This window comes from Camellia sinensis, chromosome 6, assembly GCF_055761805.1.
Source record: "Camellia sinensis isolate YWXY chromosome 6, ASM5576180v1, whole genome shotgun sequence".
Taxonomy (NCBI): domain Eukaryota; kingdom Viridiplantae; phylum Streptophyta; class Magnoliopsida; order Ericales; family Theaceae; genus Camellia; species Camellia sinensis.
Window position 1 is genome coordinate 26,256,030 of NC_138966.1, and position 72,089 is coordinate 26,328,118.

At 34.5% G+C, this 72,089-nt stretch overlaps 1 protein-coding gene and 1 long non-coding RNA gene across 5 annotated transcripts; both read right to left on the reverse strand.

Annotated features, from left to right (window-relative positions):
- Positions 1-6,551: 6,551 nt before the first annotated feature.
- LOC114278177 (uncharacterized) lies at positions 6,552-29,793 on the reverse strand. Of its 4 annotated transcripts, XR_014332075.1 has the most exons (7): positions 29,205-29,601; positions 29,088-29,117; positions 27,306-27,387; positions 23,143-23,249; positions 22,446-22,542; positions 19,313-19,376; positions 6,552-6,910 (listed from the first exon to the last, which is right to left on the reverse strand). It is a non-coding gene; the product is annotated as an uncharacterized LOC114278177 (long non-coding RNA). The 4 variants fall into 4 exon arrangements; XR_014332074.1 differs by lacking the exon at positions 22,446-22,542 and having other exon boundaries at positions 6,656-7,017; positions 29,205-29,663; XR_014332073.1 differs by lacking the exons at positions 6,552-6,910; positions 19,313-19,376; positions 22,446-22,542 and adding an exon at positions 29,669-29,793 and having other exon boundaries at positions 22,909-23,249; positions 29,205-29,442.
- A 31,495-nt stretch (positions 29,794-61,288) lies between these two features.
- On the reverse strand, positions 61,289-66,152 carry LOC114278174 (uncharacterized). Its single transcript, XM_028220183.2, has 3 exons — positions 65,458-66,152; positions 64,557-64,657; positions 61,289-62,041 (listed from the first exon to the last, which is right to left on the reverse strand). The coding sequence occupies exons 1-3, from the start codon at positions 66,048-66,050 to the stop codon at positions 61,407-61,409; spliced, it is 1,329 nt and encodes a 442-aa protein (XP_028075984.2). The 5' UTR covers positions 66,051-66,152; the 3' UTR covers positions 61,289-61,406.
- Positions 66,153-72,089: the final 5,937 nt, after the last annotated feature.

Consider the following 72,089-nt stretch of genomic DNA (forward strand, 5'->3'; position numbering starts at 1 on the left):
TCTCCAACTTTGGGTAGTTGAAGAGGCCTAATATAACTTTACTTATTAAGTAAAGTCTCTCAATAATATTATTATGGAAATTTTTAAAAGTTCTCTATGAAGAGCTAAAATTTATCAGTGAAAAAATAAATTTCTCTGTGAAGAGTTAAAAATTTCTTTGTGAAAATGTTACGGGACCCTAATTATTATGAAAATGTTATAAATCCTTTTATATTCACAACAAGGTGGGTCTTGAATGAAAAATATTTTGTCTCCAAAATACAAATTTCGTCACTATAGATGTTTGTGAGGAAATATTTTCCTCACCGATTTCGTCACTGAATGTTTGTCACTAAAAAGCGCCGTGAGGAAAAATAATTTCGTCACCAATAAAATTACTTTATTAATGAAAATATGTGTCACCAAATAGTTATTCAGTACTATGTTTATAATTTTAGGTAACGAATAAATTTGTCACACGTGTTGATCATTGATGAAAAAATAATTTCATCACAGTAAGATATAAAGTTGACGAAAATTTTCAGTTCCAAAAGTCATACATGAGTGACGAAATATATTTTGTAGCAAAAATATATATATGTGACAAAATTTTTAGTCACCAAATAACAAAATTAATAAAAACTTTTATATATAAACTGTAATAAATTTTACCACAAAAAATATTTATTAGCGACGAAAAATTATTTTATCATAACAACAAGTATAAGGCCAAGTTTGGAAACTTGTAAAAAAGTCAAAAAGTTACTCAAAAAATTAAAAAGTTAACACTATTCACCAAAAGTCAACAATTACGGCTGCACAACTCCCGATTCGAATTTTTCCCTACAAATCAATTTTTACAATTTTTTATTACATATTTTTTCATAAAAAGTTAAAAAGTTAACCCAAACATCTATATTTTTAACTTCAATTTTTTAATTTAAAAAGATAAAAAATACACTTATTTAAAACACCTCAAACAACCCCTAAATGACTAGAAAGTCACTGAGAATGTGAGAGAAGAGCGAGAGTCACCAAGGAAGAGAGAGAGGAGCGAAAAAGTCACAGGGCTAGAGAGAGAGAGAGAGAGAGAGAGGTGGCAGAAATCTTCGTTGCAGTGTATACGCGTTGCTGCCTGACAGCTCTATAAATGGACCTATAGTGGAGTTGTTTGGAAAGTTTAAATTTTATTAAATAAAAAAATATTAAAAAATTCAAAACATTTAAAAATTTATGTAAAAAATATTTTGTCACTAATAAAATAACATTCTCGTCTCAAAAATTTTCATTTTTATCACCATATAATTTTTTAGTACTATATTTATAATTTTACGTGACGAATAAACTTATTGCACATGTTAATCATTGATGAGGAAATAATTACGTCACAGTAAGATATAAAGTTGACAAAATTTTTTGTCTTCAAAAGTCATACATGATTAACAAAATATATTTTGTGCAAAAATATATGTACATGATGAAATTTTTAATTATCAAACAACAAAATTAATATAAATTTTCATATATAAATTATAATAAATTTTATCACAAAAAATATTTATTAGCTATGAATAATTACCTTATTATAATAACAAAGACAAATGATGAGAAAGTCACCGAGAATGAGAGAAAAGAGCGAGAATCACCAAGGAAGAGAGAGAAAAGAGCGAGAAAGTCACAATGCTAGTGAGAGAGAAGAGAGGGAATAGAAATCTTCGTTGCAGCGTACATGCGTTGCAACCTGACAGCTCTATAAAAGGAGCTATAGAGGAGTTGTTTGGAAAGTTTGGATTTTAATAAATAAAAATATATTAAAAAATTTAAAATTAATTTTTTTAAAAAAAAATAAAAATTAAAAGAGTTATTTCATTTTCTTCACTTTTTGTATCTTTAAAAAAAAATAAAAAAAGAATTAAAAAGTCATTCCTAAATACTTCTATTATGTTTGGTTATCTTTTTTTCTTTTTCTTTTTTTAAATTCATTTTTTGTTTTCTGTGTTTTTTATTTTTAATGATTGTTTAAAAAATATTTTACCCAAATTTTTTACTTTCTATAGAGTTAAAATAAATTGTGAATTTTTTTTTTATCAAATACAAAAAAAAAATGAAAATTTAGTTTTTTTTTTTTTTTTTTTTTGGCATTTAATGAACTTTTTAAAAATTTTGTACAAATTTTATACTTTTTAAATTAATCAAGATTAAGAAAAAAATTAGTGAAACATCCCTCTCGAATTTTGGGTAACCAGAGATGCCCAATATATCTTTACTTATTAATAAAGGTTCCTCAATAACATTATTATAGAAATTTCTAAAAGTTCTCTGTGAAGAGCAAAAAAAATTTTGTAAAAAAATAAATTTATTTATGAAGAGTTAAAAATTTCTTTATGAAAATGTTACGGGACCCAATTACTATGAAATTGTTATATATCCTTTTATATTCACTACAAGAAGTTGGGTCTCGAATGACAAATATTTTTTGTCTCTAAAGTGAAAATTTCGTCACTATAGACATTTGTAAGGAAATATTTTCTTCACCGATTTCGTCATTGAATGATTGTCACTAAAAAGCGCCGTGAGGAAAAATAATTTCGTCACCAATTAAATTACTTTACTAACGAAAGTTTTTGTCACTAATAAATAACATTTTGTCACCCAAAATCTTCATTTTCGTCACTAAATTATTATTCAATACTATATTTATAATTTTAAATGACGAATAAATTTGTCACACGTGTTGATCATTGATAAGAAAATAATTTTGTCACAGTAAGATATAATGTTGATAAAATTTTTCAGCTCTAAAAGTCATACATGAGTGACGAAATATTTTTTGTGACAAAAATATATATACATGATAAAATTTTTTGTCACCAAATAATAGAATATAATAAATTTTGTTCTAAAAAAATATTTATTAACGATAAATAATTATTTTATCATAACAACAAGTATAAATGACGAGAAAGTTACCGAGAATGAAATAGGAGAGCGAGAGTCACCAAGAGAGAGAGAAGAGCGAGAAAGTCACAGTGCTACGGAGAAAAAAAAATAAATAAATAAGTAAAAATCTTCGTTGCAGTGTACATGCATTAATTGCTGCCTGACAGCTCTATAAAAGCAGATAATAGAGGAGTTGTTTGGAAAGTTTTGATTTTAATAAATAAAAAGATATTAAAAAATTCAAAATATTTAAAAAGTTATGAAAAAAACAAAGGATAAAAGATTTATTTCATTTTCTTCATTGTTTGTATCTCATTTTTTTATTTTTTTATAAAAAAAAAATCAAAAGTTATTCCCAAATACTTTCATTCTGTTTGGTTTTTTTTTTCTTTTTTCTTTTTTTAAATTGAGTCTTTGTTTTTTTGTGTTTTTTATTTTTAATGATTTTTTTAAATATTTTACGCAAATATTTACTTGCTAACTTAAATAAATTCTGAATTTTTTTATCAAATAAAAAAATTGAAAATTTAGAATATTTTAATATTTTTGTTACATTTAATGAACTTTTTAAAAATTTTGTACAAATTTTACACTTTTTAAGTTTGTCAAGATTAAAAAAAAATTAGTGAAACATCTCTCTCCAATTTTGGATAGTCGGAGAGGCCCAATATATCTTTACTTATTAATTAAGGTCCCTCAATAATATTATTATAGAAATTTCTAGAAGTTCTTCGTGAAGAGCTAAAATTTCTTCGTGAAAAAATAAATTTCTTTGTGAAAAGTACAAAAATTTATTTGTGAAAATATTGCAAGACCCCAAAAACTATGAAAATGTTATATATCCTTTTATATTGTAAAATTTTAGTATCAATGACCTTATACTAAAACCTCTCAAGATTAAGTGAATCCAAAAGATTAAAAGAAATTATTAAAATATTTTAAACATTTGTTATCATACAATGTTTACCCAACGAAGTAAACAAAACATAATAAAAAATATATAATTATTACAATATGTAAAAATAAAAAGAATAAAAGAAAATTGTTAAATGACATTCCTTTGGGTGATAAATAACCTGAATAAACGTTAAAAAGTTGCATTAAAATGTGTGGAAGGATAAATTCCAACCAGGACCAAAATTTTTGGACTGGATGACTTCCTGGAATGGCAAAAGACTTATCATTTGGAGATTCAGTTATGGATGGGCTGGATTGAGTACGAAGGTTCAGGACTAGGAGTCCAGGACCTAAATTGGGTCCAAGCATTTTAAGACAGGATTAGGAAGGTCGAAAGTGCGCCTTCGGGGAATAGACCCAATCAAGGCGTGTTCCAAAACTCAAGGCCCAACTAACTCTTAGGAATCCACACTGAGTGGAACACAATTCCTAAAGAAAAAGGGTTGACGTGAAGAGTGGGAGGAAGGCTAATAGCCCTCAATGGTTAGTGGGAGCAAGCTATAAATAAAGGTAATTTTCAAGTTTAAGGTACACAACCACTTCTACCTAAACCTTTACTCACGTATATATTCTGCACATTTGTCTACTGTTTTACTAACTTAGGTATCGAAGTGTCCCCAAGTTGCTCCCATCCAAACCCTTAATCTTTTTGTGAGTGATTTCAGGTCTGAAGTACCATAACACCACCATAGCGCTGCTGCAGTCAAGTGGTATAGTTTTTATCCATCACAAAATGTATTATAAAAAAAAAGACATATAATAATATTTAAAAAAAAAAAAGGATATGGAAAAATTGTATGTAATTTTTTCTAATATTTTTTTACTTTTCTGTACGTATTTTCATAAAAAAAAACAAACAACCACTAAAAAAGTTAATTTCTAAATGGCCCCTAGAATTATGGAATACTAAATACCATATACAATAACCTTAGAACTTAACATATATACATGACAAGACCCATTACAATGAAGGAGAAATAGAGCACCTCAATCACTGCCCCAAAAAAATTTTAAAAAAATTCCCATAATGCCCAAATAAGTAAATATTTGTACAAATTACAAATCTTAAACTTTGTAAACTCATCACCCAAAATCAAACAAAAATTTTAAGCCTTTAATGAAAACATTCAATCGCCAAGGTAATGCAGTGATAAACATTGAAAACATCCATTAGTAATCACATAAAAAATAACCAATTTTTAAAAATAAAAGAACACAAATAAAAATATTTCAATAAGTAGAGAGTTACCCTCAAAGAAAGAAGAACTCATTGTTGTTATTTAATCACTCTGATCACCACATTACCACCAAAGCTCTTAACTTTTCTAAACCTAAAATAGAGAACCAAATTAATTAAAATTTTGAAAATAGGAAAACAAAAATCAACTATAAGCTAATGCAATCATCGCTATTCATTCTATTATAACTATGTATGAGAAATAAAAAAAAAAACTAAAGATAACATCTATAGAAGTAATTTTTATTCAATAAGAAAACAAATGATTGGTTGAAGACTAATATAGTCTTTTCTTTATTTTCTAAAAATATCCTAATACAAATTCAGGACTCTCAAATAGAAATCCCAAACAACATCTAGTTGGTAATATTGTGTGGTGTAAAAGGATGGTACACGTGGCTGGCTCTCCGTAGAGTTTTTTTTTTTTTTTTTTTTAGCAGAGCCATTGTCAAACTCCCAAGGTTGCAAGTTACACAATTTTCCAGATAAAAACAAATAAATAAATAAACAAACAAAGCACAAAAGAAAAGGATAGAAAACGAAGAAAAAAAGAGAGCCACCTACTACTGTAGCAGGTATGAGCTCCCTCTTATTATATACCAGTTGAGAGGGTTCGTGCTTCACACGATGACCCATGCCCATTGTTCAAGCAAGTTTTAACATGAAATCAAATGTAGCATAGAAAGGTGACAGTGGTGCATGCTCAATTCTATTGAAAGGAAAATAATAGAGAGTATCCAGTAAGTAGTCATAAAAGATTAACAATAGCTAAAACAATAAAACATGTAAAAGAACATATTAAAACTACAGCGAAAAAGTAGAATCCTGATCAAAATCTCCAAAAAACAATTCTACAGCAGCAGACCATTACAAGTCTTCAAGATAAGTGAGCACAAAAGACCTTACAAAATCCATTGGTATGTAAAACCTCTCAACAAAGTAGGACAAATATGAACAGTCATCAATAATAATTTGAAAAAAAAAAAAATAATAATAATAAATTAGCTTAAACTCTATGGTGTCAATTACATGCTCACAACAGTAGCAATAGCAGAGTAATATTATTTTAATCAACTACAAAAAAACAAACAAACCAAACAAAATACTTAAAAGACCTTGGATTCATTATGGCATTGCTTGTAATCAAATATTTTGTCACAAGGTGCTCTAATCTTGCATCGTCCTCTGTAATATGAGCACCTGACATTTATCTATCCACACACATATATATCTAAAAATTTAAGAGGGTAAGAGAATCATTAATTGCATTTTAAGTAATCTTATGTCGTATAAGAGCAATGCTACACTTGACATTTGGATTGAGCATTGATTGTAAGGGGCACACTTCATTATCATTATTGATAAAACAATTTATAGTTCATCTGTTATATATATGCATCTTCAAAATTCCAAGATTGATAGCACAAACAATCAACTCAATAGAACAACTAATTCAGAATATTATTCTGTTAAAAATTGAAGTTCACATTTACATTTTGACCGAACAAAATCTAATCTATGGAATGAAGGAAAACAGAAAAATCCATTACAACATCCAATGACTTTTTACTTAAAAGCAAGGATAAATATTCATTTGCCACAAGATATTTTACAATCAAACTTGAAAAAATATATTTCAGCGCTTAACAAACTGAGAAATATAATCATACTGTTCAACAGCATACACAAAGACACATTATTTGAAGCAACTCACATCTAAATGCAGTCAAACAAAAAAATTATACAACATTATTTGTGAATTCTCTTCCAAATAATGACACAAATGCATCAGCTTACCTGTTACAATTTGCCAAAAGTGAAATTTATCCATCAGAATAAATAGCAGAATGCATAGGTGTCACCTAAAAAATTCAAGTAAAAATCTGTTTCCACACCAACAACACCTGTATTTATGTCCAATAAAATCACAAGTAAAGCCGAAAAAACATTTATATATTAAATTTAAATAAAAATTAACCAAAAGTGCATTGTAAACATCAATAAAGCTTTCAGGAAGTAAACAAAGAGAAAAAATGAATATAGCCATAACCATATCATTCAAAGTCATAAATTTGAAATACAACTTTGAAGACCCAAAAGCCAAGAATTCAAATTTAAAGCACTTACAATTACAGTGTGCACATTTGTTAAGGCTCTTCTTTCTCTGTTTTCTTCTCAAAAAATATAGACGTATAGATAGAGAAATATATAGGGGTATATACTTACAAACCGGTCTGACAATCTCACAAAAAAATAGAGGTATGTATATATATCTACACTATTAAGCAATTTTTTACTTCTCATGTCCAAGTATGGGCACTGTTTTTGTGACAACCCATATATCTTGCACTAAGGAGAAAGCAAAAAGTTAAAGACAGGAAAAACAAAAAATTTTAAAAAAATAGCATGAACCATTTTCTTCATTGTGCAAGAAAATACAATAACAAAAAAACCATCTATTTGTGATATGATATCTTCTACGGAAAGTGTCTGGCAAACAATATGTTAAAGTGCCATCTATTCCAAAAAACAAGGGAAACTTAAAATTCAAGAATGAGACGATGGAAGGAGCACTTAATATAATAAGAGTAAAGTGTTTAAAATAGCAAGTGAACACCCCTTATGATGTCTTGAAGCCTTGGTTTTTTATGCTGCCAAGTGTCCATTTTACTTTTTCAAAAAATTAAATTAAATTAAATTAAACTGATGAGAGGCATGGGACTCAAACCTTAGACCTTAAATTGAATAAGGAAGACAATTACCACTTCAGTGGCACACAATATATAACAAATGTTTTGTTTTATTTTTACTTACTTGAATTGCACACGCATTGCGTGTGCCAACCGTTAGTGTGTGTATATATATAGGAAGTAGAAATCATATTGTCGCTATTTAACCATTTTGACAACCACATTACGACCAAAACTTTAAAATTTTCTGAACCTAAAATAGACCAACAAACCAGCTAAAAATTTGAAAATACAAAAGAAACAAAAAATGGTCAAGCTAATGCAATCATCAATATTCATTCTCTTAGATCTACCCATGAAAAATAAATAAAATAAATAAAAAAACACAACAATAAGAAGAAAACAACACTCAAGAGGGCACGGATTCATAACTAATCACTCTACTCACCAAATTACCCAGGCCACTTTAATTGTTCTCAAACTCAAATAGACAAACAAAAAAAAACTCACAATTTTGTGAGCAAATCTATCTATCCTCAAAACATTATATTAAGGCCTTGTTTGGGAACCTTTGTTTTTAGCCACATTATTCTCTCTACTTTTCTTCATGTATTTTCGTAAAAACCAAACAACCACTAAAAAAGTTAATTTCCGAACAGCCCCTAGAATTATGGGATACTAAATACCATATACGGTAACCTTAGAACTTAACATATATACATGACAAGACCCATTACAATGAAGGAGAAATAGAGCACCTCAATCACTACACCAAATAGTGCATTGACCAAATAGTGACTTTGAGGCACAAATTGGACTAATTTTAGCCAATTATTACTACCATTTTTTGTAGGATTTTTCTCGTTTAGTGGCACCAATTACTAGACTGACAAGCAAGGGAGGTTGATTCACTTGTAATGACGCTTGTGAGATGACTTTCCAAGAGATGAAAACGAGGTTGACTACAACGCTAGTTTTGGGCATGTTGATACCAGAGCGAGGAGTCAATTACAGCATGTATTGTGATTTTCTAAGGAAGGCCTTGGATATGTGTTGGTGCAATTGGGGAAAATTGTGGCGTATCATTCCAAAAAATTGAAGAACCATGAGAAAAATCACCCCCTCATTCATGACTTGGAGTTAGCGACAATAGTTTTTCTTTGAAGAGTTGTAGATATGGCTACAAACGAACCAAATTGTTTGCAAGCTGTGCTCGGCTCAGCTCGTTAAGGGCTTGGCTCGACATTAAGTAAATAAACGAGCATGAGCCTGACTTTTAGGCTCGTTTATCTTTATTTTAATTATAAAATAAATATATTATTTATATATTTAATAATATAAAAGTTGTATAAATAAAAGCATAAATATATTATTTGCATGTTAAACAATATAATAATTTTTTATTTAAATAATATAAATAATAGTAACAAAATTTCATTATCGAGCTTCAAGCCAAACCGAACCGAGCTCGATAATCGAGCTCAATAAACAAACAAGCCAAGCTCGAGCCCAACAAGGCTCGGCTAGGCTAGGTTCGGCCTGGCTCGTTCGCAACCCTAGTTGCTAACCAATATCTATGGCAAAAATTTTAAAATCTTTTTTGACCACAAGGGCTTAAAGTAAATATTGTAGCATAAAGATTTAAATTTGAGGCAATGATGATGGATGGTGTGCTTGGAGGCATGGAGACGACGGTGGTGGAAGTGGAATGTCGAGCACGTTTCTTCGATGGAATTGAAGGAGACTTGAGATTGCATGGAGAAAGATCGAAAGAGGTAGATAATGATAGAGATGAAGACAGGAAGAGGAATTGCCAGAGGAATCGTCGGAGAAGAGAAAGGGGTTGAGGCTAGGGCTTTGAGAGGTGTCGCAGGAAATAAGAAGGGGGTCGCAAGGTATATATACCCTTAAGAAGGTGTCAACACTCAAAAGAGTGGCGCCGACCCTTTAATCTGAAGAAAGTACAAAATCCAACTGTAGTCAAGGCAGGTGTCGACCCTATAAAACAGTGAACCAAAAACAACCTGGCGTCGACACTTGCGAAGAGAGGTATCAACCCTTATGAATAAAAACACAATAGGGGTTCACATGGTGTCGACCCTATAGAGCAAGGGGTCGACCCTCAGAGGTCCGAACAGAAAAATTTCACAAAAAGGCATATAACTATAAATTAAACCGTCATATAGGAATATTCATCATGTCAAGCTCAGTTCGAATAAAGTGAAATGTTTCCTCATTGAGAGGCTTGGTAAAAATATCCGTCAATTGACGGTTTGTAGCCACAAATTCAAGTTCAATGTCACCTTTAAGTACATGATCTCGTAGAAAATGAAGCCTTATTTCAATGTGTTTAGTGAGTGAGTGGTGAATAGAATTTTTTCAAAAGATTAATGGCACTAGTATTGTCGCATTTTATAGGAATGTCATCAAAGTGAAGTCTGAAGTCGTGAAGTTGTTTCATTCAAAGCATTTCTACACAACTAGAGGCGGCAATGTATTCCGCTTCAGCAGTTGACAAACCTATGGAATTTTGTTTTTCACAACACCATGATGTGAGTGAGTTTTCAAGAAAATGACAAGTGCCACTAGTGCTTCATGACGAGCCTAGCCACCTCTATCTCGACTTGGTTAATTAAATATCTTTACATGTGTTGCATTTTAATTGTTACAAGTGCAAAGAAAAAAAATAAAATGAATTAAATTGGAGACTTTAAAGTGTTAGAGAAATGCTGACGGAAGGGGCTACCACTTTAGTTTGTATCACATTATATACATTTCTTTTCAATGGTTTAAGACAAAAGTTGCCAAGATTTAGAAGGTGGCTGACAAATTGATGACACCTGGACCCCTTTTTGTATCTTTGTGTCATATAGTAATAAATAGTTTTGCCTAGCATTGTGGACATAATATTCAAATAGGCTTAATATGGCATTCATGTAAATGAAGTTTTATTTGTGCCCTTATTTTATGTTTTTTTTGATTTATTTGTTTCCTTTGCTATTCGTGCTCAGTTTGGGGACATGTTTATTCCTCTCTAAAATCTTATATGAGCCGATGTGATTTGGGTTCTTGTAAACAAGATTAGAATTAACATATTGGAGATATACTTTTAAAGAAACCCAATATGATGGCTTGGTTGGTCCTTGTGACCAAACCAAACTAAGTTTAGGGTCAATTACATGAATCATTTTTTATCATTCTGTTTTTTCAAGGACTATATGTTCAATTAAATTAAATAAATTTACGTATTTTCTTATTGCGGCATCGCATGTCAGTTTGAGTCTTCCCTTGCTCCTAACAGTTTCATTTATCATGATCATATCACTCTTCCATCGTTGTACATGACCAAACCATCTTAACTTATTCTCTATCGATTTATCTTGATTTTGTGCCACTCCTATCATTTTAATATCTTTCCTAGTCTTACCAAATTCATCTAAGTAAGGTGTTCACGGGTCGGTTCGGCTCGGGTTTACCTTTTACATGTCAGCTGAACCCACACCTTCAGGTTAAAAATCAATGATGCGTTCTCAACCGAATTAAAGAGTATTGTTTGACGGTCAATTCAATCGATTTAAAAAATCTAAGTAGGGGTGAAATTTTTGTGTAAAATATTGAATTGAACTCATACATATACATATACACATACATCTACGATAGAGTAGATGAAGGAAAATGTGTAGAGAGAGAGGGAGAGAGAGGAGGGGGAGGGAGAGAACCATTGCAGTCGCAACCATCACCATTGCTGATCATCGCTATTGTTAGTTTATGTCGTCTGCCACCATAACCATCACCATCAAAGGAAAGAGGAGAGGGAAAAGAAAGAGAAGCACAGACTATGAAGCACAGGTACGGGTACGAGTACGGTACGGGTACGAGTGCAGGTACGTCGATACGTCAAAATTCAAAAAAGTATGATACGGGTACGGCTGCGGTACGCCAATAAATATATATATTTTTATTATATATGATAAAAATTATAATTTATAAAATTTATTATATATATTATATATGATCAATTATATTATATATTATACATGATCAATTACATTATATATAAAAATTTATTATATTATTATATATTATATGTATCACTAATTATATTATATATCTTATATTATATATATTATATTATATATTATATCTTATATTATATATATTATATTATATGTATCATATGTCTTATACTATATCTGAGAGGAGGCGAGAGAGCAGAGGCGAAGAGGAGCAGAGGCGATCGAGAGACGAAGAGAGAGAACAAGAGAACAGAGGCGATCGAGAGACGGAGAGAGAGAGAAAAGAGAGAGACGAAGACGATCGATCAACAGTGAGCAGAAGATCGGTCAAAGAGAGAGACGATTGATCGATCGAAGAGAAAACCCTAGAATCCTTCATTGCCCTAGCACACAAAGGCGACGCCTCTCTACACTATCAGGTTCGATCTCTTCTATCTCCTCTGTCTCTCTCTCGATTCCCTCTATAGATGTGTTTATGGTATGTTTATGGTATGTATACATGTATACATGTAGTTTTTGAGTATTTTTTGCCCCCTCCGCACCCATGGCGTACCCCCTCCGCACCCATGCCGTACCCAAATGTACCAGACGTACCAGACCCCTTTTGGCCGTACCCGGTACGCGTACTCGTACCAGGTACGTACCCGGTACTTGTACGGCAACATTTTAGGAGTACCGGTGCTTCATAGAGCACAGATGACATAGAGAGGGAGAGATGAGTTTGTCTCTCAAAGAAAGAGATGAAAAATGAGAGAAAGAGAGGCTAGAGACGAGAGTGAAGATGACATAGCGGAATAGGCAAAAAATTAGATATCATTCTAGTAGACTAAGACTCTTGAATCCACAAGAAAGAAACCCTTGAATCCACAAGCAAAATAGAGTAACTTGAAAATTATATTGATAGAGAATGCCTTTGCCTCTAGGCTTACATAACTATTTATACTGGATAACGTCTTGGTCACCAAGCATACTTGGAGGCCAAGTAATATAAAAAGAACTAATTAACTAGGGTAGTATTAGTCTTGGTCAACAAGAATACTTGGAGACCAAGTATAGGAAAATATAAGAAAATAATAAATTAAGATAATACTAGTCTTGGTCAACAAGAATACTTGGAGAGCAAGTATTACAAGAAAGTAACTAATTAGGATAATCCTTAGTTATCAAGAAACATTCTTGGTAGCCAAGTAAAACTTGTTTAAAACTATCATTTCATCCTTGGTCAATAATTTGATTGCCTTGGCTTGTGTTTGTCTAGCCGCCTCAAGAAATCTGCAGCAACTTGTTCTACATCAGTCACCTCTACTTGGAGAGAACTCGACCTCAAGTTCAAATATGGGTAGAAAGACTCCTCTGCATGATACTCAAAAAGATCAGCAACATTGAAAGTCTTTGAAATCTTCCAATCTTTAGGCAAATCAATCACATAGGCATTGTCATTGATCTTCTTCAAAATCTTGTATGGACCATACTTCCTTGGCTTTAGCTTGTTGTATATACCTATTGGACATCTATCTTTGCGCAAGAACACCATCATTGAATCTCCTTCTTTGAACACCTTGGTACGCTTGCGCTTGTCAGCTGCTTCTTTGTACCTTATAGTGGTTTCTTTTAGTTTCTATTTCACCTTATCTTGCATTGCTTGAGCTTATTTAGCCATGGCTTCTACTGCAACACTTACTTCCGAAATTCTTGGTAGACGAACGAAATCAACTGCATGCCTTGGAGGTGTCACATATACCACAGAGAATGGTGACTTTCTAGTGGCACTGTGAACCGCATTGTTGTAAGCAAATTCGGCTTGAGGCAAGGCATGATCCCAATGCTTCGGCCTGTCTCCACATATGCTTCAAACTAAGTTTCCCGAAGTTCTATTAGTCACCTCTGTCTGACCATTTGTTTGGGGATGTGTAGTAGAGCTTCGATTCAATGAAGTATCGAACATCTTACATAGAGTCACCTAAAAATGGCTAAGGAACTTCACATCACGATCTAAAGTAACAGATTGAGGTACCCTATGCAAGCGAACTACCTCTCGAAGGAACAATCAAGTCACATTGGATGTGTCTGATGTCTTTCGACAAGGAATGAAATGAGCCATCTTAGAAAACCTATCGACAACCAGAAATATAGAATCTACTCCTCATTGGGTACGTGGGGGTCCCAACACAAAATCCATAGAAAAGTCTTTCCGGATATTGTTAGGAATAGGAAGATGCATATAAAGACCAATATTTTGAGACTAACTTTTGGATACTTGACACGTGCAACACTTCTTTACAAAATTCCGAACAACTTGTTTCAATTGAGGTCAAAAGTAACGTTCCTCCAAGCTTGATATGGTCTTGTCTCTACCCAAGTGTCCTCTCAATCCTCCTCCATGTAGGTCTTGGATTAGCTTTTCCAACAGAGATGTCTTCGGAATGCAAAGACGATTTCCCTTGAATAAATATCCCTTAGTGACATGAAAATCACTGGCAGGTTTATTCTCTTTACATTTACCCCATATCTCTCTAAAATCATCTTCTTGGTAAAGCTCCTTCAAGATCTCAAATGCCACGATCTCATGGGTCAATGTAACTAGAAAATTTGCACGACGACTCAATGCATCTGCAACTCGATTCAAAGTCCCTGACTTGTGCCGGATGGTGAAGGGAAACTTCTAAAGAAATGTAGACCATTTGACATGTATGTTGCTTAGGTGCTTCTGACTGTTGATGAACTTCAATGCTTGATGAACAATGTATAGGACAAACTCCTCGCTGCACTAGGTAATGTTCCCAATGCTTGAGAGCTCGCACCACCGCGTAAAACTCTTGGTCATAGGTACTCCACTTTTGTTGGGCTTCACTTAACTTTTCACTGAATAAAGCCACCAGTCTCTTCTCTTGTGAAAGAACTGCTCCAATTCCTACACCACTAGCATCACACTCCACCTAAAAAATATTTTCAAAGCTAGGTAGAGCTATTATTGGCACGGTGCAAAGCTTCTCTCTAATCAGAGCAAAGCTCCTCTCAGCATCTTCTCCCCAAAAGAACTTCACTTTCTTCATGCACTTTGTGACAAGTGCCATGATTGAACTAAAATTGTGGATGATCGATGGTAGAATGTAGCCAACCCACGAAAGCTTCGAACATCACTGATAGTTTTTGGTGGTGGCCATTCTTGGATGGCTTGAACTTTTTCTCCATCCACATGAATACCTTTTTAACTTATCACGTACCCCAAGAACAATAGACTGCTTGTCATGAAACTACACTTCTTGAGGTTAACAAACAACTTGTTCTCTTGCAAAACTGTTAGCACTAGCCGCAAATGCTCTATATGGTCCCTTCAGGTTTCCTATAAATCAGGATATATCATCAAAATAAACAACTACAAATTTTCCCTGTAAATGACTTCGATACCTGATTCATAATCCGCATGAAAGTACTAGGAGCATTGGAAAGTCTGAATGGCATAACCAACCACTCGTATAGGCCATCCTTGGTCTTGAATGTCGTCTTCCATTCATCTCCCGGTTGTATTCTAATTTGGTGATACCTGCTTCGTAAGTCAATCTTTGAGAACCGTTTTGAACCTTCAAGCATATCAAGCATATCTTCAAGACGTGGAAAAGGAAATCTGTACTTGATGGTGATTTTGTTGACAGCTCGACTGTTAACACACATCTACCAACTTCCATCTTTCTTTGGCGTCAAAAGAGCTGGAACGGCACATGGACTCTAGCTTTCACGAATATGCCCTTTCTGTAGCAACTCTTCAACCTTCTCCCTCAAAATCTCATTCTCCTTTGGGTTCATCCTGTAATGCGGTAAGTTCGGCAAACTAGTTGGCACTCCAAATTTGGATTTGTGGTACCCTAAAAGTAATGCTTTTGACCTTTATGGTTACTCGGATGCCGACTTTGTGGAATATAGACTTGACCGAAAAAGCACTAGTGACACTTGTCATTTTCTTGAAAACTCACTCACATCATAGTGTTGTGAAAAACAAAATTCAGTAGGTTTGTCAACTGTTGAAGGGAAATACATTGCTGCCTCTAGTTGTTGTGTCCAAATGCTTTGGATGAAACAACTTCACGACTTTAGACTTCACTTTGATGACATTCCTATAAAATGCGACAATTCTAGTGCCATTAATCTTTTGAAAAAATCCTATTCAGCACTCACTCACTAAACACATTGAAATAAGGCTTCATTTTCTGCGAGATCATGTACTTAAAGGTGACATTGAACTTGAATTTGTGGCTACAAACCGTCAATTGACGGATATTTTTACCAAACCTCTTAATGAGGAAAAATTTACTTTATTCGAACTGAGCTTGACATGATGAATATTCCTATATGATGGTTTCATTTATAGTTATATGCCTTTTTGTGAAATTTTTCTGTTCGGACCTCTGAGGGTCGACCCCTTGCTCTATAGGGTCGACACCATGTGAACTCCTATTGTGTTTTTATTCATAAGGGTTGATACCTCTCTTCGCGAGTGTCGACACCAGGTTGTTTTTGGTTCACTGTTTTTTAGGGTCGACACCTCTTTTTGCGAAGGTCAACACCTGCCTTGGTTGGATTTTGTACTTTCTTCAGATTAAAGGGTCGACGTCGCTCTTTTGAGTGTTGAAACCTTAAGAGTGTATATACCTTGCGACCCCCTTCTTATTTCCTGCGACACCTCTCAAAGCCCTAGCCTTAGCCCCTTTCTCTTCTCCGACGATTCCTCTGGCAATTCCTCTTCCTGTCTTCATCTCCATCATTATCTACCTCTTTCGATCTTTCTCCATGGAATCTCAAGCCTCTCCTTCAATTCCATCGAAGAAACATGCTCGACATTCCACTTCCACCACCGTCGTCTCCATGCCTCCAAGCCCTAGTCTGCAATGCTTCAAAAATAACAAATGCAAGGCCTCGTTCAGCAAAGATTTCAACCTAAGAAAGGTACTATCTGGCCGAACTATTGATGTTAATTTCTTCAAAGGACAAAGCCTTCCTATTAAACAATGTTTTGATAACAAAAAATAGTCCTCTCTGTTAAAACTTGACTGTGATGGTCATCCTACTCTCATTAAGAAATTCTTTGCAAATCTATCCTATAATGAGGAATCTTCTCCTAGCACCTTGGAGTGCTTTGTAAGGGGTGATTCCTTCACTCTTAAACCCTCCATTATTAACTCCATTTTGAGAACTTCTAATGATGGTCATCGTGTGTCTATCCCTAGGCAGAAATCCTCCTAACTACACTCATCATATAGGTCTTCAATTTCTGACCAATAACCCAGCCTTAGATAAACACATTACCATTTCTGGCAATGACCTAACTCTTGAGTTGAGACTGTTGTATCACATCATAAACCACAACATCCTTCCCCGATGAGGTCGATTTGATACAGTCACCTATGGCCACACTTATCTTCTTTGGGCCCCTTTCCACTGGATACCTTACAGATTTTGGGAATTTGGTTTGTCAAGTCATGATTGATGCTCACAAAAGAGACAACCAAGCCCTACCCTATGGAATAATCTTCACCAAGATCTTTAAACATTTCAAAATTAACCTCAAAGGTGAAGACAATATCCCTAGAGACTCTGCTGTTTATGGCTCAGAAACTCTTAGGCACATAGGTTATTCTTTGATTGACAATGTTTGGACCAAAGCTAAAAAACCTGTCACTGCTCCACCTACTCTTGTTCCATCTTTCTCCGCTGATCCTAACCTTCCAAGTTCTTCATCTATGCCTCTCTCCACCCCTGGTCCTTTCTCTTCTGTTGCACCTCATGATCTTTCCTCTCTTTCTATAAAAATTGATCATCTAGTCTCCTTGGTTCAAGGACCACTTATGGTAGGGATTGCTGAACTGAACTCCAAGCTTAATAACCTTAATCTTAATGCCCAATCTACAACAGTGTCGGTTATGCCATCATCTTCTCAGTCTACCTATATTCCACCTTAATCTGATCTGGCACAAAAGATTGATCAATTGGCTTCTATGGTTCAACAAATTCTCTCTCGCCAAGTGGACATGCAACAAGAAATTGATAATATGAGGGTACAACAATCTCAGGCAATTGAAGCTGCCAAGGCAAGTGTTGAGAACATGGTGATAGTTGTTTTTGGCCTCAAGCATTCCAACGAAGAATTTTGTCAAATTTTTCAACAGCGATGGGATGACGATCTTGGCGAACAAATTCATAAATTCGTGCTTTGGTTCGCGCAAGGTTGGCTTGAAGCAGCTCCGCATTGGCCCCATGAGCCTCCTCCGTTTCGCTAGTCTTTTTTTTTTCTCTTTACCCCTCTTTTTGTTGATGACAAAGGGGGAGAAGAATTATAGTTTTAGCTTTAATGTGTATGAACTTGGATGTTGGATAGATAGTTTCTTTTTATCTTTTTGCACATGTATACGAACTTATATCCTTTTGCACATGGTAGAACAAACAATTTGTGGTACAATTTTTGGTTTGTTTTGATATAGTCATGAATGGATATGAAAGATGTGTTATAGATTCATTTTACACTACCAGCAACACACACAGTGATTGAAAGTGCACACACATTGATTGATATACTTCATTTGTGCTTGAGTGAGGCTATTGTTTTGATGGAAAAATAGCTTGTCATTTCATTCAATGGAATTGAGTCGAGATTAGCTCTTATTTGCAAAAGATCTAGTGCATATTGACAGGGGGAGCTTGTCATATATTGTAATTAGCAAGTTGTTCCATTTGTGCAAAAATCTTCTTGGCTTATATTGGGAGATTTCTCATTGAGTTTTAAAATAAAATTGATTTGGCCTTGAAGCCCTTTTCATCGGGGAAGTTTTTCGATCTTGTTTTTTAATCCATTATTTACAAAACTCCTTGAAAAATATTTCTTAAACCTTTGTCTTAAAACTCATGATTTGAAAACTTCGCACATATTTGTCATCATCAAAAAGGGGGAGATTGTTAGCCCCAAGGTTATTCACATTTCAATTTTATTGATTTTGATTATTGACAAATGTCTTGAGCTTATTTAATTATTCAAAGTTTTCAAAGTATACCCATGTCTTTGCACTTCAATGATTCTAAAGAATGTATGCTTCTAAATTATTATATTCTCATAAATAATGGCACCTCAAATTAATAGAATTAGTCCAAGTTTGCACAATGTTATTCTTGCTTAAAACAAGTCAAAGGGTTGACACCAAGATATGACAGGGTCGACACCAAAAGACAGTGAAGAAAGCTTAGGTTGTTCAGCAGCAAAGGGTCGACACCAAAACATGACAAGGTGGACACAATAATAAAAAATAATAATAATCTTGGTTAGTCAATAAGTAATTTAATTTAATTTTCAGAATATGTTATTCTTAACAAACTAAAATTCCATGGCTTACCATACTCCAGGAGATATCTACCTAATCCAAACAAGTCTTAATGCCTTGTGTTTTTGAACAATTAAAATGAATTTTCTCGCCCAAAACATATCCCCACACAAAGAAAACCTTTCTTACCTGAACAAAAAGAAGTCAAATCCAGCAGGAAACGCAGAAGACAAAACATGATCACCACACAACCCTTCAAAAAAAAATTAATAAAAAAGTAAATTAAAAAAGAAAAGAAGGAAAATCGTTAACAAATATAAATTAAAAATAAATAAAAAACGAAAAAAAAACGTTTGTTAATAACAAAAACAAACAAACAAACAAATTTGTGTACAGTACATAAAAAATAGAAGAAAAAGAATCCTAATTTTGTTGGATGGGCCTCATAGAACTTCCATACATGATTAATTTTGTTGATTCGATTTTGAAGATGAGATGAAGTTGTAAGCGAAAACCCCTTTTTTACGCAACAAAATATAAATAAAATAAATAAATTATGCAATGTACCCGAAGAGAAGAAGAAACCCTAATTTTGTTGGGCGGATTCGCATAGAAATTCCAAATTGTAATCCAAAATGGAAATCAAGTTGAACAAATCTTTGGTAGTATTTCGGGATCATTAACTCATCACCATCAAGATCTCAAACCATAGTCCAGATCTTGGACATCTCTCTGGACGAGGAGAGACTGAGAGATACACAGACTCAAAGATGAAGAATGTGCAGTAGGGAAAGAATGAGATATGCATGCATAGACTGAAGTGAAGTGAAGTGAAGTGAAGTGAAGACAAATTGTGTGGTGTAAAAGGATGGTGATTACAAATGATTCTTGTGAATTGGATTGTTGGTTAAGGAGCTTGGGTTATTGATATGATTTGTTTGGGAAGAGGCTGCATCTGGTGGAAGCTGAGAAAGGAAGAATGCTTGACTTATGTGGGATGTTAATTGCAGGGTATGTAGGTTGGTATTTTGCTAGCAGCCATGTGGATTACTTGGGGGTTTTTGGGCGGTTATCCTGGTTGATTGTTAGTTTATCCTTTGTTTCACTTTTGGCTTTTTTTTGTTTTGCGTATTGTACTTGTCTTGTTGGTTGGTGACACCAATTTTGGGTCGTGCTAGCAAATGATTGGGCAAGCTATTTTCGGTGTCAACCTAGTTGGGATTGTTTAGTTTTGTTGTGATGCTCTTTTACACTTACCCTCCCTTTATTTATGATAATCATTTGTATTGTCCCTTGATTATTATTATTAAAGTTTATTTTTGCTGATAAAAAAAAAATGTATATTGCATTTATGATGTTTACAATTTTAGTAGTTTCATAGTTCGAGAGTTTTTATCGATGGATATTACAGGATTGAAGACGAAAATGAGGATGAGATGCCAAGAATTCTCCAGTATCACCTGATCACTGTTTATATAGCCTGCCATGAGTCTTTCGATTGTTGTAAAGGGGTATAAACTACTAAGTACGAAAATGTTTTATTGGAATAATTTTGAAATGATTTGTAATTAAATGTTATTGTAATATATTTTTGTATGTAGGATGTGTACAAGCCACCCCGTTTTTTACACGGACTTGATATGATGAAGCTAAGTGATGAATTAGATCTGGTCAACCATACACTGGTGGAATGTCATGTGATTTGTTTTGTAGGCAAGGGGACTTACAATGGAGAAACCGCCTGGTGATAAAAAATTCTTGGGGGAAGAAGTGGGGCATAGGGGGCTCTGTATACATGCCACGCAACGGAAGCTACGCTGGAGTCTTAGGGATAAATTGCTTTCCATCTTTTCCAATTATCGATGATCACAAAAGATATGAGAAGCCTCGCCTCTATAAGTATCAAAGGTATTAAAGCCAATGTAATCACGTTTGGGGATATTGAGCTCTCTCTCTCGTATTTTTCTTTCATAAAAGCCAAACACCGCACAAGAAGGATTGAGAAATGTATAAATCTTGAAATAGGTCATTATTTTGCAAAGAAAGAAAAGGAAATAGTATTTGTTGGTAATGTTTGCAATCGATGAAGAAGGTGAACAAACAAACGGAAAACTGAAATGCTGGGTAGGTACTTTTACAGAGTGGGAGATGCCTGGAGAATTTCCTTAAGCACTTAGGCTTGAGACTTAAAACTGTGTACATTAGCTTCAACCATGACTCAACTTAGAAGGAAAGTATACAGAAATATGTGATTGGTCCATGTGTCACAAATGACAATGGAAAATGGCGTGGTGCTGATGTGGCCTGTCTTGTGTGTGTCTGCACAACAAGCACTGCTTTCCTTGTACAATCATCTTACTCTAATCTTGTCCGAAATATTTTCTTGACTATCTCCTAATGATATTCCAAAAAAAACATTGTTTGCTGCTGAGGCACTTACCAATCAGTCCTATGAACTAGACTTACCTACAGGTCGTAACTGGTAAATTTATCACTATAAAAACAAGAGACTAATAAATTTATCACTATAAATTTATTCATAAAAACAAAGAGATTGATAAATTTATCACTATAAATTTATTCATAAAAATAAGAGACTTGATAAATTTATCAATAGGACTTAATGGATAATAAATCTCAAAAGTAAGACCTATTAATCTTATTAACTGGACTCATTTACCTACAGGTCCTATCACTATGAAAACAGGAGATTGATAAATTTATCACTATAAATTTATTCATAAAAATAAAGAGATTGATAAATTTATCACTATAAATTTATTCATAAAAGTAAGAGGCTAATAAATATGAATAGGACTTAATGGGTAATAAGTCTCAAAAGTAGGACCTATTGATAATTTCCTGTGCTATAATTGTCTTAATAATTCCATGTATTCAGTTTATGGTGGTTTCTAGGATGGTCAGGACTGCACATTTTTTTTAATGAACATACATATTGGTTTACATTACCCATTGCATGACATTCCTTCACATCAAATCTCGACCTTTTTGATGGGTTAGCGAGACCAACAAACCCACCCCGCTGATAGGTTATGGTTAATAGGTTATGGTCTAACACTATGTTCAAGTAATAACGAAACTTGGTCCCTCGTCCAATAACATCATTGCTAAATGGTGGACTTCATACATATATATATCTTGTTTGCTAGTCACCTGAATATTTTCATATTTAACCTTTCCCGTGCTAAAAATAAATTTAAAATCTGTTTGAACTCTCTGGTGTCAATTAGCAATAGCAGAGTAATATTATTTTAATCAACTACAAAAAAACAAACAAAACCAAACAAAATACTTAAAAGACCTTTGGATTCATTATGGCATTGCTTGCAATCAAATATTTTGTCACAAGGTGCTCTGATCTTGCATCGTCCTCTGTAATATGAGCACCTGACATTTATCTATCCACGCACATATATAAAGGTCAATTCAGTCTAAAAATTTAAGAGGGTAAGAGAATCATCAATTGCATTTTAAGTAGTCTTGTGTCGTATAAGAGCAATGCTACACTTGACATTTGGATTGAGCATTGATTGTAAGGGGCACACTTCATTATCATTATTGATATAACAATTTATAGTTCATCTGTTATATATATATGCATCTTCAAATTCTAAGATTGATATCACAAATAATCAACTCAATAGAACAACTCATTCAGAATATTATTATGTTAAAAATTGAAGTTCACATTTACATTTTGACAGAACAAAATCTAATCTATGGAATGAAGGAAAACAGAAAAATCCATTACAACATCCAATGACTTTTTACTTAAAAGCAAGGATAAATATTCATTTGCCACAAGATATTTTACAATCAAACTTGAAAAAATATATTTCAGCGCTTAACGAACTGAGAAATATAATCATACTGTTCAACAGCATACACAAAGACACATTATTGGAAGCAACTCACTTCTAAATGCAGTCAAACAAAAAAATTATACAACATTATTTGTGAATTCTCTTCCAAATAATGACACAAATGCATCAGCTTACCTGTTACAATTTGCCAAAAGTGAAATTTATCCATCAGAATAAATAGCAGAATGCACAGGTGTCACCTAAAAAATTCAAGTAAAAATCTGTTTCCATACAAACAACACCTGTATTTATGTCCAATAAAATCATAAGTAAAGCCGAAAAAACATTTATATATTAAATTTAAATAAAAATTGACCAGAAGTGCATTGTAAACATCAATAAAGCTTTCAGAAAGTAAACAAAGAGAAAAAATGAACATAGCCATAACCATATCATTCAAAGTCGTAAATTTGAAATACAACTTTGAAGACCCAAAAACCAAGAATTCAAATTTAAAGCACTTACAATTACAGTGTGCAGATTTGTTAAGGCTCTGCTTTCTCTGTTTTCTTCTCAAAAAATATAGACGTATAGATAGAGAAAGATATAGGGGTATATACTTACAAACCGGTCTGACAATCTCACAGAAACATAGAGGTATGTATATATATCTACACTATTAAGCAATTTTTTACTTCTCATGTCCAAGTACGGGCACTGTTTTTGTGACAACCCATATATCTTGCACTAAGGAGAAAGCAAAAAGTTAAAGACAGGGAAAAAATAAAAATAGCATGAACCATTTTCTTCATTGTGCAAGAAAATACAATAACAAAAAACCATCCATTTGTGATATGATATCTTCTACAGAAAGTGTTTGGCAAACAATATGTTAAAGTGGCATCTATTCCAAAAACGAGGGAAACTTAAAATTCAAGAATGAGACGATGGAAGGAGCACTTAATATAATAAGAGTAAAGTGTTTAAAATAGCAAGTGAAGCTTCAGGCTCAAAGCCATAACCATTTTGGTACATACATGGGATATATATATCTATTTGTAGTATATATAAATTGAACACTGCTTAAGGTGTCCTGAAGCCTTGTCTATTTATACTATATATAAAGTGAACACCCCTTACAATGTCCTGAAGCCTTGGCTTTTTATGCTGTCAAGTGTCCATTTTTCTTTTAAAAAAAATAGAGGGCAAATTACACTGATAGTCCCTATAGTTTGGGGCACGTGTCACTTTGGTCCCTGACTTTTCAATTGTGACACATTTGACCTGAAGTTTGAATCTTGTTCCAAATAAAAACAATTGAAGATACCATTGCTTAATTTCAAGGGTAAAATCGTCAATTTGATAAAATATAAACTAATTTGACAAAAATAAATGTCAAAAAAATATTTTTTAAATTATTTGTACACTCCAAAGACAAAATTATGTAAAATTGATAAATCTTTTAGACATTTATTTATTTATTTATTTTACTAAATTAATTTTTATTATATGTTTAGATGATGATTATGTAATGGGTAGTTGTTAAACTTTTAATGTGTAATCGATACATTTAATATATGAAATATTTTTAGTTTTGGATTTTTTTTGATTTAATGGATTGGTTTAATAATGATATCAAAGTTGTCGTCATATTTGACTTTTGAAAAAAAATGAAAACTAATTTAATGAAAACAAAAACAACCACCCATTACATGATTATCATCCAAACACATAATAAAAATTAATTTGGTAAAATAAATAAATAAATAAATGTCTAAAAGATTTATCAATTTTACATAATTTTATCTTTAGTCGGTAGAAAGAATTTTTAAAAATTCCAAATATTTTTTTGACATTTATTTTTCTCAAATTAGGCCAAGTTTGGCATCTCCTCAAAAAGACAGTCAAAAAGTTACTCAAAAAGTCAAAAAGTTTTCACTATTCGCCAAAAAAAAATATTAAAAAATTAATTTTCCACACATCCATACAACTCAGCAATCATTGAACGGTTTAGCGCTGTGCAGCATTTGTGAAGAAAAATTGCACAGTTTGGATGCAATTTTCACACACTGCTGTTCGACCCGTAGGAGCCCATCACAGGTCCCGTTTTGATAATCTGAACCGTTCAATGTGTAGAACTCGTCGAGTACTATATGTCTATAAAAAATCACATTGATCGGATATCGATAACTACATGATCAAATCAGTTTTGTATAAAAAAATGGATGGTGTTATAATTAACGATTGAAAAAAAACAAATCTGATCAGATAGCTATTGATATCCGATCAACGTGATTTTCTATACGCATATAACACTCGACGAGTTCTACATATTGAACGGTTCAGATTATCAAAATAGGACCTGTGATGGCCCCCACGGGCCGAACAAAACCGTCCAGTGCAATGCCCAAAAAGTAGCCAATAATTTCTTACCATCAATCCGGCTGTGCAAATTGTACGGCTGTACAACACACATCACCCATCTTCTCCTACACACTTCTTTATAAAAAAATTTAATACACATTTTTTCAAAAAAAGTCAAAAAGTTAACCCAAACATCCCTATTTTTTTCCTCAATTTTTTAGTCCAAAAAGTGCACTTATTTAGGACACCCCAAACAACCCTATATTTTATCAAATTGACGATTCTGCCCTTGAAAAATCAAATGGTAATTTCAATTGTCTTTATTTGAAACAAGATTCAAAATTCAGGATCAAATGTGTCACAATAATAACACAAGTCTCAAACTATAGGGACCGTTAGCGTAGTTCACTGAAAAATAAATTAAATTAAATTGATAAGAGGCATGGGACTCAAACCTTAGACCTTAAATTGAATAAAGAAGACAATTACCACTTCAGTGTCACACAATATATAACAAATGTTTTGTTTTATTTGTACTTATTTGAATTGCACACACATCGCGTGTGCCAACCATTAGTGTGTGTGTATATATAGGAAGTAGAAGGTTACCTTCAAAAAAAGAAATCATATTGTTAGCTATTTAACCATTCTGACAACCACATTACGACCAAAACTTTGAGGCTCTGTTTGTTTGTGCTCTGAAAATAGTTTTCAACACTTGAGTTTGAGCATGATGTTTGGTAAGAGTTTTGGAATTAATTTTCCAAAACGCTGCCGGAAGCTCTGTCTATATGTCAAAACATTCTGCTTGTTGCAGAGGGGGCGTTTGAGGGAACGGGACGTCCGGCCGGCTGTCCGAAACAGTGAATTTTTTTTTTTTTTTTTTTTTTTTTTTTTTTTTTGCAATTGATTTATATAATCGGGAAAAATATTTTCTGAAAATTTTAAAATTTTTTATATGCTTTAAAATAATTTTGAGTTGTATGTTTAGTTATGAGTTGTAAATTTTTGTATCACATATCAAATGTCACATCAACAATTCCCTACTCAAATCAAACCTCTTTTCCAAAACTATTTTTCAAACTCTTTACCAAACAAATTTTCTACACTCAAATCATAATTGTACAACACACAAACTCAAAATATAACTCATACTCTCAAATCACATTTACAAAATACAACCTAACGCAGGCTGAAATTTTCTGAACTTAAAATAGACCAACAAACCAACTAAAAATTTGAAAATACAAAAGAAACAAAAAATGGTCAAGCTAATGCAATCATCAATATTCATTCTCTTAGATCTGCCTATGAAAACAAACACAAACAAACAAACAAACAAAAAAAAAAAAAAAAAAAGGAGAACAACACTCAAAAGGGCACGGATTCATAACTAATCACTCTACTCACCAAATTACCAAGGTCACTTTAATTGTTCGCAAACTCAAATAGACAAACAAAAAACAAACTCACAGTTTTGTGAGCAAATCTATCTATCCACAAAACATTATATTAAGGCCTTGTTTGGTAACCTTTGTTTTTAGCCACATCATTCTCTCTACTTTTCTACAGTATTTTCGTAAAAACCAAACAACCACTAAAAAAATTAATTTCCAAACAGCCCCTAGAATTATGGAATACTAAATACCATATGCAGTAACCTTAGAACTTAACATATATACATGACAAGACCCATTACAATGAAGGAGAAACAGAGCACCTCAATCACTACCCCAAAAAAAAAAAATTTCCCATAACGCCCAAGTAAGTAAATATCTATACAAATTACAAATCTTAAACTTCGTAAACTCATCACCCAAAATCAAACAAAAATTTTAAGCCTTTAACTCACAAATATGGCAAACATTCAATCGCCAAGGTAATGCAGTGATAAACATTGAAAACACCCATTAGTAATCACATATAAAAAATAACAAATTTTTAAAAATAAAAGAACACAAATAAAAAAATTTCAATAATAAGTAGAGAGTTACCTTCAAAGAAAGAAGAGTTCATTGTTCTTATTTAATCACTCTGACCACCACATTACCACCAAAACTCTTAACTTTTCTAAACCTAAAACAGAGAACCAAATTAATTAAAATTTTGAAAATAGGAAAACAAAAATCAACTATAAGTTAATGCAATCATCACTATTCATTCTATTCTAACTATGTATGAAAAATAAAAACAACTAAAGAGAACATCTATAGAAGTAATTTTATTCAATAAGAAAACAAATGATTGATTGAAGACTAATCACTATGTTTGTTTCTAGTTTTTTGAAAACACTTTTCAAAAAATTCTACTTTCTTGTTTTTTGTATTTTTTTGTTTTTACTAAATTTTTTTAATATTTTAAGCAATTTTTTTAATTTTTAGACACTTAACATAAATACACTTAAAAAGTATAATTTTCGTAAAAAAGATCTTTAAAAAATTCACTAAATACCAAAAATATAAAATATATATATATATATATATATATATGAAAATTAAGTCTATTTTTTATATTTTTGTGTATTTATTAATTTTTTAAAATATTTTTTCACAAATATTTTACTTTTTAGATACATCTAAGTAAGGTGCATCTAAAAAAGTAAAAAAATTGCTTAAAATTTTAAAAATATTCACTAAAAACAAAAAAAAAAATGAAAAACAAAAAACTTAGTTTTCAAAAAACTGAAACCAAACACACTAAATAGTCTTTTCTTTATTTTCTAAAAATGTACTAACAGAAATTCAGGACTCTCAAATAGAAATCTCAAACATCTAGTTAGTACCAAAGTATCACAGTTTTAATTACATATTACCAAAAAAATATATATTACAACCCAACAAAGCTAATGCAGAAAATTTAAATTGAGCCGATAAGATAGATGAGTTCCATTTTTTTTTGTTTTTTTTGGTCCCACAACAAAGCAAACAAAAACCTGACCAATTAAAAATCGAACAAATAAATAAATAAATAAAACAAAAAAAAACTCCATATCAAAACCCAACTCGATCAATCCAAAAATTAGACATTTAAAAAATAAAAAGGATAAATTACACTTTGCACCCTTGCACTTTACATCAAATCTCACTTTGGCCCTTACACATCAAATTGTGACACTTAACCCCCTGTACTTTTGGTCAGGTGTCACTTTGGCCCTTCTGTTAGCCTCATTGTTAATAGAGGTTAATCACATGAAAAACATATGAGGATAAATTACACTTTGCACCCTTGCACTTTACAAAAAATCTCACTTTAGTCCCTACACATCAAAATTGTGACACTTAGCTCCCTAAAAGATAACTTCTGTTAACCTCACTATTAACAGAAGGGGCAATGTGACACTTGACCAAAAGTGCAAGGGTTAAATGTCACAATTTGATGTGTAGGACTAAAATGAGATTTTGTGTAAAGTGTAGGGGTGCAAAGTGTAATTTACCCAAATAAAAAATAAAAATGGCAACACAAACTCAACCTATATTATCAAAAAAATCCCCAATTATCTCCACAAAATCTTAATTTTGGAGTTAGCTTGAACAATAAGATTTGAGAGAAAAAATAAAAGGATAATCTCATAGAAATCAAATACAGCTATTAGATTATTAGATGCAACATGTAATGGTTGGTTGCTTGACCAATCCCAAATTTCACCGGCAACAATTAAGCGTAGCCAATGGAGAAAGTAGTGTGCATAATTTCTGATTATGGATTATGGAGTTAAACAAAAACAAATTAAAAAAAAAATAAAAAAAGAGAATTAAAAATAAGAAAGAATAAATTACCGATTTATCAGTGGATCCAATTGCAAGAAGCTACAAAAATCAGTGGGACAAAAAGTCAAAATCACTATACTAACTCTTTGAAATCGATCAATGCAAAAGTGAAATCACTATACTTACCATTTTATCAATGAAATCGATCCTTGGAAATAGCGATAGACAGAGAAGAAATATGTGCAGTTTGGTCTCATTGTCGACTTTCCCATTGCCTAGCTCGCATTTCCCGCCGTTTTGATTGTCTTTAGTAGTCAGTCCCTATTGATTCATCTTCAAAGCCCCTCAACTCACATCGCGTAGCCCATCTCCCGTAGGGTTTCTCACCGTCATTGTCCAGAGAGAAAAAGAGACAGGAGAGAGACTGAGAGATGATAAAATCGAGTGGAATTTACTCAAATAGTTCAAAGTGACATAAACAACAACGTCCATGCAAACTTGACAAAAGCAAGGACAGAAGGGGCAACCAAAAAAGAGAGCCATGTTACTGTAGAAACCCTAACTCCCTCTTATATTATGAGCTGATGATTATGATGATGATAAGTGTATAGATAGAAATTCCACTCAGTTCAAAAAAAAAAAAAACTCACTAGAAGCTTGAAGAGGTTATTGATTTCAAAAGACACTTCCATGGTGGTTTGATTGGGTAACTTCAATGGTGGTTCTGCACTGTGACTAAGAAAACAAGGGCTTTGTTTACAAAAAAAAATAAAAGAAAAAAAGAGAAGGCAAACGATCAATTGCAAAGGAAGAGATCTGGGAAATTCAATCACGTGGGAATGGAAAGCGTCGTACGTGCGTGCTAGCTTCTATCGGTGCCGTTTTGGGAACAAAATAAAAAATTACGTTTTTGAACAAAATATTTAAAAATACAAGTCCCAAAAACGTAATAAATGTGATTTGAGAAATGACAAAAATGCAAGTATAAAATTACAAATTAAGGTTAATGAAAAAAATAAATAAATTTCTTATGTTGGATAAGAATATTTTAGTTATTTCAATTTAATTTGACACTATAAATAAATATTAAATTAAAAAAAATAAAAAATTAATTTTTTATCAACCTCTCACATCACTTTCTAAAAAATTAAAAAACTTAATAAAAAATTAAAAATCAACTTTTTACCACTCAAAACAACCCCTCAGTCGATCGTGGGGTGATTGGAAAATCCTTTGGACCCTGGGGTGCCCCACCAAATTTTGATTGGCTGAAAACTTTTTTTTTTTTTTTTTTTTTTTTTTTGTCCTTTTTGACCTCGCTCACACAGCCCACGTGGAATGGGGGGGGGGCACTGGGGTCCCCAGCAGTGCTCGGGGAGAATTGGTTCGAATGTGGGCAATTTTTGTTTGAATAATGCTTTCCTGTTTCTTCGAACTAACCCATTATTCGTACTATGTACGAGATACTTGTAGATATATATATTTATTTTAAATTTTTTTTAATATATAAATTATATTTTTTATGATTTTTTATAAAAATAATTTAACAATCTTATCACTAATTATAGTATATGGGAGAAGTTAAAAGGGTACTGCAGTAATTATACGGATTGTATCTATAATTATTTGTATAGGGGATTTAAAATGCTGATCAGGGGATTTTGACCAAATCAATAAATGCAGGTATGTGGAAAAACATGTGAATTGAAAAAAGTTAATAAATGTTGATTAGGGAATTTTGACAAAATCAATAAATGCTAAGTTTTTTTTATATTTTAATAAAAAATTTAAAAAATTCAAATTGAGATATTGAAGCTCTCACAAGCCTTGGGGTTAAAAACCCTCTTTTACTTATATATAAACTAACATATCACCAGTGCTATGCACAGATTGTGTTTATAATTATCTATATATGTGAATTGTGATTTTTAAATATTTTTTTTTAAAATGTCTTCTTTTTTTTCCCTTTTTTATATTATATTAAAGTTTAATATTTTGATAATAATTATATGTGTTGGACTTTTCAAGAAATTTTTTTTATGCTTGTTCTTAATGCATTAAAGTGTTATTATGAGGGATAATAATCATATGTGTTAAAGTTTAATATTTTGATAATAATTATATGTGTTAGACTTTTCAAGAAATTTTTTTTATGCTTGTTCTTAATGCATTAAAGTATTATTATGAGGGATAATAATCATATGTGTTGGAACTTTTCAAGGAATTCATATGTGTTGGATTTCAAAGAATTTTTTTTATGCTTGTTCTAATGCATTAAAGTGTTATTATGATGGTAAGACTTGGGAGTTGGAAGAAGTTAATAAATGCTAAGATTTTTTTTTTAAATCAAAAAATCAAGAAATTTAAATTGGGAGATTGGAGCTCCCACAAAGCTTAGGGTTAAAAACTCCCTTTTGCTTAATATATAATATAGATTATGTTTTTTTGCTTAATATTTATATTTATTTTAGATTTTTTTTAATATATAAATTATGTTTTTTATGATTTTTTATAAAAATAATTTAACAATCTTATCACTAATTATAGTGTATGGGAGACATTGAAAATGGTACTGCAGTAATTATACACAGATTGTATCTATAATTATTTGTATGAGGGGATTTTAAATGCTGATCAGGAAATTTTGACCAAATCAATAAATGCAGGCATGTGGAAAGACATGTAGATTGAAAAAAGTTAATAAATGTTGATCAGAGGATTTTGACAAAATCAATAAATGCTGAGTTTTTTTATTTTTTAATAAAAAATTTAAAAAATTCAGATTGAGATATTGAAATTCCCACGAGCCTTGAGGTTAAAAACCCCCTTTTGCTTAATATATAGTATAAATAAGGATGTGAGAATATTAGGATATTAATTCTAGAGTATGACAAACATAGCCATTAAGGTTTACTTAAATTATAAATCACTCTATATTGTTTTAAAAATTATATTAAGTCGTCTAAGATTTTTAATTTTATAATAAATAGGTCATTTTATTAATAAATTATCAAGTTAATTAACAGTTTTTAATAATGTTAAAATTTTATTTCAATTAATAATTCAGATAATTTTATTATTGTACAAGTGAACAGTTAGAAATTTCATTTTTTCAATTAATTTTGTTAAATAAAAAATTCTGACCGTGAGGTATTTGTAATTTTTCAAATCACAGAGGGCAATTTGTATTTTAAGCAAACCTCAAGGGATGTATTTGTAATGGGTAAATTACACTTTGCACCCCTGCACTTTACATCAAATCCCACTTTGGCCATTACACATCAAATTGTGACACTTAACCACCTGCACTTTTGGTCAAGTGTCACTTTGGCCCTTCTGTTAGCATCATTATTAATAGAGGTTAGTCACATGAAAAACATGAGAGGATAAATTACACTTTGCACCCCTGCACTTTACAGAAAATCTCACTTTAGTCCCTACACATCAAAATTGTGACACTTAGCTCCCTAAAGGATAACTTCTGTTAGCCTCATTATTAACAGAAGGGCCAATGTGACACTTGACCAAAAGGGCAGAGGGTTAAGTGTCACAATTTAATGTATAGAAACTAAAGTGAGATTTTGTGTAAAGTGCAGAAGTGCAAAGTGTAATTTACCCATCAGTAATTTATAGGATAAATTACAAACACATCCCCTGAGGTTTACTTAAATTACAAATTATCCGCTCTAGAAATTATATTATGTCCCCTAAGGTTTCTAATTTTATAATAAATAGGTCCTTTTATTAATTAATCATCTTGTTAATTAACAGTTTTTAATAATGTTAAAATTTTATTTTAATTAATAATTCAAATAATTTAAATATTGTATAGGTGAACAATTAGAAATTTCATTTTTTTTCAATTAATTTTGTTAAATAAAAAATTCTAACAGTGAGATATTTGTAATTTTCCAAACTACAGAAGCAATTCGTATTTTAAGCAAACCTCAGAAGGTGTATTTGTAATTTACTCTAATTTATATAAAAGGAAAATTAAAAAAAAAATATATATATATATATATAATCACACGTTAATTAGAATGTGTGATTAAAATATATATATATATATATATATAATGACCCTTAATTGAAAAGTGACATAAAAAATAAATATAATCACATGTTAATTAGAAGGTGTGATTAAAATATATATATAATCACACTTAATTGAAAAATGACATAAAAAATAAATATTATCACACTCAATCAAATCAAGAGTGATTATCAATCGAATTTTTTTTTATCACACCTCCAATAAAAATGAGATATTTTCATTTGTCAATGTGTGATGTTTAACTGTTTTTGTAATAGTGCATGCCTCCACAATTATAAAAGCAAGGCACTTGTGATTATAGCGAATAATGCCACCAACTATTGAAATCCTAGAACGGATTATGGCCCAAAGAGAGACAACAAAAAGAGGCAGGAGCGGCCCCAAGAAGAAAACTAGAACGAGAGCGATGTACAAGTTTGGAAAGACTGATGCACCCGTCAAGACGAAGAGGTAAAGAATCTAGCCAACAAAGTGGCCGAGTTGCAGACCATGATGAAATCCATGGTGCAAAGTCAGGTGTCGCACACTATTACTGTAACGCCCCCAAATAATTACAATAATCCAACTCCAAACAACCAATACAAGGTGATAAGAAATGAAAGCTAAACAAATGTTCATATGTCCTAAAGGCTTACATATTTCCAAGCCAAGGCTTGGGTACATCAAAATGAGCCATAAGCTCAATACAAATAAAGCTCTAAACTTGTACAAAAGTTAAATACAAGATAAACAAAACTGAGCCTTCAGCTCCATAATCCTCCCCAGCTAAGCCATTGGTGGAGGTATATCATCAGCACCTAAAAATAATTTTTCCAAATAGGGTGAGTCAAAACCCAGTAAAAACAATCTAACACAATGTATGAATTTTAACAAATCCATAATCCATAAGGGTTTGTTTGAATCTTCATGAATATTTGAATAAAACTCTATTTTTAAAGAATAAAACTCAATTTATGAATATAAACATCTTATAAAGCATCATAGTCACAATAATACCACATAATCATCCTTAGTAAAGAGATACTAGGTTAAAAACAACTTTATCTATCTCAAAATTAAGAGCAAAGAAGGCAAGACCCAACAAGAAATCTGCACAAAAATGAAATCCAATAGGTAAAGGTGATGATCTATACACGGCTTTCAGTTTTCACAAGGGATCTAGGCTTGAATCTTAGTGTATAGTGAGATTTTTAGAGAGAGAAAGTTAGGGTTTTTGGAGCTCAGGGAAGGGAAAAGAAAGAAGGAAGGAAAAAGTGAGAGAAATGATCGTGTAGACCGCTCGAGCGGTGAACTTAATCTCTCAACATTTAGGTCTGCAAAGTAAGGTACTGGTTGCTCCCTTTTCACCGCGTGTTCAGTAAAACCAACCGCTCAAGCGATTACACTAGAAACAACTAATCACACATACCCAATTCCTAAGGCATTCCCTGCACATCAATCTTGTTATAAGCAAATATTTTCATTTAAACTTTTACATTTATATTTTATTTACTTAAGTTTAAAATGTAGATAAAGAAATATCCCCCATTTTGATTCAAAGAAAAATACAAAAAAAATCAAAATCTAATTAAATCAAAAAGTTATTTTCCCTGTTTTAGTACAAAAATAAATTTCTGACTGAAATTTTTAAGTTTGACGTTGAAACAAAGTGGTTAATAGCTTGTAAAAAAATCTCATAAAATCATATTAGACAATTTAATATATAAGGAACAATTATCGCCAAAAATTATTTTCTAAATTGTAAGTTTTGAAAAATCTAATTTTTTTACCCTTGGAAAGTTTTTTAGGCTAAGTACAATTTTTGACATAAAACATTTTTAATACAACCATCTTTATACGAAAAAGAATAAGAGTCAGGTCTTGACCCGAACTGTTACAATGAAAACCGAAGGAGCGATAGTGACTAGCATGGTAATGACCAAGAAAGAAGCAAAAAAGAAAAAGCAAAAAAAAAACCACGGGAGAAAAAATGGAAGGGACAGGAAGGCTAGAAACATTACCCTCTACCCCCATAATAGAGAAAACAGCTAGGATTTCTTAGAGAGAGGGAGTCTAGGGTTTGAAGAGCTTCTATCATATATAATCTAAATTATATAAAGCCAATAGTCAAGTTGGTGGAGACGAAACCGGCTCACACTGGTAATCACGTGGAACAATTTCTGACTCTATCTAATTGTTTTAATTTGTAATTGATAGTGTAGTCTTTTCATACACATATAATGTATGCCAGCACTTCTAATTACAAAAATATGATCATAATACAATAGGATATGTAACTAAATAATTTATTAGCAAATCATCACACATCTTTTTTTTTATCAATACTTGGCACAATTCTAAAATTATTCACAACTTTTGAAACTGGAGATGTTGAAAGATATCAATCTCATAATTCTACAATTGAAATTTTAAATTTATTTGTAAACTTATAAATATTTTTAATTTTGAAAAACCTATAACTATCTCTACAATATGAAGTAGAGGTTTTCATCTAATCGAATATTCATTACGAAGACTAAGTAGAAGCAAATCGCTTCACTAGTCTTTTTTTTTTTCCTCAAACGTTTGTCCTAAATTGATTTTCTCTACATGAGTAATCAAGAATAGTTACTACAGGTGTGAAAATATCTTAAGAAAAAGGAGTACTAAATTTTTTTCAAAGGCAAATTACACTAGTAGTTCCTGTGTTTTACTCTTTGTATTATTTTGATCCATACAATTTTAATTTATAAAAATTTTTACTCTTAATTTTAGATTTTGTTTCAATTTGATCCAATTAATAATATTATTAGTGTTTTGAAAGAAAAATTATCACTAAATTGGTTGAGCTTAACTAACTAAATTGATTAAGTTTATATTTTTATCATTCAAAATATAACACGTGACACTTATGTGCGTATTTTTCATAAATATACGATTCATTGTAATTAATTTGACCAAATTAAAACAAAATTATAAATTTATAATCAAAATCGAGTCAATTAAAAAGATAGAGACTACCGTCCTAATTTATCCTTCTTAAAGATATCACCTTAAAAATATTCATAACTTTGAGTCTATGACTACTATATTTAAGATTTTTTTTTAACTTCTAGGTGACAATGGCCCATGCTAAGTCCTCGATCCATCTTCATCCGAATGAGATCATTTATAAAACAATTATATTAAACTTAGCATCTAACTATATAAAAAATTCAACAATACACCTCCACAAGCATACAAAAAATTAACAACCATAACGTCATCAACCTAGTCACCTCGACATATGTTTTTAAAATTAAAAAAAAAAAGTAAATTAATAAATAGAAGTAGAAGAAGGCAAATGATCAAACTATCAACGCGTGCTTGTTGCCAAGACCCCCATGTGGATCTTGAGAGGGTAAAATGCGTAAATCTGGGCCGAGCTAGGACCGGTTAAAGGTGAGCCGAGCTGTGGGTTGAATGAAACCGGCTTCGCCATTGGGCCTAGTTAGCTCGGTCATAAGTGACTAAGATAGCCCGGTTGGAGTATGACGAACCGAGGTACAGGAAGCTGAATTGAAAGAGGAAGGCGGAACCGAGCTAGGTGAAGCTCGGTTATATCTACCATTTTAGCATGACAATGTTAGCTCGGTCGATTTGTTATATTGCCGAGGTAAAAACCATTTCACTTGGTTAAAGCAGTGAGAAGGGTGTTAAGGAATAAGCATTATCTCTTAGAGATGTGATTCCTAAGAGGACTCTACGTTGGAGAAAAAAAGTCCTACTAAGATTGTGCCACGCGGAATCTATAAAAACTCATAGAAGGACCTATGTACAGGTATCACAATTTTGACTCCTAAATACACAGAGCTTTTGTCGATTGTCTATTGGCTGACTTAGGCATCGGAAAGATATCCAGCACACACCCGCCGGCTAGCTCACGTTTGTGTTTTTAGGAAGTAAAGTGACGACGTTTGGAGGAGCGCAAACTTGATCAACAAGATTATACGAGAAGATTATTTCATGCTTGTACAACTGGCGTCGTCTGTGGGAATTTCACAAAGAACGAAACCTTTTGATCGAGTTTTCCTCTCTAGTTGAAAACAATGGCGCACAATGAAGACTTGCCGCAATTTGTTATTTATGGGCAAACCCTGGAGGGGGGTGGGAGGTGCGAAGGTTTACCTTCTATCCTACCAATGGCGGATTTAGAACCCCAGCGACGAAACTCCCGAAAAGACGCAAGGGAGAGACGGGGCACTAGCCCCCGTCGCTCTCAAAGTCCTGAAAGACAGAGGCGAAGGCTGGATCCTCAAGTCCTGGAAGATCGCGTGAAGGAGCAAGACGAGTTAATAAAGAGGATGGTGGCAGACATGGAGACTATGAAGCGCTAGATAAAAGGAAAGGAGGTGACGATAGGAGAGGGACGCAGAGGTAATACGCCCCCTCGCCACTCAGAAGATCGTGACAGACATACCACACCATCACAAGCAAAAAGCAAGAGCCTTAGAACAAGCGACACTCAATCGAGGACTTCCAGGACTCGTTACTCTAGGTTTGAGAGAACGAGGACTAAAAGGTCATACACAGAAGGAAGCAACTATTACCCCTCGCATACGCACCAAACGACATCTAGGCACACACGGAGTTGCGTAGGTCAGCGGACTTAGGAGCAGTGCTCGAAGAAAGGGCCTGACGGAGGGAGGACACCAGGGCTCATGACCCACACAGAGTTTCAAGCCGGCAATGATTGGCCCCCAGGACACATGTGAGTGTCAAGGTAGGAATGCCAATGTCGCGCCTTGCTTACGAACCAGCAGATAAAGTATTAGCAAGGTTACAGAGCTCCCGTTCGTTCCGGCAATAGAGAACGCAACACTACCTTCGGGCTTCCATCAGCCCAAGTTCACTATTTATGAAGGGAAGTCAGGCCCTTACATGCACTTAAGCCACTTTTGCCAGGTTATGGCAGTATACCGGCGGAACGAGGCTCTAATGTGTATGCTGTTCCCATCCAGCCTTGGCGACCTAGGTCTAACCTGGTTTGAAAGGCTGCCCGAGGGCAACATCGCCTCATGGACACAATTGGCAGAAGCGTTCGTGACCAGATTCAGGACGAATACCAAAACACCAATGGAGATCGATCAGCTACTCTCCATTGACATGTGTAAAAGGGAGACATTGAGGTCTTACAACAGTTGCTATTGGGAGACCTTCAACTAGATTGGGGATTGCCCTACTAACCTCACCATTGCGCAATACAAACGGGGTTTACCAGTTGGCAACAAACTGAGGGACTCAATAACAATGATGCCACCCCTCACGATGGAGGCCCTAATGGAGAGGGTACATCAACATATCCGAGTAGAGGAAGACAATGCCCGTGCTAAAGAAAAATCTAGTACAACAGCTGATGGGTCGTTGAACACACCAAAATTAAATACTAAACTATACCAAATTCAATCAGAATAATGGCAAGTCCAGGTATCGATCCACAGGGACTATTGTGAAATTAAACTAATTTAATTGTCAAATTCCTAAATTAATATTGATAAAAAGATTGGTTGTTTATAACCTAATTTAATAACGAATAAATTAAACTAATGAATTAAATTATCAAGAATAAATGAAATTGGATTTACTAAATTGGGGAAAAATCCTAGAGTAGAGAATTCACCACTAACCACATAATTAGGGTTTCCAATTGAAATTAATTATGCTATGATTTGAACGGATTAATGCTTCGCAACTACAAGTTCAAAACATTTAACAAGAAGATTATCACATTCAATGTACGAGCACGAACCATCTCAAGTAATACGAATCGTTCACTCTAAACTAAGGTAGTGATATGACTCGTTCCTCGTAGCATGGTTCGTCCCATACCTTGAATGTGAAGGAATAGAAAACTCATGTATGGATAATATTCAACAATCACAGAAGGTCAAATATTTGAAAAGATAATGAAAATTATATATAAAGAATTTCTAAAACACCATACAATGGTTCAAACCTTTACATAATATAAAATCAAAATAAAGAAAACTTCATAATTACATGGCTAGGGTTTCATCAAAACCCTAGAAAAGAAGACTAGCCACTCATGGAGGAGTGGAAGGAGGTAGAAGAAGAAGGAACAACCATGGGAGACATCTTTGAAGCTTCTTGTTTCTTCCTTTTTTGCAAACCCTAGCCTCCCTCTTTAGGTCAAAACAATTTCAGCACCCTAATCCAGCCTTTTTCTTGTCTTTTTATCCTTCCCATCTCGTCCAAACAGGTTTAAAACGTTGGTTTGATTTTCCCAGAAAAAGTCAACGCACGTGCGGAAAAGTCAACGCACGTACGGGAAAGTCAACGCACGTGCGGAAAAAGTCAATGCACGTGCGGAAAAAGTCAATGCACGTGCGGGAAAGTCAACTCTGCCCAAATTCTGGCTTTTTGTTCATTTTATGCTCCAACGTGTACAACCTGATTGACACTCAACACACATAAAATATACAGTTTGACCAACAAGTGAAGTTAAGAGATTCTAATTAATGGCCTCAATGATGTACATTTCGGCCTTAATCACATCCCCCAACTTACTACTTGCTAGTCCTCAAGCAAGTAAAATAAAATAAAATTAAACAAAATCTATCTATTTCCTCTTTCGTGGGAAAACGGTTGCATTTAGCATATGCAACAAGCCTTTAAACCACAAGGTGACCCCAGGTGGACAAGTAAAGTCTCGTGAGGGTTTCCAGAAATGATACCCACAAACATTAACATATTCATATATACTCAACAACAAATGACCACACTACACCATCTAACAATCAACTTATGTGCCACTACAGTGTGATATTTAGACATCATGAGTCATTAAAGGCATAGTGGACAAGCATGAAGGAACCTATTGAGTCAAAACCACAATTCAGTTCATACAAAAGTAAAGTTTCCTATACTTGTGCATGCTAGTAGACAAGTCATGAGTACCCTTGGTGTAAAGTGCAATCTCCATATTAGTTAACTATCCACTATAATAGCCCAGTATAACTCATAATAACACCCAACATATACAGAAAAACTAACATGTTGCAGCCAAGATTCTCAAAGTTGTTTTTTTTTTTTTTTTTTTTTTAAATGACTGTGCAATGCCTTGATCCATTAAGCTTTCTAATCAACCCATGTAACGAGCATTGGGCCAATGACTCCCAAACCAGACGGTTTTAGGGCATTAAGTGTAGAGACACCCCTACGGGCTTAATAACTCGAGTTGAAAAGGCTACGAATCTGAACAAGTCATTCTTCTTATTTTTCTTTAACTGTGCAATGTCCAAGTCCCTTAAGCTTTCTAATTAACCCATGTAGCAAGTTTTGGGCCAATGACTCCCAAACCAGACGGTTTTAGGGCATTAAGTGTAGAGACACCCCTATGGGCTTAATAACTCGAGTTAAAAAAGGCTACGGACCCAAACCAATTAAGTGCCTCCCCCACCCCTCACCCTCCTACCCCCACCCCCCCTCTCCCCCTCCCCCCCACTCCCCGGCAACGGCGCCACCCCCCCACCTCCCCTCACCCCCCCTAACTCTAATTACATCAGACGCAACAGATTGAGGCTCTAACTCCCTACCACTTCTTAGAGCAACCACCGCCTGCACTTGCTCATGTTGCTTACCATTCCCACCCGAACTCTCTGCCCCATATAGTCCCTTAGGGTTAGCCGCAGTTTGACTTGGTAATTTTCCCTCCTCTCTCCGATTCATGTTGTTAGCCATTTGACCCAATTGGGTCTCTATCTTGGCAATAGAGTGAGTGTGGGAGTGAACTATCGGTGTTAACCCCTTAAGTTCTGAAAGAACTTCCAACACCTGAGTCTCAAAGGCAGAGTTGCCGTGAGGAACATGTGGGGGTTGTGGTTGACGGTATGGTTGTGGGGGTCTATACGGTTGCGGTGGTCGGTAAGATGATTGGTTGGCAAAATTATTGAAATTCTGCCTTGGTGGTGGAGGATTGTAAGAAGTGCCTTGTGAAGGGGGCCTCCATGAGAAATTAGGGTGATTTCTCCATCCCGGATTATATGTGTTGGAGTATGGGTTATTACCCGGGTTGGAGAATCCTTGAGCCGCATTCACATGCTCTTGGACTAACTCCGGAAATTGTGATGCCGAAGGGCACTCACTCAAGTCATGAGCAGGGCTCGCACAAATAACACATGCCTCGTGAAATTGAGGCTGATCATGTTGGGTAGGAGCATGTCCCGTAGCTAATAATTGGTCCATCTTGCGGGACAATGCCTCTACTTGTTGGGCTAACTCTAGGTTTTGCCCGACCTCATAAATGCCCCCTCTTTTCGGGGCTCCAACCATGGGTTGCCGGACTTGCCGGGCTGCGGAGGCATGGTGAAGGGAATTATCACTTAGGTTCTCAAACAATTGCCATGCCTCGGCATCATTTTTAGACATAAATGTCCCACCACAGGACGAATCCACCATTTGGCGGTGTGGCTCAGTTAAGCCATAATAAAATGTTTGAACAAGTTGCCAATTAGGCACTTGGTGGTGGGGACACTGTTGGAGAAGGTCTCGAAGTCTTTCCCAAGTCTCATGGAATTGCTCGCCATCCATTTGAGCAAAGTTTGTGATGGCTCGCCTAAGTTGGTTGGTTTTACCTATGGGAAAATACTTCTCCAAGAACCGTTGCTGTAATTGGTCCCAAGTTGTGATTGAATTAGCAAGTAAAGAATTTAGCCAGTGTTTGGCTTTATCCTTTAACGAGAATGGAAACAATCGCAACATTAAGGCCTCATTTGTGAAATTCTGGATCCTTACTGTCGAGCAAATTTCCAGAAATTCATTCAAATGCTTATAAGGGTCATCATGAGTTAGTCCATGGAATGATGGGAGCATTTGTATGGTGCTGGACTTAATCTCATAATGAGCAGCAGTGGTGTTGGGCAATTGGATGCATGATGGTGATGTATATGCAGTAGGTGTAAAATAATCCTTAAGTGTCCGGTTGGGCACATCTGGGACATTAGGATCTGCCATCTCTAATGGCTCAATGTATGAATTTCAAGCCTAGGAATACGGGCAGAGCTCCTAAGTCTCCTAAGGGTCCTTTCTAGTTCAAGGTCAAAACTCCACAATTCAGGGCGACAAGAACGACGCCCGTGCATACACTACCCAAACACACACAACAAGTTCCGACTCTGTGCACTAAGTATGAAAGCAAAATACCAAAGGAAGAAATACTCACAGCGGTTTAACGAAAACGCTTTACTCGTCTTACGGATGGTTGATGTGAAGACGTTGTCTCCAACCTCTGTTTGAGCTTTGACTTCTGTTTTAGCACTTTGGTGTTTTGTTTGTGAGTGTTAGCTTCTGTTTACTCACTTTAGCGCTGCGGTTTTTTTTTAAAGCTCGGCTGCGCTCCGTTTGCACTTCAGTGATAGCTCCAATTTCAAACGCTCTGCACACTTAGCAACACCAAAAGCATAAAATCCTAAACTAAAAATTAAAATAAGAATGTAACTTTAAATTAACTAATTTTGCCAAAAGTCCCCGGCAATGGCGCCAAAATTTGATGGGTCGTTGAACACACCAAAATTAAATACTAAACTATACCAAATTCAATCAGAATAATGGCAAGTCCAGGTATCGATCCATAGGGACTATTGTGAAATTAAACTAATTTAATTGTCAAATTCCTAAATTAATATTGATAAAAAGATTGGTTGTTTATAACCTAATTTAATAACGAATAAATTAAACTAATGAATTAAATTATCAAGAATAAATGAAATTGGATTTACTAAATTGGGGAAAAATCCTAGGGTAGAGAATTCACCACTAACCACATAATTAGGGTTTCCAATTGAAATTAATTATGCTATGGTTTGAACCAATGTTTTAAAAACCGGACCGGTGAGTGAACCGGAAAAATGATCGGGTGGACGGGTCACCGGAATCGAACCGTGACGTCATAAATATATTAAAATTATATTTAAATAAAAATATAAGTAATAAAATTATAAATTAAAAATTTTAATAATCTTAAATATTTCTCTTAATATTTTTTTTATTAAAAAATATAAAAATATATTTAAAAAAATTATTAATTTTAATTTTGGAAGAAGAAATCAAATATTCAATATTCAATATTCCCTCCATATGATTTTAATTCAAATAATTTGATTGAAAGAAGAACAAAAATTTTGGAGGGATATCAAAACTTTAAGTTTCCCTCCAATAGATTTGATTGAATCCCACATACATTTCTTGAGTTTTTTTGGAAGAATTTTTTTCTTATAAATAGATAGAGGCTTTCACAATAATTTCAAGCTCTCAATGGGATTCCTCACAAGAGGAGACCCTTAAAAGAGAGTTTCTAATTAAATTTTTATTATATATATATATATATAATATATAAGAAAGAAAGAAAGAAAAGAAAGAACGAATAAAAAAAATAAAAATAAATAAAAAAATTTGTTTTTATCAACCCGGTGAACCGGAACCGGGTCGACCAGTTCGCCGGTCCGACCGCCGGTTTTCCCGGTTCTCCCAAAATAGGCCGGTTTTTCACTGTGACCGGTTCTATGGGTGTACCCGGACCGGAACCTCGACCGGTCGGCGGTTCAACCGGTTGAACCGGCCAGTCCGGTCCGGTTTTTAAAACCATGGTTTGAACGGATTAATGCTTCGCAACTACAAGTTCAAAGCATTTAACAAGAAGATTATCACATTCAATGTACGAGCACGAACCATCTCAAGTAATACGAATCGTTCACTCTAAACTAGGGTAGTGATATGACTCGTTCCTCGTAGCATGGTTCGTCCCATACCTTGAATGTGAAGGAATAGAAAACTCATGTATGGATAATATTCAACAATCACAGAAGGTCAAATATTTGAAAAGATAATGAAAATTATATATAAAGAATTTCTAAAACACCATACAATGGTTCAAACCTTTACATAATATAAAATCAAAATAAAGAAAGCTTCATAATTACATGGCTAGGGTTTCATCAAAACCCTAGAAAAGAAGACTAGCCACTCATGGAGGAGTGGAAGGAGGTAGAAGAAGAAGGAACAACCATGGGAGACATCTTTGAAGCTTCTTGTTTCTTCCTCTTTTGCAAACCCTAGCCTCCCTCTTTAGGTCAAAACAATTTCAGCACCTTAATCCAGCCTTTTTCTTGTCTTTTTATCCTTCCCATCTCGTCCAAACAGGTTTAAAACGTCGGTTTGACTTTCCCAGAAAAAGTCAACGCACGTGCGGGAAAGTCAACGCACGTGCGAAAAAAGTCAACGCACGTGCGGGAAAGTCAACTCTGCCCAAATTCTGGCTTTTTGTTCATTTTATGCTCCGACGATGTACAACCTGATTGACACTCAACACACATAAAATATACAGTTTGACCAACAAGTGAAGTTAAGAGATTCTAATTAACGGCCTCAATGATGTACATTTCGGCCTTAATCAACAGCATTGCCAGATAAAAAGGCCACAGCAAAAGTTAACACGGTAGAATAACTAGTAGGAATGGGCGAAGCAAGCGAGCCAACAAAGAGGACCCAGAAAAAAAGAAGATAAGATTCTGCACTACCATCACTATCGTGTTCAATAAACCTATCTACCGGATTCTCAGCGAGATACGTAATGAACCCTTTGTTCGGTGGCCAGCCAAGCTGGGAGAAGCACAAAGAGGCTATGACGAGAGGTCCCGTTGCACCTTCCATGATGAGAAGGGGCACCGAACTGAGAACTGCACACCCCTGAGGCAACATTTAGAAAAGTTAATGGCTGCTAGACACTTGGACCAATATATAGAAGGAGGAACACTACCAGCCCCACAGGACCCCAATAAACCCAACGGAATGCTGGTCGACAGTCCACCCCAAGGCGTAATCAATGTTATACATGGGATCATCGAACCTGAGTGGGTGTGTGAGCTCAGGGAAATGATCAAAAAGGCTGAGCACTTAAGAGAGGTATTAAGTGCACAACCTACTGTCAAAAAGGGAAGAACAGAGGCCACGAACGTCATATCCTTTTCAGATAGAGACTTAGCAAGGCTACACTGCCCTCACAATGACGCATTGGTGGTTACGTTGCGCGTCAAGAATTTTGATATCAAGTTGCAACGCCCCAAAATAAATACATAAATCCTTCACTTTAGACATGCATTGATACAAAAGAAATTACTATTTCTATTCATCAGAGTAGTTCTTACAATAGTATTACATGTTAACAACAAAAACAAATGCCCTATAGGCTTACAGCTTTCCAAGTCAACACTTGGTTACACAAATAGAAGAGTACTAACTCTATACAAAATAAGCCCTTGGCTTGAATTTACATGTAATACATCAAAAGAGAAAAGACAACAAAAAGTCCATCAGCCTCAAGCCTCTAAAGCTATGTCCTTGGAGGTGGCATGCTACCTGTACCTGAAAATGATGCTCCCATATAGGGTGAGCCACAGCCCAGTAAAAATACACTAAACCAAATATGAATAATGACAAAAAGATTAGCAGTTGATAGATGGCCAACACTGATACTTTCACTTATAACACTTTACAGTTTCATGATATACAAGTCCATGTTACAGTCCATTTTCCAATTCTTTTCAATTCTCAATTTATAACCATGGCTCAGAACCTGGCCAAACAACTTATATGAGACAGTAACTCATATTAAACACTTTCCCATTTCGTAATAGATAAGCATACCAGCTATATCACACACCAACAGACAAGCATACAAGCTATATCATCACTTTCATAGATATGCATAAGAGCACTATCACACTTCCAAAAACAAGCATATGAGCTGTGTCAACACATTATTAGATAAGCATATGAGCTCTATCTATGGAGTCCATCCCCTATCTTTTCCCAACAACATCCGGTTTAGAGGTCCATCCCCTATCATCCCCTAAACCGTGGAGTACATCCCCTATCTCCTCCAACACGACACAATGCATATAAACAATAATTATACACATCATCACACAATACATAAATTTAATGTATTCTTTCAACCGTCATACTCAATGACACATTCCAGTGATTAGTTTCAGTTTGCCTAATCATCATGCATTGTCTACAACAATCAAGACTATCCTCCACTGATAGCCCAAAACAGTTATTTCTATACAGAAGATAAATGCAACAATGGATATATAATCAACATTTCAACTAGGTGAGCGATAAATAATCCAACTACACCCTTTAATCCCAGATCTTTCCAAATCAATTCCTCATTTCTCATAATTAATTATGCGAATTAATTAACCAATGTAATTAGGGCATTTTCCATAATTAACATTACAACCCTTAGGTTCCATTTTCATTAATGTTTTAACATTAATTTCACTTTTCCATGCCAACACATGCATCTAGGTTTTATATAGTTAAAACCCCAACTTTTATAAATTTACACAAAAGTCCCAAACTTTCATAAAATTACCAAACCAACCCCAACATCTCAAAATACTAAAATTTAAAGGCAAAACCCATAGTGAGGAGTAGATTATCCCTACCTCAAAAGATGACTCCCAACCAAGAAGGTGAAGAAAATGAAAATGCTCCAAACCACGAATTTCTCAGATCAAAAGATAGCCCCCGACGATCAACAACTTTTTTGTAAAGGCCAAAGGTGAGGAAATCACTCCTACTAGATCAATACCTAGAGAGAATGTAGAGTTCTAGAGTGAGAAGCTCAACAATGGGGTTTTTGGGAAAGTAAGAGGGAGAAGAGAAGTGAAAAAGTGATTTGAAATGCCCAGCTGCCCTCCGTTATACGACATTCCCGCTCGAGCGGAAAACACAACGCTCGAGCGTGAAGCACAAAAATCTAGACACGCTCGAGCGCAAGAAGGACCGCTCGAGCGCCAAGACACAGGAATAAAGTACACCCGCTCGAGCGAGAAAACCAGTACGCTTGAGCGTAGATTCCCCGTTCCCAGAACTTACACCTAAACAGAGTTACCCGCTCGAGCGCCAACAATCCCGCTCGAGCGCTACCCGCTCGAGCGCAAGAAACCTGCTCGAGCGTAGAAAACACATCTGCAGAAGTTTTGCAGGGACACGAAATACTGGAAGTGTGCAATCTCCGCTCGAGCGCCAAACGGCCCGCTCGAGCGGAACGACCAAAAACCTGGCAACAAAGATTTAGACCAAGGCTCAACCCACCAGCTCGAAACAAGTCCAACACATCCCAAAACTCAAACATAAAGAATTAAAGGATGACAACGAGGTATAAAACCACCGACTCCACGGAACCAAAGTCCGGAATACAACAAAACAAGAGGGAAAACCGGGATCGCTATAAAGCGGATTCTGATTGACCAAGGAAGCTCATGCGAGATAATGTACTACGAAACCTTCAAACAACTGAAACTGGAGGACAAAGACCTAGCACTTGCGACATGTCTACTCATCGGTTTCAACTCAATGCCAGAATGGCTAGTAGGCAAGATAATCCTCCCATTCAAGGCAGAAACTGTGACGAAACAAGTGGAATTCTGGGTATTGAACATCCCTTCCACTTACAACATAATCCTAGGGAGAACATAGTTGCACGCCATGCGATCGGTAGTGTCAACCTACCATCAAATATTGCGATTCCCCAATGAAGCGGGAGTAATTGAATAAGTCCCAGGAGACCAAATTATGTCGAAACAGTGCTTTGTTACAGTAAATGGCAGTCGGGCTGCAAAATGGTATGTACGGATGGTGGAAGAGCCAGAAAGCAATGAACTGTTTGCAGACGTGGGCAAAGCAGCAGAGCAGAAGACAGTGGAGGACTTGGTTGAGATAATGATAGATGAAAAGGACCCAGAAAAATTCTTTTTGCTGGGCTCATCTTTGTCCAGCACTGAGAGAACTGAGATAATGGAGTTCTTAATCTCAAATATCGAAGTGTTCGCCTAGACGCCATATGACATGCATGGAATAGACCCTAAGTTCATCTGCTACCAACTTAATGTCCACCCAAACGCCAGACCAATCATATAGCACACTCGCAGATCGGCACTCCACCACGCCGAGATAATGGCAGAGGAAGTGGGAAACTTGCTGGAGGCAGGAGCCATCCGAGAAGTGCACTATCCCAGGTGGATCTCCAATACTGTAGTAGCGCCAAAGAAGAACGGAAAATGGCATGTTTGTATGGATTACAAAACAATCAACAAGGTATGCCCAAAGGACAGTTTTCCCTTACCACGTATAGACCAACTGGTGGACCTAACGGCAGGAGATAGCCGACTTAGCTTTCTTGATGCGTATAGAGGTTACCATCAGATCGTTATGTTTGAGCCAGACCAGGAGGTCACATCTTTTACAACGCCTAGAGGACTGTACTGTTACAAGGTCATGCCCTTTGGCCTAAAGAATGCAGAGGCAACTTTTCAACGGATAATCACCAAAATGTTTGAACCATTGTTAGACAGAAGGATGGAAGTTTACATAGATGACATGGTGGTCAAGAGCAAAGATGAGAAGGACCACCTCAAGGACCTAGATGAAATGTTCCAAATCCTGAAGAAGAACAAGTTACGCCTGAACGTATCCAAGTGTGCATTCGGTGTAGGATCAGGCAAATTCCTAGGCTTCCTGGTAACCAACCGAGGTATAGAAGCTGACCTTTCTCAGATCAAAGCAATCTAGGAACTTGAGAGGCCTAACATAGTCAAAGAGGTACAACATCTCACTGGCCTAGTAGCCGCACTCAACCGATTTATAAGTCGATCGCCAGACAGATGTCGACCATTCTTCCAAGCTTTGAAAGCCAAATTTGAGTAGGATAAAGAATGCGACCCTGCCCCAAAAGAGCCTGAAAGAGTACATGACCTCTCATCCATTATCAGTAACCCCTGTACCAGGAGAAGAGCTCTTCTTGTACTTGGCGGTTTCACAGTATGCAGTCAGCGCAGTATTGGTCAAAGCGGAAGGAATCCAACACTTGCCTATCTTTTATGTTAGCAAAACCTTGCTGGACGCTGAAACAAGGTACCTACCATTGGAAAAGCTGGCCTTAGCTTTGATGATAGCCTCAATTGCGGATTATTTCCATGCCCACACCATAAACGTTCTAACAGCTTTCCCATTAAAGGCCTTGTTTGAGAGGGCGGACTTTTTTAGACGAATCTTGAAATGGGCAGTAGAGCTAGGACAGTTCGATGTCAAGTTTCAACCTAGAACCGCAATAAAAGCCCAAGCTTTGGCAGACTTTGTGGCTGAGTTCACACCAGGAAGCCATCACATCTGCCCAGTTGATTTGACCGACACAACAGAAATGGGGATGGAAAGTGCCACAGGAACTACGCAACCCCCAAAATAAGATGCCCAGCTACATTCTAAGCCATACAGGATTGAAGACAAGAAAGAAGAGGCAAACCATGCTATTTCCAGCAAGGACTCATCAACAAGTAAAAACTTGGGGCAGACAGATAGTGAAGAGAAAACCCCAACAGCAGGCATAAACTTGAAAGAAAACATCAGCAACACACACGACCCCAAGACATCATCCGACCACTCTACTTGCTGGAAACTATTCGTTGGAAAGATGTGGAAGCTCTTCATGGATGGAGCATCCAATAGGCACGGCACAGGACTTGGCATAGTCTTCATCTCACCAGATGGCCTAGTAGTGGAACATGCAGTCAACCTTGGCTTCCTAGTATCCAACAATGAGGCGGAGTATGATGCACTGTTAGCAGGCCTAAAATCAACACTTTTCATGAACGCCACCGAGCTAATGGTTTATAGCGACTCGCAGCTGGTAGTAAACTAGATTTCAGGCGACTACGAGGCGAAAGACGAAACGATGGCTAAATACCAAGAGTTGGTCAGAAAGGAGATCATGAAGTTCGAAGTAGTTTGGATAGAGCAAATCAGCCGAGAAAAGAATAGTAGAGCAGACGAGCTAGCAGGTTTTGCTTCAATGGCAGATACATCTATCCCACACCCATTACTCATCGACTTCTTACCCAGGCCAAGCATTGAAGAACCCGAAGTAGCAGAAGTATGTTGTGCCAAACTAGGCCGTTCATGGATAGACTCCATTATAGTATTCTTAAAAGACGGTATCTTGCCTGAAGAAAAGAAAGAGGCCAACAAAATCAGAGCAAAATCACAACGATTTTGGCTCTCTCCATCATTGGTGTTATACAAAAAATCCTTCACAGGACCTTACTTGAAGTGTGTCCATTCTAGCAAGGTCAATGCATTTTTGTTCGAGATACATGAAGGCGTATGCGGAAGCCACCAAGAGGGAAGATCATTGGTCTACAGAGCAATTTCACAAGGATATTGGTGGCCATACATGCAAGCAGATTCTAAGAAGTATGTCAAGAGGTGTGAAAAATGTCAGAAATTCGCACACCAGATACACCAACTGGCCAGAGAGCTTCTACCATTAACTAGCCCAAGGCCCTTCGCAATGTGGGGCCTGGACATAGTAGGACCACTTCCAACAGCTTCCGGCAACAGAAAGTTCTTTCTCACAGCAACAGACTACTTCACAAAGTAAGTGGAGACTAAAGCACTTGCATCAATAAAGGAGAAAGATGTAAAGAAGTTTGTCTGGCAGAATATTATAACCCGATTCGGCATACCCAAAGCATTGATATCTGACAATGGCACTCAGTTCGATGGCAAAATCTTCAGAGGCTTTTGCGAGGAATACAAGATAGAATTCTACAACTTTACACCAGCATACCCTCAAGCAAATGGCCAGGCAGAAGCTTCAAATAAAGTCGTCTTAGATGGTTTAAAGAAAAGGTTGGAAAAAGCAAAAGGCAAGTGGGCTGAGGAGCTTCCTCATGTTTTATGGGCTTACCGTACCACACCTCGGCGGTCAACTAGCGAAACGCCTTTTTCTTTGACCTATGGCATGGAGGCAGTAATCCCACTGGAAGTAGGCCTCCCCCACCATTAGAAGTGAAAATTTTGACCCAGACTTGAATAAAAAAGCCATAATCTTGGAACTCGACCTTGCAGAGGAGAAAAGGGAAAGAGCTCTAGTTCACATTGTCTCGTATCAACAGGAGTTATCTAGAAAATATAACAAAACAGTTCATCCAAGGCAATTCAAGGTTAGAGATTGAGTACTGCGCAAAGTAATGGGCAACACCTTGGTACCTGGAGACGGCAAGTTAGGACCTAACTATGAAGGGCCATACAAAGTGGTTGGTTTAGTAGGAAAATGGGCATATCACTTGGAGGACGGAAACAACAAGGCTATCCCTAGGCCATGGAACATTGCCCATCTCAAGCTATTTTGTTTTTAGTTTTTCTTTAAAGTATTTGTAATTTTCATTTTTTCAAATAAAATAAGTAGATTACTTTTTTAGCATAAATCTTTCTATTGTAATAGTTGTTCTCAAACATTACCAACAAGGGGCAATCAGAAAGTTTGGTAGGAATAACCAAACATTGAGCTCTTTTCAACCGAGATCAGGATCTAGGCTGAAGAACGTTGGCTGGAATAACCAACATTGAGCTCTCTTCCCCCAAGATCAGGATCTAGGCTGAAGAGGTTGGCAGGAATAACCAACATTTATCGCTCTTCAGCTGAGATCAGGATCTAGGCTGAAGAGGTTGGCAAGAATAACCAACATTTATCTCTCTTCAGCCGAGATCAGGATTTGGGCTGAAGAGGTTGGCAGGAATAACCAACATTTATCTCTCTTCAACCGAGATCAGGATCTGGGCTGAAGAGGTTGGCAGGAATAACCAACATTTATCTCTCTTCAGTCGAGATCAGGATCTGGGCTGAAGAGGTTGGCAGGAATAACAAACATTTATCTCTCTTCAGCCGAGATCAGGATCTAGGCTGAAGAAGGTTGGCAGGAATAACCAATATTTATCTCTCTTCAGCCAAGATCAGGATCTAGGCTGAAGAGGTTGGTATGACGAACAAACAGATTAAAAGCTACTAAACCAAGATAGCTATCTCAGCAAAAAAAGTTCAAGGCATGCCAATTAAAATTGAGAGACAAACACAAGCAGGATATGAATGGGCAAAAATAATGGAAAAATAACAGATTTCATTTAAGGGTGGAACTACATTACAAGAAGTGGGGCTTCAGCCTGGTTACAAATTCTTTCAAGAAGTTGACATTAAAAGAAGAAAATACAAGATTAGGCAAATAGATCATCCAGATCTGTATCCAGGTCAACCCGAGTATCACCACTCGATAGCCCGATTTCAGTAAGAAGGTCGGTCACAGCCACATTTTCAACCGTAATGGGCACTGGTGGCTCCACCTGAGTTGACTGGGCAGTTTGGAGATCGTGATTATTGGTAGCAGCTGGGGCGTTGTTGGGCTCTGGGGATGCCTCCTCTTCCTCCCCTACTTGGAGAAATTTTTGTTGGATGGCATTGGCGTAGTCCGCCATGTAACTCGGAATAAAGTGTGGAGAAGGGTTCTCGAAGACCTTGGTTTCATGACCAAAACCGAGCTTGGACATAGCTGTTTTCCATCTGCATTTGAAGAAAATATCCTTTGCAGCTTCACATTGCAGGATGTAGGTGACCTTCCCTTCTTTGTAGCCGCGGTCCTCAGCATCATCCACACTCTTTTTCAGCTCGGCGATCTTAGCATCCTTTTTCTTTTCAAGCTTGGCCAGTTCAAGCAAATAGCGGTCTTTTAGCACGGCTAGAGCTTTCTGCTTATCAGCTTCCGCCACGTTGACTAGCTCAGTAAGTCGGGCATTATCAGCTTCAAGCTCGCTCGTTTTTTGCTTCATTTCATTTAGCTCAGCTATTTTGGCATTAACATCTACAACAACCAGTCGCGCTGTCTTACACAGCTCTAGCACGCGCTTGTGAGCAACGTGGTTCTTCTACATGGCCTGCAAAAGGAAAGATAGCAATTATGATTAAAACCAAGTAAACAGACGTCTGAAATGGAGAACAAACGAAAGAGGGCACTTACCAGCACCATCGACTTGGTTGCTAAGCATATAGCTTTTAGCTCGGTTAGGTGATCATGATACTCCATGTCGGCTGGTAGACACACGCCTTTTGCAAGGTTGAAGGCAAGTATGTGGTCTTTATTGCAACCACCGAGTTAGTGTTTGAAATAGCCCGGTTCTTATATATTAGTTTTGGTGCCCATTCTGAAGGGCTAGCTCGGTCAGTATGGACAAGCTCAGGGCTCAATGGTGTTGTTTCAGAAAGCACGCGGTCCTCTTCGTCAATCAACCGCTGCTGCTTGGTTGAGGAGGTACGGGCGCGCTTATTCAACCAAAATGACGAAGCCTGGGCTATTGGAAGGGCTACCACGGCCTCCTGTGTTTGGCTAGCTTGTGGTATCACGGTTTGATCCCCGCTGGCTAGAGTTGTTGTTTTGATGATCAGGGCTCGGACAGCTCGGCGCTTTGCCATCTCCTGTTCTTTGGTTCAAGGGATAAGGTTGATTTGGGGAAGGATTGGATCTAGTTCTGGTGATGGTTCGAGAAGGAAGTCAGTCACCTTGGTCTTCCTCCTACCATTGTATTTGTATGCCAGTTCGAAGTTGAGTAGCTCGGCCCAACCTCGATCACGGTATCGAAGCGCGGTGCAGAGAGCGTCTAAGTTGGGGTATTAGTACTGTGACTTTAGCTGGTTCAAGTCTGCATAAAGAAAAAAGCAACGGTTAGCACGGTGTAAAACTTATGAACAACAAGAGAAAAAAATGGACAAACTAAGCCGAGGTATTCATACCGGCTGTTCCTTTATTCCAGTTAATACCGTATCTCGATATCTGGACTTCTTGGTCCTCAAAATTACCAGAAACCCAGAAAAAGTCGTCGTCGTTCACATCTTTGTCCGGTGTATTTTTAATTATTTTCTCTCGGCGTCTTCTTATTCTTAAATAATATACCCAGCCGTCTTCTTTTTGGGCAAGTGAGTATTGATGAAATAGCTCGGCTAAACCGAGGTTGAGGCCAAGCCGACGATTTAGCTCAGCGACGCCGTTTATTATCCTATAAGAATTGGTGCTGAGTTGGGTTGAGCAGAGTCTGGTCTGCCTAAGAAATTCACAGATAAGAGGCTGAACAGGAAACCGAAGGCCGGCTTCGACAATCGATATCACGGTGAATGGAACGATGCCCGGTTTGCCCCAGGGTGTTGTTTCTAGTTCGGCTAGGGATAAGTGAATGTTGTCCGAAATTTGATAGTCCTTTCGGAACTCGACTATGGCCCCATGAGAGTCTACTAGAAACCGGTATTTGTCCATGATTAACTTAAGTTGTAAATAAATTAAGCCTAGCTCGGTGCAACTGAGGCCTTGGTTGGCTCGGTTGGGCAAAGCTGCCTAAGAACAGGGTGTAAGGGCGTGCCTGGCCAACCTAGTCAAGTCTGCAAAGGGGAAAATAAGAAGTGTTAAGCCCAGACAACTGGACCAGACTAAGTAAGCAGTCAATTTACAACAGAATTGTGAAAGCTTAACTCGGTTACATATGGATAACGTAGGGTTCTCAGTTCGGTCGAAACAGAAGGGATAAATAGGGTTTCTAGCTCAGTTGGAGGTTAGTTTGCAGGGTCATCCAAGTTTTTTGTTCGGTTATTGAGCAGGAAGGCTCTCAGTTCGGTCGTAGAGAATGGCCAATCTAAGGCCCTTAGCCCAGTTGAAGATGAGAATACATGATTATAACTAAACTTTTTAGTTCGGTTATGTCCAGGCCTAAAGTTGCCTAAACAAGTATTTAGCTCGGTTACAGCACGATTCTGGATTCAACTTCATGTTTTCTGAATCCAGACGGTGTCTTTTTTAGCACGAGCTTAAGGTTTGGGGTTTATAGCATTTGCTTAGTATTCTGGTGGATATCTAGTATATATAAACGCATGTATGTGGGGATTAAATATCAAAAATAAAGAAATAAATAAAAAAGAACAAAAGAAAGAGATATAGTAAAACTTACCATTATGAAGGCGTGAACAGACAGTGACTAACGAAGATGAAAGAGTGAGTATGGAGCTTCGAGTGCAGAGGTTCTCAGAGGACAAGTGCAAGAAGATGAACAGGGGTGTATTTGGTTCAAAAAATAGAGTTTTTGTACAAAGCAAAGATTTGGGCGGGACTGTTCAAAATTTGCGAGGTACGAGGACGGCGGTGACAACTATGCTTAGCCAATGTGAACTTGCCACGTGTCCAAGAGAATGGAAAACGATTCAGACATACAGAGCAGTTGAAAAGACGTTTATGGACCAAACTCATCAGTAGCCCGGTGGGAGGTAAGCCCGGTTGGCTTGAGTGTTTTTAGCTCGGCTAGAGAAAAGTAATCCTAATCATGCGTTGCAGATGGCATTAAGGGGCAATTGAGAGGATAAAATGCGTAAATCTGGGCCAAGCTAGGACTGGTTAAAGGTGAGCCGAGCTGTGGGCTGAGTGAAACGGACTTTGCCATTGGGCCTAGTTAGCTCGGTCATAAGTGACTAAGATAGCCCGGTTGGAGTATGACGAACCGAGGTACAACAAGTTGAATTGAAAGAGGAAGGAGGAACCGAGCTAGGTGAAGCTCAGTTATATCTACCGTTTTAGCATGGCAATGTTAGCTTGGTCGATTTGTTATATTACCGAGGTAAAAACCATTTCACTTGGTTAAAATAGTGAAAAAGGTGTTAAGGGATAAGCATTATCTCTTAGAGATGTGATTCCTAAGAGGACTTTACGTTGGAGAAAAAGAATCTTACTAGGATTGTACCACGCAAAATCTATAAAAGCTCATGGAAGGACCTATGTACAGGTATCACAATTTTGACTCCTAAATACACAGAGTTTTTGTCTATTGTATATTGGCTGACTTAGGCATCGGAGGGATATCCGACACACACTCGCCGGCTAGCTCACGTTTGTGTTTTCAGGAAGTAAAGCGACGACGTTTAGAGGAGCGCCAACTTGATCAACAGGATTATACGAAAAGATTATTTTATACTCGTACAGATCTTATCACCCTGAAACTAGAGATTAGTTTGCTGATAATCACTAAGTTTCTCATCAAACTCACTTATATATTTATTTATTTATAGATTTTGATTGATTATAAATTTATACATAAAAACAAGATAGACTAATAAATTTATCAGGACTTATTGAATAATAAATTCCAAAAGTAAGATATATTGGTATTACCCTTATATTGTTATGGTTCTTTATCAAATTTTTTTTTTTAATTTAAATTGTTATCCTTCCAAAATTATTCAATTGAATGATATTTCAATTTTGATATTGAAATATCTTAACTTTTTTTAATTTTTTTTTTTTAAAGTGATAGATCTATAATTATGGAGGAAATGCTAGGTGTGCACGCCTTTAGGACTGCATACCATATGTACCCTACTATAAAATATGTAATTTTATGACAAAATTTGGTAATATTAATCATAAAATGTGTAATTTCGTCACAAATTGATGTAACAAAAAAAATTGTACTCAAGTCACAAATTTTTACAACATCAATCACAAAGTTTTGAAGATTTTTTTTATGTTAATTTATGACAAAATTACGTATTTTATGATTAATATTACGAAATTTATAGTAAAGTTATTGTGATATAGAGGAATTCCCTAATTTTGATACATCATTGTATATATATTTTTTAATTTTTTATATATAATTAGGACTGTAGGATATTTAGGGCACGAGCAGAGATCTCAGTTGAGATTTTACTGAAAAATATATATATATATATATATATCATCTTGGAACCCACCCGTCCATTTAAAACTTTTAATACACTCCTAACACTATTCTTGGTTAATTAATAATCTCTAGGTTAGCATTACTCGAAAACAAAATGAACTTGCATGTGTATATATTTTATGGCTCATTGCATGTGTTGGCAATTATAACTTACACAAGCCCGTTGTCTAGGCCCCTAGCTCTTGCTAATTCGACTTTGTCAAACTAAAACAAGACAGCCTCTCTAGAGAGGGAGAAATTTTTGTTTACAAAGAGTATGTGTTATGTGGTACCTTCTTTTTTTTTTATTGGTTGAGAGAGTGGGGGTTACATTTTTGTGTTAGATGATAGAGAGACAACATAGATAGTCATAATATTTGTGATTGGTTAAAGGTATCATGTGACATGTCACATGTGCCCCTCCATAATTGTGCTTAAATTTTATAAATTTATTGAGGCTATTAATTGAATGAGATTGAACTAGCAAAGGGTACTGAGAACAATTCTACATAATATGATTTAATCACAATTGTTGGATTTGATTAGGCAAAAAATATTTTTTAATAGAATATATTTTTTATGGGAATTTTTTAAAAAAATTTCCTTTTAGAGAAAATATTGTTCTATGTTTGGTGGTAATAGTAGTGGTGCAACGAAGGTGGAGATGGTGGCATGGTGGTGGGGCGACGGCAACGGGGATGGCGACGGTGATGGTGGAGGTGGCCATGGTGTGGTGATGGTGGTGTAGTGACAATGGAAAGGCTGTGTTTGGTTGTGTTTCCAAGCAATGATTCTACACCCATATTCAAATATGATGTTTGGTTGTGTTTCTCAAATTACGTTTCTAAAACTCAGTAGAAAACTCTATTTCAGGCACGATTTTCAATTTTTTTTTTTCAAATTTGGCCTAACCGGTTGTCCCACCAGATGTCCCATTGGTCGTCCAGCCAATTGACTTGCCGGTTGACCGGAACAGTGCATTTTTTTTTTTTTTGCAATTGACATATGTTAATTTTTATATATTTTAAAAAAAAAAATTTAGAATTTTTAAATTTTTTTTATGTGTTTTAATAGAATTTTGAGTTATATGTTTGGTTATGAGTTGTAAGTTTTTGTATCAATATCATATGTCACATCAAAATTTTTTCATTCAATTCAAAACTCTTTTCAAAACTTTTTCACCAAACAAATTTTTCACACTCAAATCATAATTTCAAAACTCACAAACTCAAAATACAACTCATACTCTCAAATCATATTTACAAAAATGCAACCTTTAGTTCGGAAAATATTTTTCGCCTTTTAAAAGTGAAAAATATTTTCTGCCCAAATATGCTTATTTTCCATTAACCATGAAAAATATTTTTCTTTGACTTTCATTTTTCATTATACTAAACACAAAAAATATTTTCCACCCAAACAAATGAAACTTAACTTCGTTGCATTATGCATAGAATCCAGGTTATGTATGTCTAATTGGCAGAGGACATGGTTTGCATAAATCTTGAGATTAGTTGAAATATATGTAAGTTGATCCGAAAATCTGGCCATTAAAAAAATTGTTTGTCTGATAGGTGACTTATTTTCATAAAAATAATGTCCTACAAACTTATAAACTTTCTTACTAATGTGACACTAAAATTTTAAATTTTTATTATTGCATAATACATTGATTAATTATTAATTTTTAAATTTTTTTTAATTTATATAATAATTTTTTTTTCGGTGATACTTAATATTCATATTTTAGATTCGCACATGTAAATCATTTAATATATTTTTTATTCAATAATTACGGTCATATAATTTTTCTATATTTAATTTAAAAATATTAATTAATATAGTTTATTTAAAAACATTACAAAACAAAAATATTAAAATCATATAGCCATTTCTCGTTAGACTAATATCTAGTCACATGCGCAAAGCAACACACCAACTAAAAAGAGAGTTGTGCATGTATTTCAAAAGTAATTGTGTAGAACAATAATCTTATCAATTAATAAAAAATCTTACATTGCAATAATAAAAATGGTAAATTATCAATAGATCCTGATAATTAGATTTAATTCCTCTCAAATATTATTGAAAATAAGTTTTAGTAAAATCGTTATTAAAAATATTTTTTTGTGATACGTTTTGCGTATATCGTTAAAAATTGATAATTAGTAATTTTATTTTGTCATGACTTTTATAAATTATCTCTAAAACTTACAATTAGTAACGTTTTTTCGTGACGAATTTTTCAAACTACCGTTGAAAATTGAAAATTAGTGACATTATTTTGTGATGATTTTTTTAAACTATCACTAAAACATATAATTAGTGATATTTTTTATACAAAAATTTTAAATTGTCGCTGAAAATTAATAATTAATAACATTTTTAATAATATTTGATGAAAAATATCATTAATTATTATAAGAAGTGGACAACAACACATCTTTTAGGACTTACAGTAAGTTCTCCTAATAAAAATTACATAATTAAATTAATAAGGAGATATCAGAAATGTACATATAAGTGTAACCAATAAACGTATGTAAGATGATGTAATTGTTGCATACAATATATGATAAATTATATATGATAAATTATATTGATACTTTTTATATCTTGACTTTTGTGTTCATATATTGTTGCATACAATATATGATAAATTTATTGTTGCATACAATGATACAATAAATTTATTTTCATAATTTCAATTGGTTTATTTTGACCAAAATTTTATAATTTTGTCTCAATTTGATCAAATTATTAGAATTGTTAGTATTTTTTGATGAAAAATAAGCACATGAACAACATGTATTATGTTTTCATGAGAAAAATTATAAATTTATTTAACTCAGCCGTTAATCTCAATCAATTCAGCGACCACTTTCCTTCAAAAATCTTAATCAGCATTATCAATTGAATTAAATTAATATAAAATCTAAAATTAAAAATTAAATTAAATTAATTAAAATTATAGAGATTAAATTGATAATAAGAAATAAAATACAACAACTAATTTAACCAATAATATATTTGTAGGTGTTTTTTAAGACAGGAAGTCAGCCTATAAACCTATGTAAGATTATGTAACTTGCATAGAATATTTGTAGGTGTTTTCCAAGATGGGAAGTCGATGTCTTTCGAATGCTGAGTAGGTGTGTCCTCCAACGTCAACAATGACCCCATTTTTACTTTTGCAACTTCGAAGTCGCTGTTGTTTTTCAGTGTAGATGTGTTTTTAATTTCACAAAATATTATTTTTATTTTATATTACTGTTTTATGGATTAATTTAATTGATTTTACAAACACTCCTTGGCACACTTGAGCAGTTGAGCTAGATCACCAAATGAAACTTTGTTTGGGAAGAATTAAAGTGGGTTTTTTTGGCTATTTTAGTTACAAAAGACAAAATAAGTTATTTTAGTCACAAAAGACAAAATAAGTTATTTTAGTCACAAAAAACAAAATATCACATCTAACTCATAATTATTATACTCTTTTCTCACAAAAAAAGTCAAAAAAGTCAAAAAAAACTAAAAAGTCCTTCCCAAACCAAGCTTTTTAGCCCAGGCTAAAATAGCCAAAAAAGTCAAAAAGCCAAAAAATTAATCCACTTCCCAAACGGAGGCTTTGTGCTGCCATGTGAAAAACATATTTTAAAAAAGGAAGTGGATTCCCTTGTGTATATAATTTGGATTGGAGAGTTTGTTTTGGCTCGTGGAGTTTACCATGAGTTTTATTTAAAGAAAAATGAGTGAGACTACTAAAAAAAGGAGTATTAATAGTTCTAAAGTGGTATGGGTCCTACATGATGAGATATTTTGCTCTTGTGGTTTTTTTTTTTTTTTTGAATTTCCACATCATTAGTGGTCAATTAGTGCTTCTCAATTAATGGGATGAATCATTATTGTTATTTTAATGACTTGACTGTTTATTTTGTCAGATATTTTATTATTTACAAAAAAAATAATTAAGTGGATGTGATAATCGCAGTCTATTGGATATATCGCGTTTGTCATAAATAAAAAAAAAATTGTATATTTTTTAATACACAATTATTATTTATTTTTTTATGATGAACGCGATAAATTGAATAACTTATGTCTACCGGATCAATCTAATTTTTTATATGAATATTATATATAAAGTGTTGTACAAAATGAATGATTTTATTTATCGAAACAAAATCTATAATGGATCTCATGGGTTTGATCAGCACCCTCCGATCCAAATTATGGATTGAAGGAAATCTAACTCCTTTAAAAAAGGAAACTCCTTGTGTAGTGATATGCACTTATTCTTTTTTTCTTTTCTTTTTTTGGTACAATTTTTTTTTCCCCTTTTTTTGTTAAATATCACCTAAATTTTAAATAGAATTATGACATTTATGATTTAAAGAATAAAATTAATTATTTTCATAATTTGTTATTACAAAAAATTATAATTTCATTTTTTTAATCATAAATTATCATAATTTTATTAAAAAACTACGTAATATTTATGTTGAAAATATATAATATGTACAAAAATATTAATACACACCTCTCAAAGTATAGCGAAACAATTTACTTTTTTTAAAAAAAAACCAACATGTACACACACAATACAAAACTTATATATGGGTCAGCTAAGTTAGCTAACCCTGAATTAGATATATCTGAGATTACATTACTAAAAGTAGTAAAAGCTAAAAAATTATTTAATTAAACGACTAAGATTCAAGAGCTTTGTATATCACTACGAAACAAGGAAGGATAGCCTTTGGATTAAAAACATACAACTCCTCGAGATTCGTGTAGATCCCTGAACTTCCGGCTACAGAATCGTATGAGCCAACTGGCAAGCTATCCTCCTCCGTCGGCGCATCATCCGCCATGCGCCTCACCCTTCCCGCGATCACTCGACAAACCAACATAGCCCTCCTACCGTCCATTCCTTCGAGGCAGTCGTGGGCCCTACCACTACTCGCCGTGGTGCGCACTCCCTTGCCGTCCGATGCTTTTCCTTGGAATCCGTGCCTGATAATGGTGCATACTTCGCAGCTTGGTATTGAACCGCAAAGGCTTGATGAGCCGCGCGCACCGAGTGAGCAAGCTAGAGTTGTGCAATGGAAGCGTAACAGCTCGTTGCCATCAGCGGCGCACCTGGGGTTTTTCTTGGTGTTGGCGTTTGCACGGATCTTTACTGTGTCTCGGCAGTCCTCAAACCGTTGAATGGTGCGCTGGGTGTTGTGAACCTTTAGTATTCGTTCGATCTTGCAGATTGGGATGTCTTTCTTGAGCCAGCTTGATTTGAAGATTATTTCCACTATGTTCCGACCCGAATCTTCTGGACCCAGCTCCGACACTATATCATCAACAAAATATTTATGCGTCATTTAGTAATGACTTTTTTAGTTAAAAAGTCAAAAAATTAGTAAAAAAATCAAAAAATTAACAACTTATATAAAAAAATCAAAGATTTTATTTTCTTTTTACTTTTTGCACATCTTTACGTAAAAAGACAAAAAATCATTCTAAATATATTAATTTTTTTATATCATAATTTACCAAAAAAATCAAAAAGTTATTAAAAAAACATGGTCCGCGTTAATTACTAAACCAAATTACCCCTATAAAAGGGACCAATAGCAACTTCAATGGACTCTTTAAATTTTTATTTTTTTTTATTTTTTTTCTCTTATGGGGTGGATGAGACTTGTTAGGTAAAATAACTAATTATTTATTATTTATTATGGCTCTAATTGACTCTCTAACCATTAAGTTAATTTAGGAGCAATGTTAGATATCATGAAAAAATATCATGAAAATAATCATGAAAGATTCTTCACCATTAAATCACATATACAAAAAAACATCACATACTAATCAAAAGGTGAAAAATCTTCATGAAATATTTCTTGATATTTTTTTCATAGTCTCTAATATTATTCTTAATTTAGTTCTCTTTTCTTTTTTTTTCTTTTTTTCTTTTTTTCTTTTTTTCTTTTCTACATTTAGAGTCATTGAAGACTCTTCAAACTCTAAAAAACACACTTTATCTTGTTCTCTTCATTTCTAACACTGAGGTGGTATATTATAAAAAAATACCATCATAATTAGTTTGAATGGAAAACTAGATAGCGGTATTATTTGTTATAGTTTTTGAGAGGTGATTATAATTTATTTTAATTTGGGAGTCTGTGTTAAACTGTTTGGTGTAATTTCTGCTTATAGCTTATTAGGTAGAAATAACTTAAATAAGCTGAAAAAAACTGATTATTTAAAATGTTAAGATATGGATAATTTTAACTTCTACCTTCTGATTATTAGCTTTTAACTTAAACAAAATTCCACCAAATAGGGCCAGAAAGTAGCATTACAGTAATTACAAAGTAAATTACAACTAAAATTAAAAAAAAAAAAAAAAGATTATACTTTTTTTCCCCTTTAACTACCCAAAAAAATAACTTGCATGCCACAATTGTGTATTTTAGAAAGTTCTTTGGATGTTTGTTCCTTTAGCAGGGGGGGTCTTTATGATCAAGGACTACCGTCTGATGAAAGTGGTTTGACCCACATGATTGGGACACGTCACTTCCTAGTGGAGGGTTGCTTCTTTGTACCAAACGTACAGCTGTAATCGGGTACATCATGGTCCACATAAAGTGAAGTGGGAAAGCAGAGTCAAGGGGGGCAACAAGATTTGTGGGAGACAAAAAAAAGACAGTAATGATACGCATCATGAAATAATTATCATGAAAAGTTTTTTAAAACTAATCTAAGGATAATTGTATAACATATAATAAAACATTACAAACAATACAAACTAATTTAAGGATGAATAATCTTCATAAAAACTTTTCATGATATTTTTTTATGATACCTAACATTATCGTAAAACAAGATGGATTTGGTTACCATGTACACTAATTTCGCCCCAAAAAATGGACAAGAAAATATTGAAAGCTAAACTCCCACTTAACCATTGGTCAATATTACATTGCTGTGACTGAATTTTCTGTTAATACATAAGGCAAGGATAATAAGTTATGTTTGTAAATTGTTTAAAATAGTTAAAATGTCAACTCAACTTTTTTATATTTTTATAAAAAAAAAATTAAAAATTCCATGTGCTTTCACATCTTATGGTTTAAATTTCATTGGTACATGAAAACATAAATTTTGAGTACATAGGATTCTTAACCCCGATATGATCAAATTTCATTTAATAAGACACCCAAATTGAGACCCCCTTAAACAAATCCATTAATGTTACATTAGGTGGTATCTAAATTTCACCCATAAATTTAATAAAGTTAATTCCAGTAGTCTACTAGCATCATTGGAGTATAACTAAGACCTACTCTTATTATTTAATTCTCTATTAGCTATTAGAACTTAAATCTATTTTTTTAAACATATAGAAAAAAACATAAAGAAAGTTGGAGTGAAAAGTATTTATATAATTGCAATACGTTGGATAAATTAGAGGGATGAATGAGATATTGTTGACCAAAATATTGAGCACAATTACTAAAAAGAAAATGATATGTAAATCCATTTTGTAGATCCAGTGATATTATCAACAAGATAATTGGTCGATAATTAGAGAATAAATGAGAGAGCGAGAGTTGACTTAAATATTTGCATGTAGTGCCACATGATTGGGTCTAAAAACTTGGACCAATTTTTGGGCGTGAATACCAATAGAATTGAAAATAAGGGAACAAGAAGGTAAGGAAACAAATATTGAAGTAGAAACGCTCATACTTGTATATAAATAAAAAAAAGTTCAGGCGTAATTAAAAAAATATATCTAAATTGAAAGATGAAAATAGATATTAGTTTGGAGAAAGAAGAGAATAGACAAAAATACTTACCAGCATGCCTAACTGCTTGATGAAGCTCCAAGCTTTCAATCTTTGGGAAGACCTCTCCACACTCTGAGCAAGCACATATTGTAGACCTTGGAGATGGGTACCTGTTTTTTTTTTTTAATCAGGATAATTTTATTTTAGTATATTAATTACTCTAGTAAAAAGTTGAGTGTCTTGAACAAATACCTTAAAATACACACCCACAACAAAAAAAAAAAAACCACATGAATATATATAAAAAAATTCTCATGTAAATATAGTCCTACTGTGAAAATGTGATACTTGTTGAATTATCTTGAATAGAAAAATGTTAGAGACCCACAAATTCACTTATAAATACAATCATACAGTAAGAAAGTTAAGGTCTATATAACTGAGTGTATGTCAAATTAAAAGTAGACAATTATCACGTCACATCATTCTAAGTTAAATCGTAAGAATAATTTTAGGAATCTCAAACCTTTGTTGTTTGGATAATAGAATTTACCAACTTATATGTGTTGTTTTATGATTAATTAGTGATATGACGTGATGGTGATAACCCCATATCACCATTATATGAAATTTCCTTTTGAAAAATGAAGTATATGATGTAATTTCAATTTTAGTATAGTGTAGACCACAATTACAATAAATCTATCCACCATATTTTACATTTTTAGTATACATTTTAACCTAAACCGTTCAATTAAAATGAACTCAGTTGACTACCGTTGTACACCTCTATCAATAGTTCTTTAATTTATTGTTAATTTTCTTTCTTAGGTTGGTTAGTCATTGAGTTGATTGTTTCTTGTTCATTACACGCATTTTGATGAGCTAATTATTGATGAACTATAATTTTTCAGATGTAATGTTCGATAATAAAAAAAAGAAAGTAAAAGAAAAAGAAAGCAATAAAAACCTGCTAGGATCGACAATCATGCGACATTCATAACACCCAGAAAGCTTTCTCAATTGCATGCCTCTAGAAGAGCAAGTGAACGTTGCACCACCACCACCGCTGCCGCCATTGGATCTAGTGGAGCTCGACAATGATCGACTCGACGCAGACCCAGTGACACCAGCAGCGGCGGTGGCTTTGCGAGTGAGCAGCCTGTTGTTGTCCTTGCCGACAGTGCTACCTTCCGGGGAGTTATCGGCCCTGTGAACCACCCTGCTAGTGTTGCCATGAACCACGTCTCTGAAACTACATATGGAGCTGCAAGAAGAACTCAGCTTCGCAGACCCACCAGAGCCTTTGGATGAAGATGATGATGGGTCGTGAACTGTGGACCCTTCGATCTGTTTGCAGGTGAGGAGGTTCTTGATTTGGTCCCATGAGGATGAGGGTGAGGATTGTTGGCTGTGAATCTGATGCTTTCGCTTGCGTTTGGAGGCGGGTTGTTGTTGTTTTTTGGATTGGGAGGAGTCTGGTGCGAAAGTGAGGAGTGCCATGAAAAGAAGAGAAAGAAAATAGAAGAGAACTGGTACAAAGTAAGCTCTCCTCACGTTCATGGGTATCGATGAGAGAGAGAGATTTTGGGGTTTTGAAACTTTGATGAGGAGAGGAGAGAGAGTGTTTTTCTTTCTTTAATCGATGGAGAGGAGGTATCCGAGACGGGTAATAAGGAGGGAAAGTGGGTGGGTGCTGGGTCGTTAACCTTTATTATTATTTTTTTTTCAAATGACTTTTCTTACAAAATTTATCCGATTGTAGCCATGATTATTCAGATTTTTCTAAGTAATATGTTGTGTGATAGAAATTCATTTGATATAATATGAGATCCGCATATAACATAAATATAAATTGCAAATATGATATGCTGAATAATTTTTGAGTTTTTATGCTTAGAATTGTTTGTAGCGTAACTTCTTTTCTTAATGCGTGTTGTTAACGTGAATGTTAAGAAATTTAAGAGATTGTATATTGTGTATTGAAGTGAATTTGTCTCAACTTACATACACAGTTTTGAAAATTATATGATTCCGTGTTATGTGATTTTATGATATTTAAAATATGAGATAATTTACACGAATTTAAATTAAATTATATGTTTTTGTGAAATCATTTACGTAAGTTCACGAGAACTTACATAATTTTGTGATTTGTAAAGTTTTTATAAGTTAACTTATCTGAAATTGTATTGATTTGCGTTTTTATGAAATGACTTGTGCGAATTCATGAAGAAAAAAAAAATGCGAATTCATGAAGGAAAAAAAAAAAGCATAATAAAAGTACATAGATTGCACGCCATATATGCAATGCACACCTAAGATAAATCTATATTTTTAAGCATGACATGTGCTCTAAGAATATAAGTTAACAAGATTGTTTTTCCATTATTCTCAATTTGTGCTTTTGCCATTATTTGTGATTTTGTTTATTTATATACGTAATGTTTTATGTATATATATATATATGAAAAATTATATAAGTTTCAAAATTTTTATTAAATAAATGATCAAATATCTCACATGGTCATGTGAGACATTTGATAATTTATTTGATAAAAAATTTAGTATATCTAACATTATCCTATATATATATATATATAAAGAAAAGGTTGAGATACTGGCTGGTGGGGTACTTGGTGATTCAATTGGGCAGATAAGATATTGATGGATCCGGTGAGTTAATATTTTAGTTATTTATGTTTTTACTTATTTATATGAGGAATGTTATATAAAAAAAGGGCCATGCTACATACCTCCAGTGAGGTGACCTCCACTCACAACCCCTAGTGAGGTGTCACCCCCCATTGGCTGAAAACAAAAAAAAGAAAAAGAAAACAATTTTTTGGCCAATGAAAAACGACCCCAGTGACCCCCACTGGGGATGTTAGGCATTTTCCATAAAAAAATGGGTTGAGCGATTGGCTGGTAGGATACTTGATGATTCAATTGGAGAGATAATGATGGATCCGGTGAGCTCATATTTTGATTATTTGTCATAACTTTTTGCATAGATGATTCATATTTAAAAAAATAAAAAATAAAAAAATTTATATTAATATTTATAAGACAAAAATTATTGAAAAGTATTAGTCACTTGATTAGATTATATTTATATTTATAAAAAAATAAAAAATTGAGGACTATTTTTCAAAAATATTCTTGACATTAATTTTTATAAGACAAATATAATTAGATTATGTGACTATCAATTTAAACTAAGTTTTGCATGGATGATTTGTTTGGAAAACCTATAAGATAAACCATACAAATCAACGAATTGCACCAAAAAATATTGAATGTAAGAGTGACACTATCCTATATTATGTCACCGGGTAATAAAATGTCACAAATGAATTAAGTAGATAAATTTTATCTCTTATTAACTTAAAAATGTTGTAATTCTTACCGCAAAGTTAGATTGCATATTTGACGATGATACTATCATGTGGTATCAGTGTTCCATTCACTCCAATAATACTTTCTAATTAGTCTCAAAAAATTTGTGCAAAAATGGAGTATTAAATGACACGGTAAATGTTTATTTTATTATTTTAAAGTAAAAAAATTATTTAAATGATTTTAATTTTAATTTTAAAGATTATTATTGTCATATTATTTCAACCATAATTTTTTTATTAGAGTAGACTTTTTCCTCATAAAAGCTGAAATCTCATTGTGTTTGTCCTATGTAATTATGATTGTTTTGCTTCATAACCTCAACTGGATATGATGTGCTTGACTTGGTCAAGTGAGTGCAGTGATGATGACCAAATGTTTGGGAGGTACCAACTGAGGCCCACTTTTTGGACACACATGCAAGGATACAAAACAAGGCATGTGGAGTGCTAGGAAGGCTAAATTGGCTCTAACATAACATAAAATAACATGATTCGTGTGATGTTTACTTGGAGTTATTCTCTCATTCTTATTCTTGTTATTGTTATTGTTCTTGTTCTTTTTCTTTTTCTTTTTCTGTGGCTAAAGTTTGGCTAATGGGTTGGGCTATAGAAAATGCTTTTATTGCTATCCAAAGGTAAATACCCTACAAAAATATTTTTGCTCACTAGATTTAATTTCAATATAACGGTAATACAATATTATTATTAACGTATAATATCACTATTTAATAATAAAAATTTGTATAAAAAAAAGTAAATCGTATTATCTACCCTAGCTATTTAGCCTCCGTTTGGGATGTGAGTTGTCTTTTTAATTTTTTCACTATTTTCGCCTTAGACTAAAAAGTATCGTTTAAATTTATTTTTTTTAAAACTTTTTTGACTTTTGTAAGAGAAAAAATAAAATGATTATGAGTTAAATATGACATTTTGTCTTATTTAACTAAAATAGTTAATTTTATCTTATATGACTATTTTAACTCAAATATATTACCCAAACATAACCTTAGGTCATTCCAATTGACATCGGCATAGTGTGACACATAACATTTAAAAGGTAAATTATAATTAAATGGTGATCACACATTAGAAGCATGTGACGACACGTTATTGATAACGTGTTTCATTTTATTAGTCAAAAAAGTCACTACTTACTCAAATGGATTAAAAGGTAAAATCACTACTTACTCAAAAAATCACTACTTACTCATGTTTGATTGGTTTTCAGAAATTTAATATTTTTTTTAAATTAAAAATTAATTTGGTAAGAAAAAATTAAAGACAAATTACATTAAAAAAAAATCTCTAAATTGTGCGTATTTTTCAAATTAAATTATAGGATTTCAAATGTAGCAATTTAACCCTTGAACTTCACTCAAGGTCACAATTTATGGCCCTAGTCAATCTCTGAATGTTTTTTTATTTTTTGTTTTGTTTTGTTTTATTCTATTTTTTTTGTTATGTAAGGTATCATGGACTAGCTTACACGCACCAGATTATGTCTCTATAGTCTGAATAAGCCTTTCGAAACAGGACTTACGCTTTGCAGTCTGTGGTCAAGGTATACAATTGTTGACTAGACCTTTTGAAACAAGGCTTACGCCTTACACTCCATGACCCCAAATATATGGGTTTGCTGACTATGGAGATTCGAATATAAAACTGAGAATGAGTAAACCTCTAAGCCTCAATCGTCATCCACTAGGCTAATCACAATCTAACGAATTACTCAATTGTGTTTCTCTTCCCACCCACTAGTTTCATTTTCTTCACCCACTCGCTGGGTTTCAAAAATATGTCCAACATCGACGGTCAAATTTAGCCGATCACCATATAACAATCTTACAGATTCAGTGACTACTCCAAACCCTAACCCTCTCGGTTTCTGTCTCTGTCTCTCACTCTCTCTCTTCTAAAGCTTTATCGCCAAAATTTGAATTGTATTCAAAATGGTGACGTTGCTAGATTCTCAACTTATCGATTTGGGCCCTGAGCCCACCGTTTGTTCATCCTAATCGTCTGGTCATCAACGTCTGCTATCATGGACCGCCAAGACGAAGCTTAGCGTGAGCACCCAAGTTAAGGGTGGCAAAGTTGAAGAAAGCGGAGGAAGCCAACTTCCCAAACGAGGCCTAAGAGAGAGAGAGAGAGATAGAGAGAGAGAGTGAGAGGCGCAGTAGGTCAGATCAGAGCAGTGGAAGGAGTTGGAGACGATGCGGAGGGTGAGAGAGAAAGAGAAAGAGAAAGGCAACGGGAGAGGGTTTTGATACAATGGGTTGAAGTACATGGTAAGTGTATGATCAATGGCTCTGATGTAATAGTTGATACATAAGTGGTGGTATTGATATAGTGTAATTATGTTCAAATATAATAGTAATATTAAATAAAATGAGCCAATGAAAATGTGTCATATGTACATTAATTTTTTTTTTTATCAAACAACTTAACAAAGATGAATGTATGGTTAATATTGATACGAAATAACAAAATCAGAATTTAAATTGATATAATTAAAATATTGGGATTTAATTTGAAAAACACACGAAATGCTGAGATTTTTTTTTATGTAATTTGCCCAAAAATCAAATATCATTTTCATATATTTTTATTTTTTGAGAGGTCAAAAATTATTTTTAAAAATGTGAAAATATTTTTTTTATCAAATTAGTTTAAATATTTTCAAAAAAAAATTATAAATTTTTTTTCTGAAAAACAAATCAAACATAACCATATTTGTAAAGAGAGCATGAACATTATTCTTCTCTACTAATTAAATTCAGCTCATTGTCCCTTTAATTTGGTCAATTCCTTATCTCAAGTAGCTTTGTTGAAGATTATTTTATAGTATTAGTTTTTCATAAGTTACAATAAGTTTTGATTCTAGAAAATTTTAGGGGAAATATCCAAAAAAATAAAATAAAATGAAAAGTAGAATATTATTTTCAAACTCATGAAAGTATAAGTAATTTATGCAATAGATTTGTACAAATGAGTGTTTGTAGGAAAAGGTTCAAGAAAAGAGTTAGAAAATTCGAAGATCTTCGAAGATCCTTAAAGAACAACTTCGAATTCTCTAGAATATAGTGAGAGGCTTAGATTCTTCAATAATCTCAACTTAGGAACACAACAACAAAGGAGATGATGGAGATAAGAGATTGGGTAAAGAAGAAGGCAAAATGGCTAGAGAATAGAATAATGGCAAGGCTCTCCCAGGGATCTCCCACTTTCACTCTCAAGGTTGATAATGGAGAAGGGAAATTAGTTCTTTCCCAAGAGTTAAAAAAAATCTCCAAAATCCATCCCTTGTAAAGCTATGGGTGGGTGCTATTTATAGGCACCTCATGATATAGGATGGAGCCCATGTGCAAGGCACATGGGGGATATTCTCTCTAACCACCTTGTCCGAGGAGGTGACCTCTCCGAGGAGGTGACTTCTCCGAGGATGAGAAAACCCCGAAGAGGAGATCAATCCCTCGGCGAACCCTTCTTCTTAGCCACACCTAACCAATGATCCCCAATCATCCCAAAGGGTCAGGGGTAGTCCCAGAGGACGTCCTGCCGCAAAATATTGCCGAGTCTCATGGACCCCCGGGGGTCGTGCCACCTCGACCCGGGTATAGGCTAGTTTAACCGAAGAGTGAATTTGTCTCCACTCACCGTCCTCGGGATCGGGTCCTTTGTTCGAACTCCATTACGCCCATGGTTCTGGTGCGTAGATCCCGGAAAGCTCCGAGCCCGCAAGTGTTCTGGGACTCATTAACGGAGCGACTTCTAGATTGCGTCTGAATCCGTTCGAAGCCAAGTATTTCGGATCTCTAGGTTCGTGGATCCGAACCCTTTCGAGTCCGAGTGCCTCGGATCTCTAGGCTTGCCTAATACCCTTTCGAGTCCGGGCCCGAGTAAGTCTCTAAGTTCGTGGATCCGAACCCTTTCGAGACTTAGAGCCATTTTGCCCGCCTGATGGTGATAAATCTGGGCCCGCCAGTCTTGGACTTGCGATAAATTCGGGCCCACTAATCTTGGGCTATTGGGCCTAAATAATTTAGTGGGCTAAAATTAGCCCCTCTTACATTTGCCCCTTGCGTGTATGAGAAATTGTAATTTTCTCAAACATGCATAGTTTCACCTTATCTGCCATGCTTCGCATTACGTCTTCGGGAATATTTAGTCTTGATAAAATCTATGGATAAAATTGAGGACT

Coding starts and splice junctions, on each gene's coding strand:
- LOC114278174 (XM_028220183.2), bottom strand. CDS start 66,050: ATGAACGTGAGGAGAGCTTACTTTGTACCAGTTCTCTTCTATTTTCTT. Junction 64,658..65,457: donor ATGATTGTCGATCCTAGCAG/GTTTTTATTGCT, acceptor AAAAAAAAACAG/GTACCCATCTCCAAGGTCTA. Junction 62,042..64,556: donor TCAAGCAGTTAGGCATGCTG/GTAAGTATTTTT, acceptor TTGATGATATAG/TGTCGGAGCTGGGTCCAGAA.